This window comes from Lutra lutra, chromosome 4, assembly GCF_902655055.1.
Source record: "Lutra lutra chromosome 4, mLutLut1.2, whole genome shotgun sequence".
Classification (NCBI taxonomy): domain Eukaryota; kingdom Metazoa; phylum Chordata; class Mammalia; order Carnivora; family Mustelidae; genus Lutra; species Lutra lutra.
Window position 1 is genome coordinate 103,099,980 of NC_062281.1, and position 71,811 is coordinate 103,171,790.

The following is a 71,811-nucleotide window of genomic DNA, read 5'->3' on the forward strand; positions in this document are numbered from 1 at the left end:
CCTATCCTCAGAGTCTCACAAAACGAAACATATTTACAAGGTAAGTTACACAAAGGACTTCTAAACTGCTGACTGTATCACAAGACTGAAGATCCGTGCTAAACAGAGATCTTGGCAATTTCCTGCCTTTGTTGGAGAGGAAGGAGTTAATTCTGAATATGAGGATCAGATGAGGGGTGATCAGTTAAGCCCTAGAGGAGGAGGTAGAGAATGAATGGGAAGAAGGACATCCCAGGCTGAGGGGACATCAGGGTCAAAGCCCCACAGACAGGAAGGAATATATGGCTTATTACAGCAAACGTGAACTAGGCTGGAGGGACTGGTACACGGTGCTGGAGGGAGGAGCTGAAGATGTGGGGGGCTAGGAACATGGGGCCAGGTCAAGAGGAATTATGGAGACCATGCTAAGGAGTTTGATCTTTGGTCTGTAGACACAGAGATCTTCTGGGAAGTATTAAGAACAGGAGTCATGGAGACCAAGCAGTGTTTTGGGAAGATTATACTGATGGCTGTGAAGGGTCTGTGTGGTAAAAACATTGCTAGGAGTGTCTTCACTTTGGCCTTGGCTTCTAGAAGAGGGGGAGAAGCTGGGGAAAGTCAGGATGGGGGATGTGCTGAGAAATCACTTGGGAAGCCATTGTAATGTTGGGAGACAGATGGCAATGATGTGAATCAGAACAGGGGTACTGGCAACAGAAGAGGCAGAATGAATAACCAATTTGATATGGGAAATGGGAAGTCAGACTGAACTTTTTAGCCAGAGTGGCCAAGAGAACACAAATGAAGGCACAGGCTCTTGGTGTTGGGGGAGGAAGATGAAGCATGCTCTTCTGGGTTGTTACCAGTACTGGCTCCTTAGGCTCCTTAAGTAACGTTGAGAAGAGAAGGACTCCTAGAAGATTCTCTTAGTCCTGCTGCCTATTGCCGACGGGCTGGATGCCTTCAGCCTAGGAGGACACGGAGGAATCTATTTTGCTCAAAGATCACACAAAATCTCCCAGTCCCATCCTGGTTTTAGCCACTGCCACCTACCCTCTTCCCACCCACCACCATAGCAACCCACGTGGCCTGACAAACAGGGACGAATTGCCAAGACGCAAGATGTGTGCTGTCCTGTGGATGACATCAGCCTCCGTGATGTGACCCAGCCCACACCCTAGCCTCTTGGTCGCTTGGTTTCTCTATCTCTGACAACCTTCTGTCCCACTGTGTCATGGCCGCCCACTCCCATAACCACTCCCCAGACCTAGTCACCACCCAGAACTCCCCCACCTCTGAAATTACTAACTCTGACACCCTTCTATCCTCTCTGCATTGTCACTCAGTCATTAGCCTGCACCTGTCTTCTGACTCCATCTGAAGCACCTGTCCACAGCTCCCCCCACCCCACCCCTTCCTCCCTATCTTTCCTCTTTCTTCACCCTCCTCTCTCATGGCTTAGATTGTGCAGCTCAGAACTTCATTCATCCTTCCCTGGTACGTAAATTCCCCTTGGTTGCACCACCTGGCAAAAACCCAACTGTAAGTCCACGAGCTCTGCTTTTCCTCTCAACCGTACCTACGACGGGGGTGATTTCTTGCCGGGGAAGACCACACCAGCAAGCTGACTGGATACACATCACTGGTGGTCACAAAGCTTGACTGGGTCCTCAGCACTGCCTGCTGTAGCTTCCTCAGGCAACACCTATTCAACTCCTTGTACAACCATCTTTTTAAGCCTTATACCTTGTCCTCAAACCTTCTACATGTTTACCTCCATCTTAATTCTCAGTGGATGATATCACCTCTTCCTTCAAAGACAAAATAGGAACCTCGAGGCAGGAAGTCTTTCGCCATCCTGCCATCCGTTCTATCCACCCGCCTGTACCCTCCATGTGCCTCCTGGGGAAATGGAAGATGATATCCTTCTGTCTAATCCTGCTGCTTATCTTCTGGGACTCAACCCTTCCTTTCTGTCATCTTAGGGACCCTGCCTGTCTCCTCTTCTCCCTTGTCTTCAGCTTCTCCCTCTCTACTCATGCCTTCCCATCAACACTTAAACAAGTTCAAGTCTCTAATATTAAATTAAGGTTTAGCTCTGGTGCAGTGGATTCTTCTGTTATGTGTCCTTTCTACCTCCGTTAGATACGGAACATTCTCCTTTTATCCTCTTCTTTTTTCTCTGCTACCCAAACCCTAAATGTTAGCGTTCATCAGACCTTGTCCTAGGCCTTGTCTCCTCTAAGTATTGACCCTAAACACCTCTACATTTCCAATGCTTCTAGTGCTTCTCTATGCAGACAGTTGTCAAGCATACACCCCTGTCTAGAACTCTCTACTGAGCCTCAGATCCATGCATACAGTGGCCTGTAGGATTATTAGGTTTAGCAACATAATGGCCTGATGCTGGTAAACTGAGGCCAAGACCCAGCCATGAGGGCAGCCTTGTCTCCGGGCCTGGCTCCTGAAGTGTGACCTCCAGCATGGTGACCCAGTGCCCTGGAAGCCCCCCACCAGTGGATGTGTTGAGCTTGGGGATTACAGAGGGCTTCCAATTGCACCTGCCCAGCAGGCTCTTGCAAGTGAGAGAATTGAGAATCAGTTATGGTGGTGTCCAAGGTGATGATTGATGATGCAGTTTGGGAGAGCCTGGCTTAAGGGATTCAAGAAGAGTAAACTATTCAAGAAGTAGAAAAAGAGGAACTGGAGTTGTAGACAGAGAATCATGAAGGTGGACGGGCTGAGAGCCCAGGAGATAACATTTAAAGAAGCAAAGATTGAGCAATAGTCAACTGCCCTCGAGGGGGTGAACTCTGAGAAGTGGAAGCTGGGGTTGGAAAATGGTTCGTCAGTGGTGACCTTTGATGAGAAAAAATTAGCTTCTCTCTCTTATTCCAGCTCCTTCTACCTTCACTCTGAATGCTTTCCTTCCATGTCCCTTTCTGTAAGTGAGAGAGCTGTGTAGGATTTGGGGAGTCTTCAGGAAGAGAGAGAAAGTCAACCCCAGTCAAGCAAGCTCAGGGCTTCTGTGTCTGGCCTCGAGAGCCTGTGACTGTTGAGGAAGGTGGTGGGATGGTCGCCATCTTTCAGAGGCTAATAGTCTACGGGAAGTTCTAGCACCGCTGCTCAGTTCTGCCCCTGCTCAGGAAGGGGGGGTTTCCTGGATGACCTCCCTTTCTTGGGCAAGCTCCTATAGCCTGCATGCTTCTCTGTGTTTCTCCTTGCCAGCGCCCACTCTTTGGCCTGGAATTTGCCTTTCACCTCCCCCTTCTCAGTGTCCTAGAACCTGCCTGCAGAGAGGGCCAGAGTCTCCCCAGTTTTCCACTTTGTTCTTTCCCCTGAGACAAGCCTACAACATCCTCCTCTACTTACATCTACTTCAGGGAAACAAGTGGCAAAACAAATGACCGATCAATCCAGCCTGGGGCTGGGAGTTAGGAAGTCTGGCAACTAACCAAAGATCTTAGAGCTGTGTGTGGTTTCCCTCCTGGGATCCTCCAGGGGCCTTGACCTCAGAGCTTTGTTTCTTTCTTTTTTTTTTTTTTAAAGATTTTATTTATTTATTTGACAGAGATCACAAGTAGACAGAAAGGCAGGCAGAGAGAGAGAGAGAGGGAAGCAGGCTCCCGCTGAGCAGAGAGCCCGATGCGGGACTCGATCCCAGGACCCTGAGATCATGACCTGAGCCGAAGGCAGTGGCTTAACCCACTGAGCCACCCAGGCGCCCCAGAGCTTTGTTTCTGAGGGTAAGGCCTCTTTCTCCACCCCACCCCAACTCAGATATTGCAGACCCCGCTTCCCAGCTTTCTCCTCTTAGCTTCAGGGGGTACTCTGGCCCTCGGAGCTCCCAGGCCTGAGGGACCCCCATTCTACAGAACCTCAGTCTTATTCAGGAGGGTCCCAACGGGAAGGATTCTCTCTTAGAAGAACACAGGGCACATTAATGCTTCATACTATCTTATAATCAACACTTTAATCGAGATGCCACCAAGAAGCTTCCAATGGTTCCCTGAGGCCTGGGATCTGCGTGGGAAAATCCTTCATTGATGCTTCGCTCCTTCAGGGCAGGCTCTGGCGGGAGAAAGTACCTTCCTTTGGGAGGAGAGCAGTGAGAGAGAATCCACTGATTTCTCTCCTCTCCCCAGAGGCCCCACTGAACCTGGGCAGGTCTCCTCACCAACACTGCCCCACCAGAGGCCTCTAGCACACAAGCAATGGGTGTTTGGAAGGGATGGGACAGAAGGTGTGCTGGAGTAAGGAATGAGCTGCCTTGGACTGCTGTGTGGCTGACTCCAGATGGCTTCTGCTCCAGCCTGACCCATTTCCTTAGGCTTCCAGACACTTTGGAAAGCAATCTGTGAGGAGACATTGAGAGTGACTATGCATTCAGGGGATGTGGGAAAGAGTACGACCATCAGTTCACAATGTCTTCCGTGGACAAGGGATGGAAGAGAGGTGCCATGCATGCCGTGTATTTGCCAAACTTGATCTATATGCTTTCAGCCCCCCACCCTTGACTCAAACAATTCCTCCTTCCTGGGAGCTCCCCACTTCTTCTCTCCCTGTCCAAATTCTTTGAAGACCCGGATTCTTCAGGGGCACCTGCTTGGCTCAGTCGGTTAAGTGTCTGCCTTCAGCTTAGGTCATGATCTCATGGTCCTGGGATCGGATCCCGCATTGGGCTCCCTCCTCAGCGGGGAGTCTGCTTCTCTCTCTCTCCCTCTGCCCCTCCCCTTGCTCACGCTCTCTCTCTGTCTCTCATTCTCTCTCTTTCAAATAAATAAATAAAATCTTTTAAAAAAAGACCTAGAAATTCAGGAAGCAGGGCTATCTTCCCACTCTCAGAAGAAGCCTTTTTCTCATCTGCCTTGTTTAAAGGTAATGACTGTTAAGGGACATTGGTTTGTTTTTAGTTTCTAGAGGGAGGAAATAGAGCTGCTGTAAGCAATAAATACAGAAGTAAACAAATAACCCCCCCAAAAGGTAATGACTCTTCTGCTCATTTGACATGGAACCCAGGCTGCCCTGTCAGGGGGAGTTCATTCTGGAGGGCTTATGTGGTCTCTCCCTAACAAGACTGGGAGCTTCTGGGGGCCAAGGCTCGCTGGTACCACTTGCTCTCTTGCTGAGGAGTGAGGCACAGAGCTCAGAGAGGTTGCTGAGTGGAAAACATGTTTCTACACAGGAGACCAGAGAGATCCTGGCCCTGGCAGGAGGGTGGGGGGGAGCTGACAGTGGGGTGCCTGAGCTGGATACTTAGAGGAGATGGGAGGCTTTCCCTAGAAGTCAGTTTCAAAATCAGGGCGGGGCCTGTCTGGTGAGAGGAGGAGGAGGAAGTTCCAGGTCTAGAGACAGTGTGAAGGTTCAGAAGTGGGAACCGTGGCATCTGCTGGGGCAAATCTCACTAGAGAACAATTCTAGTCCTTATTCTTTCTCGCCCGTGAGACCATATGCACACTGCCACGTTGCTTTCCAGGTTTTTCCTGCCTCTGCACCATATTGCCCCAAACCGGCAGGTGCTGGCTGCCCCCACACCGAGAATCAGCCCATTGGTGGAGAGATGGATGGTGTCAGTGGTGCCCTGGGCTGGGCGGGGCCGGCGGGAGGGCGGGGTGGGTGGCCCGCAGTGTGAGTGCCCTGAGAGCTGTCAATGCAGGGATGGACCTGAGATGTCACCGATGCCTCACAGAGTCGTGATTTATGGGAGATATTCTCTAGCCTCTCTCCCAGCCCGGTTATGTAGGGGCGCTGTGTGTATGCGCGCGTGTAGAGGAGGGGTGGAGGGGGGCGGGGGTGGGGAGCAGGAAGGAGGGGAGGTAGAAGGAAAGAATGGAAATAAAAGACCAGATGCCTGCTGTCTCCGCTGCGGCTCCCCCACGGCCTCCTATTGTATTCGGTCCCCCATGGTTGGCTATTTAACCATTCGCACAGTGATCTGATTTGTGTGTGCTTGTTTACCCTCCCCTCCTATTCCACGGGCCCCTGGAAAGCAGACACTGGCTTCTCTTTCTGCTGTCTGCCTCCCCTACCCCAACCCCGCTCCTAGCCCCACATGGGGCTCCTGGGAAGCCTGGAGACATGCCAGTTGCTTGAGCCGACTGGCTGGCTCAGTGGAGAGTAGCAGGGGTTAATTAATCCTAGAAGGAAGGGCTCCCAGAAAAGTCCCAGCTGCCTGATTCCTGAGGGCCCACAAAACTCTTCATGGCACCCTCTGCCAGCTCAGTGCCTCCAGTGTGGGATCCTGCCCATGCTGGCTCTGGCTGGCCTTTCCCCTCAGGCCTCTCCGGGGACTTGTCCTTGGGCTCCAGTTCTGAGCATGTCAGCTGGTTCTGTGACCTGGCTGCTCCAAGGCCCCTCTGAATGAACGTAGCCCCTCCCAGTTTTACAAGTCCCATTCCTCCAAACTTCTCCAGCCTGGCCTTCCTGCACGGGCCGGGCCTCTGCTCCCTCTCTGGGGGAAAGCCAGGGGCTCCAGGCTGTTTCTTCTCCAGGCCTTCCTGCACCCCCCTCTCTCTCTGAGCAAAACTTGCTGGGCCCTGGCTCTGGGCGAGGGTGTGGCAGTGATCTGGGTCACAGTAAGAGGACAGCAAGGAGGGCCCCTGTCCTCCTGCAGTTCCAAGTCCACTGGGGTGACCAGAACACATTGCGAAACTCTGCAAGGCCTGCTTGCTCGCTTGATAACACCACATGTGTACAGAGAGCGCTGGTCCTGGCCCAGGCTGGACTCTCCTGGGTGGGCTAGGGTCTGGGAGGGACCCATATAAAAAAAATGGAGAGGATTCTTCCAAGAGCATGGAAAGACAACCAGTTCAGCTACTCACCAGCTGTGTGACTTTGGACAAGTCACCTAACCTCTCTGGATTTAGGTGTTTGTTTGTTTTTTTTTTAAGGTTTATTTATTCATTTCAGAGACAGGGATGGGGGAGGGGAGGAGGAAGAGGGAAAGAGAGTCTCAAGCAGACTCCACACTGAGCACAGGACCTGACACGGAGCTCCATCCCAGACCCCGAAATCATGACCTGAACCAAAATCAAAGGCCAGGCACTTAACCATCTGAGCCACCAAGGCGCCCCTAGATTTGGGTTCTTCATCCACAGACCAAGGCTCCCTGATCTAGGATTCTGATGGTGCACGGCCCAGAGCTACCGCCCAGTAGCTAGACAGAGAGAAGATCTCTGAGCGCCCAGTTAAGTGGAGGCAGAGGCCTAGGCCAACAGGGATGGACAGGGGGCACATGATCCTAAGTCAACTTCCCAAGATCAGGAGGTGTAGAGGGTCACTCCTGAGAGAACCACACCCTCAAGTCTGCAGATCAGGTGCCTCAGGCCCGAGCGTCACCTCAGTGCTGTGTCCCCCACCCCAGAACCCAGCTCTGAGGCAGCAGTAGGCAAGGACAGAGGAACCACAGCTGGGCAGGAGGTGGGCGGCTGCAGGAGCCACACCAGCCCCAAGCAGCCCGAACAAAGATGAGCTGTTTCCCCCCAGCTTGAGGTTGTTTATTTGCAAACAACAGCGTTTGCACTAGCTAGTGTCCTCCGCTGCCTGGGCCAACAGAGGCCATCTGTGTGCCTGTCCCGCCCCCTTCCCGGGCTCTGTCTCTGGCCTCCACCGGGGCCTCCTGCACGTACAGATCCCCTGGCTCTTTGTAGCAGCTCTCCACCCACAGAATCTGAGCAACAGAAGGATCAGTGGCAATTTCGGGGGCAGTTTGGAAGGGCAGGATTTGGGGAGAGCCAACAGCATGCAAAGCGAGCAAAGTGTGTGTCCCATCATATCCCAGACACCTGACTCTGACCACGCTCAACATCCCCCCTCTGACTTCCCCCACTGTAGGGCCATGAGGTATCAGCGCTGGGAATCTAGGGCTCAGAGCACCTCCAAATTGGTCTCCTGAGGTCCCGAAGCCCTGAACCCAGATCAAACCTCCCTGAAGTTCTGGCAAGGTCAGGGGCAGACTCTTCACAGTGTCCATCTGGGAGGTCAGATGACCCCTTTCTAACAATTCTCTCCTTTGGGATAAATACTTTCTATACAGGGCCTCGTCAACCAGGTGATTACCCCACCAGCCCCAAGCACCAGAGTGTTTTCTTTTCCACCAAGAGAAACTGGGTAGGGCCCAGGGGGCTGGGCAGAGGGGAGACACTCAGAGAAAGGGGAAGAAGAGGTAAAAGAGGAGGAGGCTCAGCAACGGAGCCAATAGAAATATCCAGGCCCCCCCTTGCTGAGAGGGAGCCCAGAGGAGAGGTCCCTGGCTTTAGAGAAGAGGCTTTGGGGTGGGACCAGGGAGAGGATGGGTCTGAGGGTATCAGAGGGGATAGAGGTTTCCCGGTTCAGCCCAGGACCACCTCCTAAGGAGGGAGAAGCTCTTTCTTACTGACATGCCCCCCAAGTCCTGGTCTGCTCTCTGCCCCAAAGGACAGGGATGTCAAAAAACATCCCAAAGCTGGGTCAGTGCAGTACCCCCTTCTCATTCCCAAGGCTTAGGTTCTTCCTGCAGGCTTGCCCCATCCCAGGACTGGCTGGGAGGCTCCAGAGAGGTTGCAGTGTCTGGTAAGAAACACAGATTGACCCAGAACTGCCCCTCAGCAGACTTGTGGACTCAGTCAGGAAGGAGGTGTCGTGGGGGTTGAGGACTGGGCACTGAACATGTCGGAGACCTCAGGCCTCGGGACCCTTAGAGTCGGGCAGCAGAGGGTAAGATTAGGGAACCCAGCTGTGCTGGGGACAGGTTCAGGAACCCCTCTAAACCACTCTTGACCTCTCTGAACTTCGGTTTCATTCAGCTGGGGATAATCCCTATGAGAAAGCAGGGTGTGTGTGTATGCATGTGTGTGTGTGTGTGTGTGTGTGTGAATTAAGTGTTCATGCACGTTTAAAGCCTCCCTTGTGACTCACGCAGACGGCAGGGTTTTATGTCTGACTCCTCAGCACGACTGCAGCAAGGAGCCCAGAATCCATCCAGGAACTCCTAGTCTGGGGTTACTGCTAGGTTGGCCCTCGGCAGCCTTGGACCCAGCCCTGGCCAGGCAGAGCTCTGCACTGATAAGTGGGAGATGCACCTCCATATCTTATTTGAAGTCACCCTTAAAAGGAGGCCCACAGCTGGTGCCTGGGTGGCTCAGTTGGCTAAGCCCCTACCTTTGGGTCAGGTCATGATCTCAGCATCCTGGGATGGAGCCCCATATGCTCCCTGCTCCCTGGGGAGGCTGCTTCTCCCTCTCCCTCTGCCACTCTCCCTGCTTGTGCTCTCTCCCTCTTGCTCTCTCTCAAATAAATAAATAATCTTTAAAAAAAAAAAAAAAAAGAAAAGAAAAAGACAAAGGAGGTCCAGGGCATCTCTGGGCTGAGGTGCTGGTGTTTTGACCCCTGAGTGATTTGTGCAGGGCTTGCGGATTTCCATGTTTCCAATCCCCTGTCCCTCCCTCCCGAGGCACACACGCGTGTACACACACACACACACACACACTCACACACGTACACGCACGCACACATGCTGTCCCTATATCTGAGTGAGATCAGGGTCCGATCTCTGAGCCCAAGTGTTTTGCCTATAAACTGTGAAAACAGTGGTCTGGAAGGGCAAGAGAAATCCTGCGGGTGGGAAAGGAGCTCCCCAGCCTGGGCGCAGGGATGGTGGCGAGAGGTGTTTCTGAGCTGACTGGGTTCATAGGAATTCCAGATTTTGATTGCAGCAGCTGCTGAGCCTCTCTGCCTTCTCCCCAACCTGTTCTCTCCCTGACTCAGACCACCTGTCTGCCAAAGGTCTCTGAGGAAGTCCCCAAACATCATAGCCCTGGCCCCTCTACTTAATTTCAGATACCCGAGTAAGTCTTGAGGAGTATCCAAAAGAAGTCCCCAGCACATAGAAAACATCAGGCCTGAGGAGCTCTGTGGCTCTGAGGCGGATTGGCTAAGGGAAAGAGGTGAATTCCAAGGCCAGAGAGTCAGGTGAGGTGAAGGAACCGGGTCCTGACTCCTGGGACAGGATGTGCACATCTGCCTTGTGGGTCAGACCAGCCTGAGGCATCCAGGCTTTGCCACTTGCATGCTGAATGACCATAGTCAGTTCTTTACTCTTTCTGGGCTGAGGGGCCTAGATCCCACCTTCTGGGGTTGTAAGTATGGAATGGGACCAGGGTGCAAAGTGGTTGACCCAGGTCCCAGCCAGGAGTAGCTATAATAACATGGATGATCTCAGCTAATGGCAACGCCATCCCTCCAGGAGCTCAGGCCCAAAACCGTGGAGTTAAAGGAGACAGTCAATGAAACTAAAAGGCAGCCTATGGAATGGGAGAAGAGATTTGCAAACAACACATCTGATCCAGGGCTGGTATCCCAAATCTACAAAGAACTTATCAAACTCAACCCCCCAAAACAAACCCAGTTAAGAATAGCAAAAGACATGAATAGGCGCTTTTCCTAAGAAGACATCCAGATGGCTAATAGACACATAAAGATACTCAACATCGCTCAGCATCAGGGAAATACAAACCGAAACCATGAGGAGATGCCATCTCACACCTGTCAAAATGGCTCCAGTTAACAACACACAAAACAACAGATGTTGGGGAGGATGTGGAGAAAGGGGAGCCCTCCTACACTGTTGGTGGGAATGCAAGCTGGTGCAGCCTCTCTGGAAAACAGTGTGGAGATTCCTCAAAAAGTGGAAAATAGAGCTACCCTACGACCCAGCAATTGCACTACTGGGTATTTACCCAAAGGATACAAAAATATTGATTTGAAGGGAAACATGCTCCCCCATGTTTATAGCAGCATTATCCACAATAGTCAAACTATGGAGAGAGCCCAAATGTTCATCGGCTGATGAATGGATACAGAAGATGTGGTATACATACACAATGGAATATTACTCAGCCATCAAAAGAACAAAATCTTGCCATTTCCAATGACATGTATGGAGCTAGAGTGTATTATGCTAAGTGAAATAAGTCAGAGAAAGACAAATACCATATGATTTCATTCATCTGTGGAATTTAAGAAAGAAAACAGATGAACATATGGGAAGGGAGGAAAGAAAAAAAAAGGAGAGAGGGAAATAAGCCATAAGAGATTCTTAATGACAGAGAACAAACTGAGTAGGAGGGATGGAGGGAGGCGGGGTCTGGGCTAGATGGGTGATGGGGATTAAGGAAGGCGTATGGTGATGGGCACTGAGTGTTGTATGTAAGTGACAAATCACTGAATTCTACTCCTGAAACCAATACTGCTGTGTGTTAACTATCTAAAATTTAAATTAAAAAAAAAAAAGAAAAGATAAACACACACACAGAAACTATGGAGTCAGCCTTGACTCCTTTTTCTCTCACATTCCCCATGAAAACTACCAGCAAGTCCTTTGTCTCTCCCTGTAACCAACATGACATCTCTTCTTGCTGCCTCCTCAGTCTTTTCTCAGCGTAGCAGCTAGAGCAATCAAACACTCCAAGGCTCTCTGTTTGTCTAATGGCCCACAAGACCACTGCTGACCTGCCCACCCTTTCCTCTCTGACCTCTGCTCCCGCCACTCTCCCTATCACTCCCCTTGTCTGAGCCTCAATGACCAACTCCGGCTCCTCAGGGAGCGCAGGGCATGGACTCCCCCCCACTGCCTGGGGGGCCTGGGTCCCTGACACCTGAAGCTGAGGTCTCCCCTGCTCTCTGAGACCCACCCTAATCGCCGAAGTTAATATCGCCCCCACCCAAGCCCAGAAACCCTTCACCTCCTCACCTGCTCCCACAGTAGTCCTTCACGCCTTCTAACATACCATGGAATGGACTGATCTCTTCTATTTGATGTCTGCAGTCTGCCCGCTGTCGCTAGAAAGGAAGGCGCAGGAGGACAGAGATCTTCATTTTGGCGTGCCGGGCACCTACAACTCAATACTCATTGTGTGAGTGATGGGATTTCATAACGACCCTTATGAGGTGGTAAAGGCAACCAATTTCTTTTAATGACAGAAAACCCCAGGTTTTTTACAGTTAACTTGTGATCCTTCCCAGGTGCCTAGGATCAGGGTAGGGGTCACTGCCCTGTCCTCCCAGCCCCCTCCCCTTTTTGATTCTCCTGCCCTGCAGGTGCTGCCCCTTTCACCGTTCGGCACAAGCACGGAGCCGAAGCCATTCCTTTGGCTCCCCTCTGCACAGCTGAAGCCAACTGGAACTTTCCTGAGTTTTTCCTGCTTCCTGCTATGGGAGAAAAATTAGGGAAATGAACACAGAGAACATAAAAAACATAAAAATGGTCTGGTTGACAAAGTGCAGGATTCTGGTCCAGTCTTCAGAGCATGTATGTTCTATCCGGTTTCCAGTACCTTCTGAGATGTCTGCATTCTCGCCTCCAGTGCCTGGCCTGGATTCCCTCCTTCCAGGGTGCAAACTTCCGCTCTCTACCTCCTTTCTTCCTTCTCCCTCCCACCCTTGAAGCCAGAAACTGAACCCTAAGACTTCCCAGCCATGACCTAGAGAAGGCCACTTTCGGGGGACAGTTTCTTTTTCTGTAGAATGGGAAGAGGAGCGTCTTGGTGTCTGAATCCCGCTGGGAGGAGCAGTTACAATATCGGGGTGATGGGCTTCAGGAACTTTCAGACTTGAACGAACCTAAGATAAATGGCAGGTGGGCTGTGGGTGCTGTTGACACAGCTGGGACCTGCAAAGGTCCCCCTTGCTAGGGGACTTGCAATCTGATCACAGACAAAAGAACTTTTTTTTAAGTTTTTATTTAATTTCCATTGAGTTAACATACAGTGTACTTCTTTTTTTTTTTTAAAGATTTAATTTATTTATTTGACAGAGAGAGATCACAAGTAGACGGAGAGGCAGGCAGAGAGAGAGAGAGAGAGGGAAGCAGGCTCCCTGCTGAGCAGAGAGCCCAATGCGGGACTCGATCCCAGGACCCCAAGATCATGACCTGAGCCTGAGCCGAAGGCAGCAGCTTAACCCACTGAGCCACCCAGGCGCCCATACAGTGTACTTCTAACCAAATGAAGAACCCTTGGTCTCCTGACGAACTGGGTATAGATGAGGCTGAGAGTGGGGAGCTGCAACACAGGCAAACAAGGCTCAAAGTGGGGTCCTGCTTTGTCTGGCAGAATGAAGTTCCTGAGATACGGGACTCTTGCCCCCATAATGCAGACTGTCTGTGGAGGACACGGACACACATTAAGTGAATACACAGCTTGTTATGATTAACCACAGAGGCAAGAACTTTGAAGGAGAGGCCCAGGGTGCCATGAAAGTGTGTAATAAAGATTCGAGGGGGAGGAGATGTAGGTGTCTGGAAGGTCTCCCCGGAGTGCCTTTTGCTCTGAGAACTGGTGATGTAGTTTTGGAATGTTGGTGAGGCCCAGAGTCCATGGCCAAGAAAGAATTCTCAAGAAGTCTTTGGTGCAAAAAGTGGAATTTATCATAGCGTGGGGACAGGACCCGGGTAGGCAGAAAGAGCTGCCCCCTGTGGGGCAGTGAGAAATGGCTGGTTAGACACTAGGAAGATGGGGGAGGTCAGGAGAAAGGGGAGTGTATAAAGGGACTTTCAGATGCTACAGAAGACCCTCAGGCTCCTGGAGGCGGGGCTATTGTCAAGCTCGAGTGGTTTTCCTTCTAGGAAGGCATTTGCATTGAGAGAGTTGGGAGCTTCCCAGAGGAAAGTCCTACTCTTTCTACTGAGTCCTTGTCAATGGGCCGCAGGTACTGAAGAAACGTAACTTTGTTTACTTTCCCTTCTGCCTGTTTCCCCACAGTCTCTCCTGGCAGGGAGGGGGACATTAGCGCTCCAGGAAATTGAGGTGTGGGTCTCTGAAAGTTGGGCTATTGGTGAGAATGTTTTTTCCTTGTTAATCACTAAGACATTCGTCCACCACTGGAGACTCCCGTCCTGCGGGATCGTGATCTCTCTCAGTTAACCATCTGTTTCTCCCTCCCCTTAGTCTTAGGGCAGTCAGAAGTGCCCGAGGAATGCACGCATGTCCCACAGTGAGTGTGTATGCGGGGCGGGAGGCGGGGGAAGGGTTGCGGGTGTCAGCTTGTGTTTTATCCTCAGCTTGCCTTCTGCTCCCTCATCATTTGCAAGACGATGATCAGTTCCTTCCAGCAAGTCAAAACTGCCCTCGCCACATGTTCCTATAGCCTCCGGGAAGCTGGGCAGAAAGCATGGCTGGGAGGCCCTTGGCAGGGGCTCGGCCCCGGTGGTGATGCGGTGGGGAGGTCCTGAGGGGGGCAGACGGGGCTCTGCCCCACAGTCCTTCCAGACCCCACCCATCCCCCAGCACACGCGAACCACCGGGGACCAAAAAATCCTGGCGGCTGGTCCAGCTGTGGATGCAGAGGGGCCGGGCTCCATGACCTCACTGTAATGGTGTCCTACAGCCCCGCCAGCAGGAGGAGAAAACAAACACTGAAAAAGTCCCCCAGCGCTCCCAGATGTCTGCTCAGGAAGACTCAGGGCTCCAGGCTATGGGCAGCCTGCCCAGCTCAGGAGGCCTGAACGGAATTCAAAAGTGCTTGTTTCTCGCTGAAAAATTCCAAAGATTGCTCAACATTCCTTTGACCCCAGGAGCGGGGGTTTGGCAGGAGGTGCTGGAAGCTGGGGACCCAGCGCCTGTGGGCCTGCCATATGGCTCACTTCGGTAAGGAATAGCCCCTCTGGCCTGCTCCCCGGGGTAGGGGTGGGGGAAGAGGGGAGCAGGAGGGCCTATGGAGACCCCGACCCCTCCCACAGGCACAGGGGCACTGATGTTAGAGTGAACTCCCGTGGGGCTAGAAGGAAGAATGGGAAACCTGCAGACTGGGGTCCAGGTTCTTGGGCTCCTGTGCAAAGCCTGTTTTTTGTTTCGTTTTGTTTTGTTTTCAGCTCTCAGGCACCACCAGGGTAACCCACTAAGGTCAACTTCCTGTGGCTACTGGAAAGATGAGCTCCCTCTTCCCAGCTGTCTGTCTGAGAAGCTGGGCTTAAATTCCCCCTCTTCCACGCAGCGTGCTCCCTGCCTGGATTGGGACTTCCTCCCCCACATAAGTTATTTACCACCTTTTGTCTCACATTTTAGTTGTTTCTCTAAATTTCTGCTCTTCTTTTCTAAGGAGCAAAGGCTCTAGAAGGCAGGAGCCTTCTTGCCTCATGTCGGTATAATTCTGCAGGACTCAGCAGGCCCAGAGACATGGATACCAAGATGTTCACCATAGCGTTGCTTACAATGGCAAGTTATCTAAATGTTTAAGAATACAGGCTTGATTGAATACTTTAGAGGGTGCCCATATGTTGGAATGCTAAGCAACCATTGGCGATCGCATAACCGAAAGTATTTAAAGATAGGCAAGAAACAAAATTAACAAACTTCCATCCCGCAGATGACCTACTCTTGGTGTTTCAGTGTTTCCTTCACCTATTTTTTTCTACGTAGATCTACAAATACAGTAAAATCCTACCAAATTGTGTTGTGTGCAGAGATAAAAATTAAATTGTATTAAGTATGGGGTGGCATTTTGGAAAACAATAATGGGGAGTCTGTATTATCACAAAAGGCACAATATGAAGATGTTGAAAATTATGCTACACTCAGCACTCTACACTGAATTAAGAAAAACCCTAAAATGACCCTGAGGCTATCGCTTCCTGAACTCACCCACCTCATCCTCAGAAGGGAAGGGCAGAGGATGGCCAGTTTGAGAATGAGACCTGGGAGAAAGGAAGCCTACTGATTAGATCCAATTTTGCATACTCCCTGAATTTGACATGTATTCTTTTTTAAAAGATTTTATTTTATTTATTTGAGAGAGAGAGACAGTGAGAGAGAGTGTGAGAGGGGAGAAGAAGGTCAGAGGGAGAAGCAGACTCCCCGTGGAGCTGGGAGCCTGATGCGGGACTCTATCCCGGGACTCCGGGATCATGACCTGAACCGAAGTCAGTTGCTTAACCAACTGAACCACCCAGGCACCCTTGACATGTATTTTTAATGAAATGAGAATCATACTGTCTATAATTCTGTGTCTCATATCTTTTCTTATTTCTTATCCTTATCCTTATTTCTTATCCTTATCCCTGGGGTACAAATGCTGGGGTCAAAAGATATAAATATTGGGGCACTTGGGTGGCTCCATCTGTTAAGTACCCAACTCTTGATTTCGGCTCAGGTCATGATCTCAGGGTCATGAAATCGAGCCCCGTGTTGAGGTCCATGCTTAGCATGGAGTCTTCTTGAGATTCTCTTCCTCTCCCTCTGCTGCTCACTCTCTCTCTAAAATAAATAAATAAAATCTTTTTTTTAAGGTGTAAATATTTTAAAGATTATTGAACTATACTTCCAAATTTGCTTCCAGAAAAGTTGTTCCAAATTATACTCAGCAGTCAATGGGTGTTGCCTACAGCCCTGTCCATGATGGCTTAGTTGTTGTTCAAGTGAGCAGACGGGTCTGAGAACTGTATTCAAAGGTAGAATTGATGGGGTTCGGTGGATTCCTGGAGTGTGGGGGCGTAAATCAAGAGGAGTGGATAGCATTGAGGCCCTTGTCTCGGGTGTGTATAAAGATAAGAAAGCCTTTAGAAGAGAAAGGGAAAGAAGGAGGGGAATTGGGATGCAGAGAATAGATATTCTGTTTGGGATATTGCATAGTTAAACAAACAAACAAACAAACCAACCAACCACACGCAAGACCCAGAAGATAAATATTTCCCCCAAAGAAAACATGCAAATCATTAAAGAATAGCAAAGTGTCAACCTCCTCATTCCATGAACAAACATTCATTTGGTTGAAAATAATAGAAATGTTAAGTTTTACAAGTTTAGTTTAAGAGGGAGATTTTAGGGAAGATTCACAAAAGACTGGAAGAACAAAGGTAGATCAAGCACCAGAAACTCACGCACCGACAAGATTCACTCTGCCTCTCTTTGTTTTTTTCTGCAGGTCAATTTTATTCCCTCTGGAACGGGCACTGTCCCACATGGCAGAAAGCATGGCTTCCAAGAGCGCCCACAGCTCACCTTTCACAGTTTTGTCTCTAAAGAGCTGCTAGGACCTGCTCACACTGGTCCCAAAGTCAGAGATGCCAAGGAAGGGCTCTTATTCACCCAACATGGTCCATTAACCAAAGCCTAGAGTGAGCTATTGTGACTGGCCACCTTCACCCCCACTAGGACGCTGCCTTGGGTCAATAAACTGGGGGCAGGATTTGAAGGAGAATCAAACAGGTATGCGATCCACATGGTTAGTGGGGAAAGAACTCTGCTCGGAAGAAGGGGGATGCAAAATGAAGGACAGTCACTGGATTCCCAGCATATCCATGTTTCTTTCCATACAAATAATACCTGCAAATTGTCATCTCCTATCATGTGCAATCATCCCCTTCCCAATGGGATGTAACTCAAAGTTGTCCAGCCTTCAGCGTCTCACTTCCACATCCCACTCTGGACTCCAAGTCCAGAACCTACAAGATGAAAATCTCTTTTTCCTCTGGTAGTTTTTAAGATTTTCTCATGTATTCTTTTTTTTTTTTTTAAGATTTTATTTATTTATTTGACAGACAGAGATCACAAGTAGGCAGAGAGGCAGGCAGAGAGAGAGAGAGAGAGGGGGAAGCAGGCTCCCTGCTGAGCAGAGAGCCCAATGCGGGACTCGATCCCAGGACCCTGAGATCATGACCTGAGCCGAAGGCAGCGGCTTAACCCACTGAGCCACCCAGGCGCCCTTTCTCGTGTATTCTTGATGGCCTACAGATCTAGAACAGCATAGATCGGTAAGGACTTATTACATATTCTACTCAGTGTTCGGTGGGCGCTTTCTGTCCAAGGATTCTGGCGAATTTCTCCTTATTATCTCTCAGGTCTTTTCCACCATTTGCTCCTTTTTTGGAATCTTCTCTCCGATGGAGCCTCCCAGACTCTCTTCCATGTCTAGCAATTACTTTTTCATAATTTTCCTTTTTTTTTTTTTTTTTTTCTCTCCTGTGCTGGGCTCTGGGTGAATTCCTCAGCTCCATCTTCCAAAGCACTAATTGTTTATTCAGCTCTGCTTCACCCAGAGCTTCCCCCATCTGCTGTTTTTATTTCAAGTGTGGGATTTTTTTCATTTCCAGGGTTTCTAATAAATAATTCCTCTTCCATATCTGCTGACTCTGGTTCGCTTCATCCCTCATCTTTTGAGGATTCTAAATACACTCACTTTACAATCATTTTCATCTTGCTCTACTGTTTTCTTTCTATCTGGAGGGAGTTCATCTCCTGCAGATTGCTTTTGTTGGCAGTCTTTCTTCACATTAGTTTTCCCTGTTTCTTTTCGTTCTCTATCCACAGAGATGTTTATCTTCTTTTGAAGTGTGGCTGCGTCCTTCTATCTTCCTCTTTTGCATGTCTCACTTTCCCTGGAGGGGCAGCATGGAGTGCTGGGTAAGACCTCAAGTTCTGGAGGTGGCCTGCATGCAGGTCTTGACTCCATGACTGAGTGGCTGTGTGACCTCAAGCAGGTTTCTTTGCTGCTCTGAGCCCTAGTTTCCCCACGGGTAACTGAGGGATAGTAACAGTACCAGTTGGGGGGATTGAGTGAGCTGGTGCCTAGAAAGCTCTTAAACAATGCCTAGAACATACTGAGTGCTAATACCCGTTAGGTGTTATTTCTACATGTTTGGAGAAAATGAGTGAGTTTGGGTGTGGATAGAAGTGATGCTTGAAGCATTAACTCTGAGGACCATTTAATGGCAAGTCCAAGTCCAGGATTCCTGATCATACTTGTTCCTCTTGGCTCCTCATGATCTTGCCCTCTTTGGTATGTGATTCCTGGAGTCACCAACCACCTCCAACACACCTCATGTACAATACTGGCAGGAAGCAGAGTGACTGTTATAAATGCCACCATTTAGAATGGGTGAAAAGGAGGTGACACACAGTGGTCATTGGTCCAGCATTTAAACCACATCCAGCTGGACAGGAATGGTGAGGTCAGAACTGTGGTTGGTAAATATCACAGCCTCTTGGCAAAGAATGAGTTCTCCGGTCCCCAGTCTGACTCTCCAGGTTTTGCCTATTAGTAGTATTTTCCTTGCCCACATCCACCGACCCTTCATAAGCAGAGCAGTGGAGACGATTCTCCCCCTTGGGGCTAAACTGCCTCACGAACCACTTCCTGTTGGTCCAGTTACCTAGGAAATACCTCATGAGAGAGTTTCCCAAACCTGCTGGAGGACAGAAATTTCCTGGGGAATTTGGTGGGGAAAAAAAATGATTCTAAATCACACCCCGCATTTACTGACTCTCCAGGGGGAGGTGCTTGGGAATCTGTATTTTCAACAATCATCCCAGGTGGCACTTATCATCACGAACATTTGAAAAATAACTACCTTAGTGGCTGAAGAATCACACACCTCAGTTTAGCAGGCTTGGGCTTTTATAGCACTTTGACCTTAAACAATCTTAATCACATGACTTCAAGTTTCATTTTGGGGGTCTCCATTGGCCAATAACCAACTCCAGAAAGTTATAAGGCATGAGGGGCATTTGAAATCCCACCCATGTGGCTTCCAACGTCTTAGAGCAGCTCTGGAGGCTCTACCTTTTCCCTGCAGCTCAGCAGGAGATGTGAGGTGGGAGGGCACTGCTGGTTGCCCTGCCCTCAACATTGACCTTGCTCTGGGATTTTCACATCGCACTGGGGCGGGGCGGGGAGAAAGAACCAATTTCTCATCAGGCAGGGAACGTACAACATTTTGGTGGGTTTGGTCCTCCCCAGGTACCACCATCCCGATTTCTAGGATTCTAAAGCTTCTTCCTCCGTGCAGAACCTGTAGTGTGGGGCAGAGCACTAGGCTTTGGCTGTTGAACAAAGGGCATGACTCTGTGACCTTGGCCATTTGGGATCTCTGGCTACCAACAAAAAGACCGCTCTTAAAACCATCACTGTCCAGCGGCTCCTCGAACGCTTGCTTCTCCTGGGCCCACACTTCGTCTCTCTCATAGCACCCTCCCAAAGGCTATGAGGAATCATCGACACATCTTTTTATCCTGGTATTTTAGCACCAAGTCTCCCAAAAAGTGTAAATCCGAAAGACACATGGTCTGAGTCCCAAGAGCCACTGGAAAATAATCTAACCAATTGCCTTGCTGACATAAAAATTAGGGAATGCAACTTTCCCAGCCTAGGATCTGCAGCTGAATGCCCCCCGAGAATGCTGCCTCCTTAGCCGACCTTGATGCAGCCCTTTGGGTGCTCATCAATTTCCACTTCCCAGTTCAGGTTCCAATTTCTGTATTAAGATTCTTGTAGTGGTAAGTGACAGAAACACAAACTAATTTCTGCAAAAATGACATTTATTGGAAGAGTTACCCAGCCAGAAGAACAGGGTTGTGGCTGACTTCAGTGACCAATCCCTTGGAGACATTCTCTCTGCCCCCCTGCCTGGCTTTCCTCTACATGTCAGTCTCTCTGCCAGGTTTTGTGCTGGTGGCAGAAACATGTCCTTGGTGGCCGCTGTGACTCACCTCACTCCGCACTGTATAGAAGGAAGGGGTTTGTATTCTTTAATCCTAAAATTTTTAATTACAAAGAAAGACTCTGAATGGCTTAACCTGCTTGGAGATCCAACTTGATTTTGGACCATGTGCTTATAATGGAGGAGAAGGTGCACTTCCCAGAAGAGTCTTTTCTGGGTAGACAGAACAATAGATGTGCTCTGCCCAGAAAAATCAAACAAATACAAATTAAATTGGCATTAAATACCACTGGAATGAAACGAAATGAAGATAACCAATGCAGTTTTCTATCGCTGGGGTAACATATTAAAAAAAAAATTAGTGGTTTAGAATAACCCGATGTATTTGCTTACATTTCTGTAGTCAGATGTCCAACATATCTCTTTGGCTAAGTGTCAGCAGAGCAGTGTTCCTTCTGGAAGCTCTAGGGGAGAATCCATTTCTTTGCCTTTTCCAGGCTTCCAGACCTCTCCCACATTCCTTGGCTCATGGCCCCTTCCTTCTTCAAAACCAACAACCTAGAGCTGAGTCATTCTCATTCAGTCATCTTTCTGGTTCCCTTCTGCCTCCCTCTTTCACTTCTAAGGACTCTTGTGATTACATTGGGCCCATCTGGATAATCCAGGATAATCGCCCCATCTCAAGATCAGCTGATTAACAACCTTAATGCTCCTTTGTTAAATAAGGTAACCTATTCAGGTTCCAGGAATTAAAGGTGACATCGTGGCACAAGAGGTAGGGAGGGGTTAGTTTTCCACCCACCACAGCTGGTAAGAGTGTAGTGAGTAGATCATCTCAAATTCTTCCAGTAAAGGTAGACATTCATATAAAATTTCTGAAAAGAAAGTTGGTAGTTTGATAAAATTGGCCTTAAAATGTTCATATTGGCTCATTCAATGATTCTAAAAATCTGTCCCAAAGAAATAATGTTAAATATGTGTGGGGGTGGAATTTATACAGGAAAATGTTCATTGCCCCTTTACTTATACCACCAAAAAACTGGAAACAACCGTAATGTCCAGTGGCGGTAAGGCTAAGTAAACCATATTCCATCCATATAAGGAAACATTTTGTTGACAGTTAAAAGTTTGTTTCTCAGAAGCTTTTAATGAAATGAAAATATTTGTATGCCCTGATGTTAAGTAAAAAGAGGAGGACGTTTGTACTTTCTACTCGGTTTTGCTGTGAACTTAAACTGCCCTAAAAAAAATAAAGTGGGGCATCTGGCTGGCTCAGTAGGTGGAGTGCACGACTCTTGATCTCGGAGTTGTGAATTTGAGCCCCATGTTGAGTGTCGAGAAACTTAAAAATAAAATCTTTAGAAGTAGATAAATAAAATAGGCTCCCTTAAAAAATAAAATAAAGCCAATTACTTTAAAAAAAATAAGAGTTTCGATTTCTAGAAGAAAAACCATGCAATCCCCGTGTTCAACACAAAGTTTTACAAAATCTAGATCATTGTGTAATACCTGTCAAAGCCTTTTTGTACATTTTTTGCTTTCAGTGTTTGGAACTTGTTTTGACTTCTCAGTGCACACGTTACAATGAGAATAAAAAAGAGAATACAAAGCAATCATAGATGACAATATACTCTTTAAAAAAATGTACAAAAAAAGCCTAGAAAGGAAAATGTTAATGGTAATTGTTACCCTGGGGGGGGGGGGGGTGGGATTATCTGCAGGTGAGTTTTCCCTGTGTATCTAGCTTTTATTTCTTTTTAAATTGCCCCTTAGGAGCAGAGAACTGGGTTGATCATAATCCTTCAGGCAGAGCCACTTTTATTTATTTATTTGGTCTGTTTTCTGGTTATTTTGATAATGGAATAAGTACTCCCACACCTAACATTCACAATGAAAGCACCCCAAAGCATACATACCCCATCAACACACTCTCCCTATTCAAGATATCTGTGAACCCACATCCCATATTTCTCTTTTCTCTGCTGTCCTTTTTATATAGTTTTATTGCATCTATCGTGGGATTGTCAACTCCCTTGTGAAGTCCTTTTCTTTCATTTTCTTCCTAAAAGTCTTGCGAGGAGGGAAGTATTTATATTCATAGACAAAAAGAATTCTTCTACACTCGAGCAGGGAGAGTTGGTAGAATAGTAACTGATGAAATGCCATTTTAATTATTTATTCTTCAAACTGTAATCATTCCAGTTATACCCAGAGGACACCCACTTTCCCTGGTCTCGTTCTCTGGTCTGTATGAAGATAGTTCCAGGTCATTTCTGCCTCATGAAACACAGTTGACCCACCTGGAGTCCAAATGGATAAATTCAAGGCCAATAGTCAAAGCTTCTTCAGGTCAAATTAATTGCAGGGCCCCTAGCTGGTATCTGCGTTCAAGGATTTCCCTTTTAACTCTTAAACACTTGGTAAAAATTTCACCTGGAGAATTCTTATGAACATCAGCTATATGTCTTCAGACCCATAGGTCTTAACCAAGGCCCCCTGCCAGAATCACTTAGAAGCTTTCACAAAATACAAACACCTGGGACCAACCCCATTCCAGAAGATTCTGTAGGGTTGGAGCAAGAATTTTAAAGTACCCCCCGGAGGCCGGCTATGCCCTCTTAGTTAAGAACCATAGTGTCAGACAACGCCTGGCCAAGGCTCATGCCTGTCTTTGCCTTCACCAAACTTTTTAAGGCCACTCCAGCTCCCTAGCTACCTGGCTTTTAGCCCTGTGTCTCAGGAAACAGATGTCCATCTTTTGTTTTCCTCGTGCCTCCTGGCAAACTGACATTCACCTTCTGACTATCAGGAAAGGGGCCAACTGTCCTTGAGAGATGCTGGTGTTGGCTATTTCGCATATTTTGGCCACGGTGGTTTCCTGCAGACATTTTAGATCTCTTTCTTCTGGCCAGTGTCTGCTCTGTCTCTCTTTATCTCTCTGTCCCTTCCCATCTCTCATTTCAGATTACTCTGCAGGTCAGCTTTGTTCTTTTCCCCATGGAATAGGCACCTGCAGGCTTCCATCCTCCACTTCTGAGATCTAAGAAGCAAAAGGAATTCTCTCTCGAGGATTAGTTTGAAAAATTCTGCAGAAAGGCCTCATTGGAGGGGCATTTCAAGTAATGGCTTCAAGCAAGGACTCCAGGGCTAGAGTTCCAGTCCTGGCTGTGTGTACACAGCAAATTATTTAAACTCTTTGTGCCTCAGTTTCCCCAACTGTAAAATAAAGATGATAACTGTACCTACTCAGCTGAGCTGTTGGGGATACCCATGAGCTAATGACATGCTCAGAACAGCTCCTGATATGTGGTAAGTACTGTGTACGTAGGGGACCATGCCTCCTGTAGGCCACACAAGAATGTTTAAATTGGTTTATGAACTCAACGTTTGGAAAGTAGAAGAGATATGGTGAGCTCCATTGTTGAATCCAATTCTAAAACATGTATCAATATTGGTTTGCAATGTAGAAGTGATATCAGGGAGTCCTTTATGGTACAAAAGGGACTTGGGCCCATAGGACATGTTTGGCCATGTTCATTTCACTTAAGGAAAGCAGATTTCAACCAATTGGGAAATTTGCATGAGTCAGAAAGTTCAAAGGAGAATATTGCTAAAGAGGGATATAAATCTCCAGGAATAAGCTTCTCATTATACAAGCACAGATTAATCAAGTAAGCATGCTTGGTCCTTCTCTCCTCCCCCTCCTTCATATGTTTCACCCCCTTCCCAGTACTGTCCATATGACATCCTAAATTGGCCTTGGCCTTTCTACACCTCCCAACGTTACCCACTTTTGCTCAGGCTACCTTTACTTTTCAGCTGGGTTGTAGTTCAGCTCCCTAACTGGCCTCCTCAAGCCAGCTCTGCCCTTCCTAGAGTTCCAATGTGTTCGTCACTCTCTACACTGTAGCCAAAGTGTTTATTTAGAAATAGAAATCTGATCATATTCTTGCTATCCTTGATCCCATCTCCACACCCTAAAACCACTCAATAGCTTCCTGGGCTCTCAGCATAAAGAAAAACAGCTTTAACAACCTCCCCAGGTCCTGCAGAGTGGGGCCATCACCTGTCTTTCCAACTCCACCAGGTCCACCAGCCCTGACTCATTCTTTCTACCCACAATGGCCTTCCTTTGGGCCTACATGATGCTCAAACTTTCCTGTGCCACAGGGCCTTTGCATGTGTTAGTTTATTCGTGGAATACTCTCCCTCTTGCCTTAAAAAAAAAATAATAAACTATTTTTCAGAGCAGTTTTAGGTTCACAGTGAAATTGAGAGCACAGAGAATTATCATATACCCTGTCTCTCCCCACCACACACATGTGTGCACATACAAACACACACACACACAGCCTCCTCTACCATCAACATCTCACACCAGTGTAGAACATTTGTTATAATCCATACAACACTGACACACTATTATCAACCAAAGTCTATAGTTTACATTATGGCTCACTCTTTGTATTATACATTCTGTGGGTTTGGACAAGTGTATAATTACAAATACCCATCCTTATATAGTATCATACAGAATAGTTTCACTGCCCTAAACATTCCCCATGTTCTACTTATTCAACCTTCCTTCCCCCCAGACCTTCAGCAACTATTGATTTTTTTGTGTTTTGGCTGTTTTCATAGTTTTACCTTTTCCAGAATGTCATAGAGCTCGACTCACAGCTTGTAATGTGCAATCTTTTCAGATTAGTCTCTTTCACTTAGTGATATGGTTTTATAAGTTTCCTCCACGTCTTTGCATGGGTTGATCGCTCACTTCTTTTTAGGGTGGATAGTATTCCATTGTCTGGACATACCACAGTTGTACCCACTCACCTACTGAAGGGCATCTTGGTTCCTTCCAAGTTTTAGCAATTATGAATAAAGCCACTATAAACATTTTGTGTGTGTGTGGACAAAGTCTTTTGTTCATTGGGCAAATACCAAGGAGAGTAACTGTTGGATCGTACGGTAAGAGTGTGATTAGTTTTATAAGAAACTGCCGAACTGTCTTCTCCAGTGGTGGTACCATCTTGGATTCCCACCAGCCATGAAGGAGAGCTCCTGCTGCTCCACAACCTCACCAGCATTTGACATTGTCAGTGCTTTGGATTTGGGTCATTCCAATAGGTGTGTAGGGGTATCTCGTCATTTTCATTTACAATTTCCTAATGACTATGATGTTGAACATCTTTTTAGATGCTATTTACCACCTGTTTTATCTTCTTTGATGAGGTGTCTGTTAAGATCTTTTGCTCATTTAAAAAGTTTATTTATTTATTTATCTGAGAGAGAGACAGAGCACTCGGGGAGGAGCAGAGGAGAGGGCCAAGCAGACCCTGCGTTGAGCGTGGAGCCCAACACAGGGTTCAATCTCATGACCCTGAGACCAGGATCTGAGCTGACATCAAGAGTTGGTCACTCAACTGACTTGAGTCACCCAGGCACCCCTCTTTTGTTCATTTTTCAGTCAGACTATTTTCTTCTCTCTTTTTGACCTCAATAAACACTTACTCCTCACCTTTTAGGTCTTAACTCGGTGGCCCCTTTTTGCATCTTAGACTAGATTAAAAAATAAAACTCGTAAATTCTTAGAGGGCTAGGTGCCTCTTCTTCTTCATAGTTGTCAGAGTTGCAATTTTATACTATTTGCTTGATCATTTGAATGCTGTCTGTTTCCCTGACTCTGTAAGAGCAGGTACCACGTCTGGCTTCGTTCCCTGGTATACCAGTGGCGCCAAGCACTGTGTCCAACACATGGCAGGTGTCGCACTAGTATTTGTAAGGCAGGAAGAAACTAATAACCTTACTGAGAAAGAAGGTAGAGTGGAGGAGGAGAGGTCATCTAAAGAAACCACCGCTAACACAGAATAAGTCCAGAATTTCAAAAAGCACGTCTAACAGTGGGAGGGGGTGGAGGGCCAAAAACAAATGCCAAAAAGCACAAACCTGTAAGACTGATGTCAAGAATACTAATGCGTAAAAGGAGCCGAGCCTTCCACAAATGGCTGAGACCACAGAAAGACTGATGTAGAAGATTATTTGGAGCAAGAAAAATAACAAGGAAGAGCCAGACCCCACACTTAGTGGAAAGGGCACAATGTTTAATGCAGAATGTTTTTCTCTCTCAAGAATAGTGATTCTCGGGGCACCTGGGTGGCTCAGTGGGTTAAAGCCTCTGTCTTTGGCTCTGGTCATGATCCCAGGGTCCTGGGATCGAGCCCTGCATCAGGATCTCTGCTTGGCAGGGAGCCTTCTTCCCTTCCTCTCTCACTGCGTGCCTCTCTGCCTACTTGTGATCCCTGTCAAATAAATAATAAATAAATAAAATCTTAAAAAAAAAAAAAGGATAGTGATTCTCAAACTGGAAAGTGTAAAGGCAAATTCCAGAAGAAGAATATCGAGCCCAAGATCAGAGAAGAGGTGTGGGAGCATCTGGGCCACATTACACGAACTTCAGCATCAGATGAATCTCATCAGAATGTGGAGATAAGATTACAGAGCCACTGTCCATGAATTCTGAGAAATTTGGGAAAGGAGCCAATAACCAGGGAAACACGAGATATTTCTCAGTTTTCAAAAAGGGAAAGAATGTGCATTCGGTTTAAGTTTAATGACCTCTGACTTCCAAAAGTGACATTGATTCACAGCACAAATATGTACTAGAAGTGTGATGGGGTACCTAGGAAGTGGAATTTTACCTCTTTCTACTTTGATAAGCCACCATTTCAAAGACACCCGCCAGCAAGGTGGAGGCAGCAAATCACCCTGGAGGAAGTCTTTGTTCCTAGAACAATGTCACAAATGGTACCCTTCAGCTACATAAATGTAGGCAGCTAGGCACCATTATCCTGAGAATAGAATATAATTGAACATTTTCCCTGGATGTATAGCTTGACAAAGGCTGTTCTTCTCCATATTTTTGGTATGAATAGCTGGTTTCTGGAAGGAATTGAACAAATTTGTACAGGTGCAAGGGGCCTGGGACAAAAAGGATCAGGACCAACTCCTTCTGGTTTGAGGGAAGGTACTGTTAGATGTTCTCTGATGGACTGAAATGGTCATATCTGACTAGGTGGCCAAGAACCCTCTACCACTGATGGGGAGATTGAACCAGGAAGGAATGGAAAGTGTCAAATGTTGACTTGATTATTTTCCAGCATAGTGTGAGGCTGAGGCTGATGCACCCTCCCGGTCCAGCAGCCCCAGAGAGTTTGGAGTAGGAGCCCAGTGTGGCTCATTCTTGTGTAAGCATGACACTAGGGAAGACTCCTGATGGCCTGTGCTGAAGGCTAGACCATTGGCAATAACGCAGCAGGGGCTGGGTGGGACCTTCTGTTTTCAATAGTAAGACAGATGGTAGCAGCAGAGAGAGAGCCTGGTTCCCCAGGACGAGCACTGCACAAACTGTATAGCCACACACACAGGCAGCAGGGAGGTAGAAATTTTTGATTAGTTGATATACTGCATTGAATGGTGGTTCCCACCCCAGCTCCACAGCCCCCCAAATTCATGCCCATCTGAAACCTCATAATGTGAAGTTATTTGGAAATAAGGTCAATGGAGATGTAATTAAGATGAGGTCATCCCGGATTAGGGCAGGCCCTAAATCTAATACAACTTGTACTCTTACAAGATGAGAAAGAAGGACCCACAGAGACATCCAGGGGAAAAGACCCCATGACCACAGAGACAGAAATCGTAGGGATATACTACAAGCCAAGGAACTCCAAGGATTGCTAGTAACCACCAGAAACTGGGAGAGAAACGTCTGGAACAGATCTTCTGGCAGAGTCTCTGGGAGGAGGCAACTCTGCCCACGCTTTGATTTTAGGCTTTCTAGCCTCTCAGACTATGGGAAATCACTTTTTTATTGTTTTAAGCCATCCAAGTTTGTGGGACTTTGTTCCAGCAGTCCTAGAAACAAATTGATTTGGGCATGTATGGATTGGAGAGATGAATCTGGAAAGTAAGAAATGATGTGAATCTTATTTGAATTCCAGTCTGGTAAAGCAGTTTACACCAGTTCCAAATTATTAAGCAGCTGTCTTATCTGTTCTGATAAATCAAGAAGATGCTGAAATGACAACGTCTTGGAGTATTCTTGTGGCTTGACTAGAGACATGTGGGTTAGAGGATAATACAAGTATGAGGGGTTTTAGCCCGCTGAGCCCGACTGATTGATGCTGGCCAACTGAAGATGGCATGCCGCTGTCCTTTAGAGTGACTTGGATAAGACTTGGAATGTGTTCTTATCAAATATGTAAGTAATACAGAATTGGTAGGGATAACATGATAAATGGCAGGTCCCACATCCAAAGTAATCAAGAGCGAGAATGAGGAGCCAAAATCCCCAAGATGAAAGTTGATGGGGAAAAATGCAAAGTTAAGGTTCAAAAAGTCAGTGTGCAAGAATGAACTGCAGGAGGTCTGGATTGAGAACAACTCATATGGTGAAATTTTGGGAGATTTACAGTGGATCCCAGCTTAAAAGGAGACAAAAGGAGAGAGTAACATAGTTACTCAAAAAGTTAACACAGTTTTAGACCACACCGATACAGATCCACTAATAACAACTAACTCTAATCGAGTTCCTCACCCATGGTTAAAATGATTTTCATATAAGTCATCAGTGTGTTTACCGGGAAAACCAATTTCATGGCTAGCTTTGAGACACGGGAATAACGAGGTATGCATACTGGTGAGGAGAGGAAGGGTTCCCAAGGAAAATGCTTAGAATATAGGAAAATAAAATGAGCAGCCTTGAGATTCCAAACTCTTCCTTCCCAATGGTACCCTTCTAGGCCGAGCAGACAGAGAAGCTGAAGCAGATCAGGCAGGAGCTGCAGGCAGGGCACTGTGCCACACCAACAAGGTAGACCAACAGATGAACAACAGGCCACGAGCAGAAGCAGTTCCTGACCAGCCCCAGCTGGGACCTCCTCAGCGAGGGTTCCTGACCAGCCCCAGCTGGGACCTCCTCTGCCTTCTGTCCCATGCAAATGTCTCTTGTGCCCCACCCCCCGTGCAGAAAAGGGAATTCTGGGAGTTGTATTTTCAGCTTAGGACCACTGATAACTGCAAATTCAACCCAACATCTGAAAGACTACTTACCAACTTTTCATTTAGAAATAGTATCAGACTTCCAAAAAAATTGCAAAAACATTCCTATATACCCTTCACCTGGCTTTCCCAAATGTTAGCATCTTACACAGCCATAGTACGATGAGCGAAACTAGTAATCAACAATAGAGATCAACAGTAATACCCTTAGTTATTTCCAGATGCTATTCAAATTGAGTCACTTGTCCCACTCTTCTCCCTTTTCTGGTCCAGAGCCCAATCAGGCTTCCACATGGCATTTACTTGTGATGTCTCCTTAGTCTCCTTCAATTGGAGACAGTTTGTCAGTCTTCTTAAAGATTTCTCCAGTATAAATCTGACAAATCAGAAAATGTCTAGAATGATGAGGGTCTGGAAAACAAGACCCCCAAACAATGCTGGCCAGAACTGGAGCTGTCAGCCTAGAGAGGAGAAGTCTTAAAGGGGTGCATTACTTGTCTTCAAAACCCTGAGGGACCCCCACGCAGAAGATGGAGTAGAGCATTCACTATTGTCTCTAGGGATGGAAATAGAACAAAGAGGCAGAATTACCATTCGGAAGATTTCAGCTGGGCACTAGGCAGAACATTCTATCAGTTAGAATGAATCAGTCATATCCTGGGCCTTGGCAGAACTGAGCAGGATCCAGACAGAAGATAAGCCTGAGTAATAAGAAGCCAGGAAGAGGGAAGGAGGGTGGGGCTGTGGCAGAACAGAACAGTCGTGGGGCAGCGGGCCAGGGCCCTCCTGCCTCAAGGGTGTCAGACTCAGGGTAGGGAGCAGAGCAGACAAAGGTCTAACAGAGCAGGTAAAGGTCTAACAGAGCAGGTAAAGGTCTAACAGAGCAGGTTAGCAAGACAACGGCAGGAACAGAGGGCGCTTCCTCTAACAGGTTTGCTGCCAAAGTCCACTGTTAACAGGCAGCAGGAGGCTTTGCCTACAGCCCTCCCAACAGCTCGTCTGTCCAGTCTGCTCACTCTTGCAAGACTCTCATGACGGGGAGGATGTCCCTGGAGGGGGAGAGATTGGGTTCTTAGGTCTGGGAATTCCCAGTTGGGGCAGAAACACAGGGATGCCTCTTAGGGGGTATTAAGGCATGCTGGCGGCTGGAAACGTGCCAGATCTGTGGCATGGACTCTAGTCTGGACAGTTCCTGTGGCTTCCCAACCAGGGTCCTTCAAAGGATGTTAATCGTACTTATTTGAAATGCATTATCACTACTGAAAAATAAAGGCAACCAAATGGTAGCAAGGAAAAACAATCAGCTAATGCCTAAGTAAATATCTTATGCGTCTATTTTTCAAACCCAATATAGCTGAGATTTTCTACCAGATTAGCTCAGCAAACATTTAGCCCACCATGAGAAAGTAACTCACAACTGCATCACAACACAGGACTGTCAATACTGTGGTCTTGTCCGTCTGTCTGGCCACAGATCTATGGGTCGGTCTGTCTTGCCATTCATTCATCCATCAGCTGCTCCTCCAGCTATCTGTTTATACCTTCATCCATCAAACCAACATTTGTTTAACTTCTGCTATGTGCCAGTTCTGTGTGGGATACTGGGGGCATAATAATGCAAAAAAAAAAAAAAAAAAAAGAAGAAGAAGAAGAAGAAGAAAAAGAAAAGAAAAAAGAAACAAACAAAAAAATCTCTCCTGCTCTTAAGGTGCTAGAGGTATAGTGGAAGGTGGGGGAAGGGGGACAGAGGTAACAAAACAATGAAACCATCGTTGGGTGAGACACAGACCTAAGCTAAGAAAGTTGAGATTTCCATTTAAAAGTCCCCAGTTGAGCAATTCCTATAGATGATTCAAAGTCATCTGTAAGGAATAAGTAAAAGTGATTTGAATTTCCACAGGCAGCTTCAGATTTTATGTGACTCATGAGAAATTCTTGGGATTGGAATCAGAGTCAATGGAATTCAATTTACTAAATACATATCGAGAGGAAAGGGTTCCATGTCCCAATACTTCATACTCCTTTCTCAGACACAGGATTCTGAGAGCCTCTCTGATGAGTTGACTCGGTCCCACTGCGGACCACTGGTGGGAAAGGCCCCCCCAGAGCTGCCAGCAGGAGGGAAGGGGACTGTGAAGAGGTGACTTGACCACCATTTTCCAACTCAGATGCACCAGCAGGATGACCTGTGTGTGGGAGCACATCTGTGGAGTTTTCTCGAGCGTGACACTGAGAGCACAGGTGTGTTCTCTCTAGACAAGCCGCCACGGCCTGTGCAGGGATCCAAACTGTTGACGTCCTTACATCTGTGAGGGGCAGGGAGGGGAGAGGACATGGTCAGTGCTCATGGCCATCAAAGGACCTGAGTTGCAGGCATGTCTCTGTCGCTCACTGGCCACCTGAGACGATTCACTTCCCCAGCCACCGACAGCGGACCTTACAATTCCCTTCTCCACGAGGTTCTTCAGGGGCTCGCCATCCGCATGGAGAGGCTCTATGGGCAGCCTGTGCAACCAAGCAGGGCCATGTTTCCGGAACCAGCCCTGCCCACATTTTCACATCCTTAGATGGGGAAGCAAGCATCTCCTCCTGCTAATTTTCACTTTGATCTTGGGTGAGAGAAATTGTTGACAGAACCTGAAAGCACTCGTAGTGTTGCCCTACTTTAAACAATAATTTCTTTGCTTTTTTTTTTTTCCTACTGTCCTAACGTTTCTAAGCCTAACTGTGCTGAGAGCTAGGGTAACACGATGTACTCACAGGGTGACTGTAAGAATTAACTGAGGTATCAATTGTCCGCTACGACTAAGGCCGGGCTGGCCTAGGCGGGGCATGTGAAGTCAATCTCCTCAGCTCCTGACTTGCCCCCGTCTTTAGCTCTATGAGCGCATGCAGTGAAAATAAAGACCGGCTAATAACAGCCAACAGTAAGTGACCACTTACCGTAAGTCAGGCACTGTGTTATGTGCCCCTTTGTGTTACCTCATTTCACTCTCACATCAGCCCTACGGGATGCACACAATTGCTATCCCCCTTTCACAGGAAGGACACAGGAGCGCAGAGGAGTTCAGTAACCTGGCCAGAGTCACACAGCCGGGAAAGAGTGGAGCGGGCATGCGCATCCACATGTTCCGTTCCTGAATGCTGTACGATGCCGCCTTGTTAGTGTGGTGGAGACACAAACTCTGTCCCAATCCAGCTTGGAAGCGGCTAATGGTAATGAAAGGAAGATTCCTCCTTCTTCTTCTTTTTTTGATAGAGAGAGGGAAAAAGAGAACGCGAGCAGGAGCGGGGCAGAGGTAGAGGAGAGTCTCAAGCAGACTCCATAACCCAACCCAATGCAGGACTCGATCTCATGACCCTGAGACCGCGAGTGGATCTAAAAACTGAGAACCAGATGCTTAACCGACTGAGCCACCCAGGCACCCTGAGTGAAAGCTGCTGCTAATTTGTACTAAACCTTAGCCCAAGTGGAGCTTAGTTCCACCTGTTTTTCTCTGCCTCTCTGAATCATCTAAACGATATGTTTTAGTCTGCTTGTCTCCCTTGATTTGTTTATACTGCTCACCTCCTTAGCAGTAATTTGACTTTTTATACTTTAATAGTTGCTAAATGATCACATGCTTGAGGGAGAGAGAGGGAGGGAGGGAGAGAGAGAGAAATAAGATTAACACAATACCGTGTATAATAAATAGTAGCCTGGGTCCAGCTGGACATAAAAACTCAGGCCAAACTGGAGGGGGCAGTTAGGCAGGGAGGAGGATCCTTTTATGAGTAACATGTTCAGAAATAAACATTTGCCCCTGAAAGGCACAGTGCAAAGTAAGAATTTTCCATGTCAAAGAAGCCTGGGGATGGTAGAGACTGTAGCCCCAGACACCATGATCAGTGTGAAACAGAAGTTCCTTGTAGTTGGTACCAAGATGGAGGAGGCAAGGAAGACAAGACCTGGAAGCATCACCATAGAAACCTGTAGTGCTGGGAGATGCACCCAGAAGCACAAGGGAAGGGAGAGCCCAGGCCGAGGGTGGGGGTAGGGGCGGGTGGGCTGCATTTACTTGAAGGGGGCTCTGTCTGGTTCTTGGCCCTGGCATCAGAGACAGGAATATCTGGTTTCCATATAAACCGGGGTGAACTCTTCCACACTTGTGCTTTGGGCACTCGTCATGCTTTCTGGTGAGCACCAGGATGCTCACCAGAGATGAACCAAGAGTCCCTCATCCAGGGAATCCCTGCTCGGTAGGGAGTTGACTTGTCCCTCTCCCTCTGCCCCTCCCCCTTCTTGTTGTTCACTCCCCCTCTCTTAAATAAATAAATAAATAAAATCTTTAAAAAAAAAAGTGAACCAAAGATCACACCTATCCTCAGAAGTTTATTATCTACTGGGTGCCTGAGTGACTCAGTAGGTTTAGTGTCTGCCTTTGGCTCAGGTCATGATCCCAGGGTTGTGGGATCGAGTCCCACATTGGGCTCCCTGCTCCTTGGGGAGCCTCTCTGTCTGTCTCTCTCACTCTCTCTCATGAATAAATAAAATAAAATACATTGTTAAAATTAAAAAAAGAAAGAAGTTTACTGTCTACTGGGACAGACGGACCTAAAAGGATGTGACAACATGCTATATATAATGATTGCTTTTACGGACTTGGGGAAAGCACAGCGAAGAGAATGCCAGTCCCAAGATGATGTCTGGGCTGCAGCTTGGAGCCTAGTGTGGTGATTCCCAGGTGGGCAGCCCTGGAGGGTCCTCATTCCAGCAGAGGACACTGCATCTGCAAAGACACAGGGATCTGAGCAAGTCTGGCCCACTCTGGAAAGCATGCTGTTGGACGTGACTGGAGTGGAGGGTCTGTGTGGGAACACAGGGATAGATGGGGCAGGAGGGGTGAACAGAAGTCAGGTCATGCATGCATATGCCTTTAGTTTATCCTGAGGGGGCCACCTCCTTTGATGGTTTGCTAAGAAACTTGAACAGGGTGGGCTCTGCCTGCCTGCTTGCCACGGGTCCCCAGAGCCCGAATTTGCCGTATCTTTTCAAATTACAGGTCATAAGCCATTAGTAGCTAATGAAACCAACTTAATGCTTTCAAACCATATCTTTAAAAAATAAAAATGAAATAGACCAGAGCAGTGCCTTTCACATGACCTGTCATGGATGATCTGTTCTTCTTCTTCTTTTTTTTTTTTTTTTAATTCCTTCATCCTGGACTGATACTTTGGTAAAATGTAATAAAGCAATAAAAATGAATTACTAGAAAAGGGATCGTGCTCTTGGATGCCACACCAATCTCAAATTGCTATGGAAATGTTTTTTTAAAACACTCTTTAGCAGCTTTATTGAGATAGAATTTACACAGTATACAATCCAGCATTTGAAGTGCACACTTCAGTGATTTGTAATATATTCACAGAGTTGGGCCCCTGCCATCACTGCCAATTTTTGGAACATTTTCATCATGCTTGAAAGAAAACTTCTACCCATTAGCAGTCAGTCCCCTTTCCTCCAGCACCTCTCCCGCAACCCTCGGCAATCACTAATCTCCTTCCTATCTTTATAGATTTGCCTGTCCTGGGCACTGTGTGCAAATGGAATCGTATGTGATCTTCTGTGATTGGCTGCCCTTTTTTTAAGCATAGTATTTTCAAAGTACGTCCCCGTTGGAATACAGGTCCGTACCCCAGCTCTTTTCATGACCAAACAACATTCCATTGGATAGATAAAGTACATCTTGCCGACCCATCCTTCCATTGACGGACATTTGGGTTGTTTCTACATTTTGGCTGTCATGAATCATGCTGCCCGGAACATTCACAGACAAGTTTTTGGGGGGACGTATGTATTCATTTCTCTTGGGTACATACACCTAAGAGTCAAGTGGCTGTGTCATAAGACTCTGTGGTTCTCCTTCTGAGAAACACCATATGTTTTCCTGAACAGCTGCACCTTGCCACATTCTCACCCAGTTTCTCAGTGTCTTCATCGACACTTAGATCGTAGACATCCTCATGGGTGTGAAGTGATACCTCTTTGCGGTTTGCGTTTGCATTTCCCCAATAGCTGATGATGTCAAACATCATTTAATACTCTAAACACTTATTCTGAAGTTCTGCCCTCATCTCCCCTCTGGCTGGTGATAAGCAGTTCACGGACCTCACTGCGAGGAATGCTGGGCTGGAAAACGTGAGTGTATGTCACAGAATGAGGGGAAGTGTTGCTTCAGAAAACTTTTTTGTCAGTTACATACGTGTGTCAATGTGTCCGGGATTGAGATGTAAAATGTACTTGTGTTCCTTCCTAGCTGAAAACCTCCCCAACATCCATCTTCACAGAGAGTGAGACAGATCATCTTTGCAAAAGGTCACTGTGCTTCCAAACACACAACATGGCAAAGTGCCACTGCCCAAGCCCTGGGAAAATCTGATCGGCAGCTTCAAGATAGGAAGCCGATCAAAAAGGGTTTAAGTCCCAAAGCAATCTAATTAACAAAATAAAAAATGACCCGTTCTTTCAAACTCCGTGAAAAGTTTAAAAGGCTATTTCTCTTCTGTTTTACTGCTCGATTAATTTGATAAAATTTTCAAAACCTGATGTTCTTTCATGAAAATGTGGTTGTGTGTGTATGTAGCACTCGTTTATACGTGTGTTCATTTCTTCATGGACAGGCACACACGTGCAAATGTCCTTGCTTTAACAGATGGTGCTGCTTGCCCTATATTCTCTGCAGCATTATTCACAATAACTAAGCGGTCCATTGAAAGATGGCTGGATTAAAAAAAAATGTGATAAATGCATACAGTAGAACGTTATTCAGCCTTAAAAAATAAGGACATGGGGCGCCTGGGTGGCTCAGTGAGTTAAGCCTCTGCCTTCAGCTCAGGTCATGATCCCGGGGTCTGGGATCGAGCCCCGCATCCGGCTCTCTGCTCAGCGGGGAGCCTGCTTCCCTTCCTCTCTCTCTGCCTGCCTCTCTGCCTATTTGTCATCTCTCTCTGTCAAATAAATAAATAAAAATCTTTAGAAAAAAAAAATAAGGACAGCCCATCACCTGCTGCAACATGGATAAACCTTGAAGACATCACGCTGAGTGAAATAAGCCAGTCACAAAAGGAAAATGTGTGGTTCCACTTACATGAGGTACTGGGGTGGTCAAATTCATAGAGACAGGAAGTGGGGTGGTGGGGGCCAGGGGCTGGGGGAGGGGGCATGGGGAGTTGTTATCCAATGAATTCAGAGTCTCAGTCTGGCAAGGTGAAAAAGTGCTAGAGATCCATTACTCCACAATGTGAAAATGCTTAATATTGCTAAAGTATACACTTAAAGACAAAAATGGTGAAATTTATGCTATGTATTTTCTTTACCACAATTTAAAGTAAAAAAAAAATTTTAAGATTTTATTTATTTGACAGAGAGAAAGAGAGTGAGAGAGAGAGAGCACACAAGCAGAGGGAGCAGCAGGCAGGAGAGAGAGAAGCAGACTCCCCACTGAGCAAGGAGCACGATGTGGGACTTGATCCCAGAGACTCTGGGATCATGACCCAAGCCAAAGGCAGCCACTTCAACAACTGAGCCACTCTGGTGCCTCTAAAATAAAAAATTTCTAAAAGACGATGCTCTTTGGAAGCCACATCACTTCCCAGGCAGAACCTGGGTGTTAGCGCTGACACAACTGGCTTTAAACCCCCGCTCTGTCTCTTCAAAGCTGTGAGCGGGATGAAGGCTATCAACCCTCGACACCTGAGCGGTTTCAGCAGTAAAATAGCTGGTTCTCAACACCGACAGGTGGGTCAGCTGGGAGAAGAGCGCCCGGCAGAGCTGGAGAGAAATCCAAAGGGTTGTACCTCTTCCACGTGCAGGAATGCAACCTGCAGCCCCTTCCCATCGCACCCCTGCCTATCTGTCGTCTGATCTGGGGCAGCCAGTTGAGAGAGTTGTGGCAGTAGTGCCGGGAACCCCCTGTGCAATCACAAGGAGCCCCTCTCCCCTTGTTTTGAGTGACTCTCAAAACAAGATCTCTTGCTCCTTGGAAAATTCTCTGAAGCTCAGAAGCATCCAGTCTTGGGGTTCCTTGTGAGAGTCTTTTACCAGCTCAGCCTGGCTTCCTGCCTCCTTGGAGGCAGCCAGAGACAAACAGTGGGATTTTAGGTGTGTTCCAAGAGCAACAGTGGGGACTTTCTGTACCCAGGAAAACTCCCTGGCCAGTCAAGGCTTCATCCCTTGGCTCAAGGTTTTGCCCTCATAAAACACAAAACACACACATTCCTGAGATCATACTAATACTCTTACAATTAAATACTTTCACAGTTTCCTGAGTTTTCATACACAGAATATACATCCAACCTTATCACTGCCTGTGAAGTGGGGTTATAATCTCTGCTTTTACAAATGAAAATTTTAATGAGCACCTACTACACTTCAGGCACAATTCTAGGCTCTTTCTCCCAGGTTAGCAGTCTCTATTTAGTAAGCAGCCCAGGGAAGACACAGAGCCTGGTCTTCTGCATGCGGTGCTTTCCCCAGAATCTTTTGTGCCTTAGTGTGAACCATCAGGCCCCTTGCAGGAAGCAGGGTTTCCTGGGGCAAAGCACATGGCAGAAGGGTACTTAAAAGAGGCAGGCCTACCAAACCGAGGAGTGTGTAGTCTGGGGCAGCAAGATGAGGGGGCCACAGGAATGGGGAACCCAGGACCACCATGGCCTCAACTTGGGGACAACGTGCCCTGCCTGAGGTTGCTGGGCCCTGTCCATCTATTCGTTAGACCCTCTCTGACAGAGCGGCAAGTTGCCCGCTGGAGAGGCAGACAGACGTGGCCTCTGAATCAGTACAATAGGATACTCCGAGTGTCCCGCCCTTGGTGCTTGTGAGGATTCACAGAAACAATGTATGCGAAACACTCAACACTCCCCCTGGAGGGTGGTGAGAGCTTGGGGAGTGCCCCCAGGGCCATGCCGTTTCTTCCCTTTGGGGACCCCTACCCCAACCTCCCTCTCTCACCCAGACCTACCCCAGGCAAACCTCCACCCCTGAAAAAGCTGCAGGGAATTGCATTAAGATGACAGCGGGGAAGGGAGAGGAGCAAGGCAGCAACAGAGAGATTCCACCACCTCCCTGTCCTCACTAAGGACAGGCTGACCCTCAGGCCTGGCACTGGGGACTAAATCTGAACTCCGTCTTTCCTGTTTACTCCACCAGCATCTTGGCATTCAACTTGGCCCGAGGGAGAGGAGCTGTGGGTCCGGCCTCAGTCCTTAGTGTTGCCAAAGTCCCTGGGCTGGGAAAGCCACTGGTCCAAGTCTCCCAGAGGGGCTGTCCCATCCTGTAGATGGGCTAGGAACACAGAAGAAAGATCTAGAGCTGGTAGGCTATGGGGAAGGCCTTGCTGGGTTCATACTATCCAAGGAGTGTTCGACACAAGCTCAATCTGATGGGGTATCAGACACCTTCTTTCTAGGGCTGCTAGTGACATCCAGATGAAGTCAGGGGTCCTTGGAAATCCTACCCTTTCCCACCTGCCCTGGAATTTTCTCATCACAGTGGGGAGTGTCCCACGGTAGCTGCCAACTGTCACTCGGGAAGATACCCTAACCCACACCCCATCCAACTCCAGGTCTCTTCAGCAAGACAACAGAGAAGGGGTCTTCCTATGGATGCAGTGTAACATGGTGGGAAGACAGGGGTCTTTGCAGCCAATAGGCTTCTGTTGTAGCCATAATATTTACTGAAAGTTCTTCAACCTCTTGAAACGTTGGTTTACTCACATCTGTAGTGACTATAGCAACAGTTACTCTGTAAGGTTGTTGTGGATCAGAAATAAGATGACATGGGAAAGTACCTAACATACTGGGTACATATAAAAGACACCAATCCATGCTGTTTCCTTCCTCTGCTTCCGGAGGGCGAGTCAGAGGCCATAGCTCAGTCAATCAACCAATTAGCATCCTGTTCCTCTAAGGGTGTTGTTTGGTGCCCCGGAAATTATTAAAAGGAGAAGAAGAAATTGTCTCAGCCCTGGAAAAATTCCCATAATACATAGTCCATAATACATGGACTCTACTTGCAAACCAAGATGGTGTCATCCATGCCTCCCCTGGGTCCTGCGGACACTGGGAAGCCACCAGTGCTGCTCTCAGGGGGCTGGCGGGGCGACCAGGAGTTACTTTTCGAGAAGAAAGTGGGGGCTGCCACACTCACTCAGGGCATCCTGTCTTCCTGCTGAGGAGGAACTCCCCAGATGGGTCTATTAATTACCAAAGGCCCTCTCCTAAAACGGAGCCATGATTTCAAGAAGACTCTGGCTGTGTCTGTCACAGGCAGAGCTGCACCTCTGCCAACCAGGCTGCCGTGGACAAATGTATTCTCGCTGAGGAAGGGATGAGGCCAGTGCTCCTCTCCATTTGATCACTAGGCACAGGGTGGGGGTGCCTAGCTGTTCCTGGCATGAGGGCAAGAAGCTGATGATAATTTTGTGTGCAACTATGTGAGACTCTGGGCACGTGCACGCACAGCTGTGATGGGACCCAGGGGACAAAGTGAGTCACCCAGATGGGAAAGGCCACACCCCTGATGGATGTATCTTGCCCTCCTGGTATACTTGTATACCTTGTATACCTTGTATACTCCTGTATACCTTGTATACTTACCTCCTGTGGGAAGTAATGGCCGGCACGTAGGAAAGCTGTTGATAGTACAAGAGCTGAGCAGACACAAGAGCCACACTGCCTAGGTTTGGAGCAAGCCACTGAACTTCACTGCCTTAGTTTCTTTGCCCGCAAAATGAGGACAAAGTCCCTGCTCCCCGGCAATGCGTGGAGAGTGCTGGGGACAGGGACCAGCACAGGGAACATTCTTTCTACATAGGTGTCAGCTGTTATTCTTTTCAGTCATCTAAAATATTTGCCTGTCAGTGAATTCTCCCACGTTTTCTTGTATCATTAGTAACTTAAGAAAACCTGGCCAGCTCTTTTTCCATTATACCACTTCCCATCTCTATTTCCTGCCCATTGGCTATCATTAGGCCCTTCTTGGGAGTGGTGAAAACCACGTTGAATTTTCAAGCAGCCGCGGGAAGGATGGACGTGAGACAAGAGTGGTGAGAAGCTGAGCGATGGCTAGGACCCCAGTAGTAGTAGTAGTTTAGCTGTGGTGTGAAGAGGGCACGGCTGTGGAAAAAAATCCCAGAAAACTTCAAGAACAGGCCCTAGTTCAAAGCTACCTTGAATCAAGAGTAAACAGAATTCGGTGGTGACAATGATGATCAAAATAAGTGGCCAGGGCACCCGGGTGGCTCAGTCGGTTAAGCGTCTGCCTTTGGCTCTGATCATGATCCTGGGGTCCTGGGATCGAGCCCAGGTGAGCTCCTTGCTCAGAAGGAAGCCTGCTTCTCCCTCTGTTTTCCTACCCCCACACCCTCTCGAGCTCGCTTTCTCTCTCTTGCAAAAATAAATAAATGAAATCATTTTTAAAATGGCTAAAATCAACCATCAGTAGAATTCTGTTATAATTTACTCATCTGAAAAAAAAGAGGAAGAAGGGAAAAATTCACAATCTCATTTTATGATTAGTTCTGAGGCAATGGGTTTGGGTAAAGTTTGCAAATACTCTCATTTTCTACTGTATCTCCATAGATTGTTGTCAATTAGTTAGTTCCAAAATAATTTACAATTTTTTAACATTTATAAAAGCATTTTTGGTTCACAAAGCCCACTTACACAATTGACCTTATTTTTTTCTTCACAAAATTCAGCTGCACTGAGGCTTTGGCTATGAGGCACGATAACGTATACTGTTTAAGAATATGGCTCTGGAGTTGGAGACCTGGCCTCCTAGCTGTGTGACCTGTGGTAAGTCACTTACCCTCTCTGCATCCCAGTTTCTGCATCTACTAAATGGGGGCAGTAATACAACTCCAGGCTTGCTGAGTAACATGGGCTTGCTGAGTAACATGGTAGGTCCCCTACAAAGGTTAGCCATTGTCATGAATATCCAGAACTTTACAGTGTACAAAGCTCCCTCCCTTTCTTACCTGACCTTCTTTGATACTCACACGCTTGTCACACATGCCCTTGCAATCCACCCTGTAGTTAAACCACCGGGCTGTCCGGGTACAGTATTCCTCAGGAATCTGCCTCCATCTTGAAACCCAGGTTCAGTCAGGGCAGTGATGTTCAGCACCATCTGTAAGAGGAGAGAGGGGTGGACCTGAGTGAGTCACCCTGCTGGGCCCTGGAGGCATGGCATGAGCTCAGTTCCCCATGCCCTCGGGCCCCCTGATCTGAGTGGCCTTCTAACTTACACCGTTCTTCAATCATCTGTCCAGGGCAACAGGCCAGACCAGAGCTGCACTGAGCCGCCAGCCTACATGGCCTCCTGGCTGATGAGAGATGCTCTTTCTCTCCAAACCGGAGTCTTGGTCTCACATGGCCTAGCCTGGCCCTGCTGACAGGAGGCTCACAAACGGGTCCCCACAAACAGGGCTCCACAAGAGAATCTGTCTCAGGGCCTGTTTTCCTCAGTCATGCCGATGAGACCTGCACAGAGGAAGGAAGAGAGCCGTGACCAGAAGGCAGACATAAGCACCGTGTACCAGGCCCAGGTGCCAGGGCTCAGGGGCAGACAGGATCCCGAGGGGAGGACGGGGGTGCTGCCAGACTCCTGGGGAAACAGAAGACTTCCAAGAGATGGAGGTTTGGAGAAGCAGTGTGAAGGGGTGCCTGGGGAAGGGCAGGGTGTGGTAGGGATGAGAAGGGACCATGAATGCATGAGGCAGGCATGGAAATGGGCTCAGCCCGTGGCAAGGCCAGCAGCGGTGACCTGGCTGCAGTGGAAAATCCCCACTAGTGGTGAGAACTCCATTTAACAAATATTTATGGCACCTACTCAGTACAAAGAAGAGGGCCAGGCTGAGTCACCGGGCACGGCCCTGTGCTGGCACCACGGCGTCACTGACGGAGTGACTTTCAGGGTCCCCGGAGCAGATGAGGGGCTGGGAGAGGGTGCAGGAGCCAGGTCAGGTGCCAAGGACCAGCTGGGCCCAAGAGACACCTCAGCAGCACGGGGACGTGAGCTCAGCAGCCCACCGGGGGCTCCCACCCTTGGCAAGAACTGCTGAGTCACAGACCCCTCAGGACATTGCCAGGGCTAAGCTAGGGTGTCCCTGGGGGCTGGGTGACCTGAATCCGCCACCATAGTATAGCGTGGAGAGAGCAGGCCTGAGGAGAGACATCACCAGGGCTCAGAGCTACAAAGTCCCTTTCCTTCCCCTCTCCAGCCTCACCTCCTCGAGCAGGCCCAAAGCACGGTGTGTGGGGCAGGGGGGTAAGAGAATGTGGGGGTGTGGGGGGAGTGAGGGAGGTGCAGGTGGCTCTGTCTGCCCCCTTCATCTGTTTTCTACCCTGTCCTTCTCCCCACATCCTCAGATGTCCACCCACTTCGGCCTCCCTGGCCAGCTGTCCCACTGTCCTATTTGCTTCAGGGGTCCTATCCCCCTGGTCAGGGTGCACTAGGTACCCTGGCCCTACCCCCTTCTGCATCATGGTCCCAGCGTCCAGAAGCAGCACTATAGCACCCCACCATTCTAGATTCAGGCTTTGGGCTCAACGCCCCCAGGATCTCCCAAGCAGGTCCCCCAAGACACAGGTTGGGCACCAGCGGACCCCAACCAACGTGACCCCACAGAGCAGATGGTAAAGGTCAAAAGCCTCACCCTTGGCATGAACACTGGCCTGCCTGGTGAGAGCAGCCTTTCTGGGGCGCTTCCCCAGGAAATGGCACCTGAAAAGGTCAGCACACAAGCGGGCTGTTGCTGCTGTGTAAGCCCACGGATGCTGCAAATTTGCAGAATTATTTACAGACTGCGAAGCACGGTCACATCTGGTCCTCACAGCAACCCCAGGGCCACACTGATCCCATCATACCAGGAAGGAAACTGAGGGTGTTAAGTGGCAGCTGTCAGGTGACAGAACCCCGAACCCAGGCCTGTCTGATTCTGGGGCCCACACTCTTTACCTCAGACCGGGGTTCTCTTACTCCTCACCCAGCGTCAAGTCCACGGATGGGTCGATGATTGCAGCCCCCTCTAAGGCAATCCCCTCCTTGCTCAATAGTCTTCGTGCCTTCCCCACCCCTCATGCCTCCTCTGGTTACCCTGGCCCCGGTGTGCCAAAGACCCTTTGTCTGGAAATCCCCTTCTTAAAAAATGTTTTTGTTTAAATTTTATTTATTTGACAAAGAGAGATCACAAGTAGATGGAGAGGCAGTCAGAGAGAGAGAGAGAGAGAGAGGGAAGCAGGCTCCCTGCTGAGCAGAGAGCCCGATGCAGGACTCGATCCCAGGACCCTGAGATCATGACCTGAGCTGAAGGCAGCGGCTTAACCCACTGAGCCACCCAGGCTCCCTAGAAATCCCCTTCTTGTTCTCTCTTCACAGCGAGTTGCTACTCTTTCTTTAGGAAATGTCACTCCGTCTGTGAAGCCTCCTTGTACAACTGGGCAGAGCCAGCCCCTCTCCCAGGGCCCCCACATCTCTCAACTCCTGGACCCCTGCATGCTTGGACAGGGACTCACTAAGCAGGAATTGACCACCTGTGTATCTGTGCCCTCCACTCCGCCCATCAGCCTAAAAGCCCTGTTCCTCTCTGTCCTCAGTGGCTGCTGGTGGATGGAAGGGAGGAAGGAAGGAAGGCCAGCCAGAGAGATTGGTCTTGTGTCATTAAGAAAGAGTTTGCATCAGGAGGGGCACCCTGTCATCCTGAGAAGTGGGAGAAGCTGAGGCCAGGAGAAAGAATGACTTCACTGGGGCTCGAGCCACCCAAGGGTCACATGCTCGCCTCATTCCAGCCTCCCCCATGAGGACATTACTCAACAGCCCTCAGCTCCACCCACTTGTCATTGCTCTACTCAAGGAAGGGACCGCTCATGGAGTCATCTTTCCTGCCCCCCCCCTTTTTTTCCACTGTCCATGGAGTCTCCCTAGAGCCACCTTTGCTCTCACTGCTGTTCCTGTCCCTCTGCCCCCAGAGAAGCCTCCTGGGTTCTCCCTCTGACCTCCCTCCCCTCCTCCAATGGAGCCAAGGGAGCAGCCAAGCCTGAATCAGTGACTCACTCTGGCCTTCAGGGCCCTGAGTTTGGTGAGGACAGTGGTGCCAGCAGTCCTCTTGCCCTCCCTTTCTAGAGCCAACGGCCAACATTCTAGCCCTGCTTCCTGCAGAGCCGGACCATTCCCAAGTGGGACCCTGAAACAGAGTTCCAGGGAGCCCCAAGGGAAGGCTGTCCAGACCTGCCGAGTGTCCGAGCCATGGCGTGGATAACCTCTGACAGCCCCCACTTACACGATCATGCCCCTCACCCTCTCGCCATGCCGGGATGCTTGATGTTCTACCACTAGAATCCATTCCTCTGACAAAGCCCCAGGCTCTAGCTACCTTCTTGGGAAGCCCAGCTGGTGTTGGTTGGTGACTTACATCTCTCTGAGGAGCCAGGTGGCAGAGACGAAGCCTAGAGGAAAGGGCAAGTCTGGAAGAGAGCACTGGCCCCTGGAAATGACCTCAGAACCAAGACTACCCTGGGCTTTCCAGGCTGGGATGGCCAGAAGCCAATGATACCGTTACCTGAGAGAGAAGGAAATGCAGGCTTGACCTGCCCATCCTGCCTTGGGGCTCCCTGGACACTAGGGCCCAAGGGAGGGGCCTGGCGTGACATGGCTGGCACTGAAGGGGTTAACCTGGACTGCCCAGCCTCCTGCAGAAAGACCCTCGCTCCTCCAGGGTGCCTTCTGGGTGGAAACAGAGGTGGGGACCTGGTGCTTGTCCAGCCACTGCTTCCCTGGGGCAGCCCCTCACCCACTCCCTCACACCCCCACCCTGTCTTGAATGCTTGTCCCAACCCCAGAAGCTGCCAGTACTGGCACGGGGCACAGGCAACTGAATCATCTGCCCACACCACAGCCTCCCCAGCCTCACTCATGGCGGCCCCATCTGTTTCTCTGCGAGCCTGCTCATCTCTCCAGCCAAGCCGGCCCCACTCCAGCTCTGGGGAGGACAACCTGTCTGGCCCCAGCAGGGACCGTTACACCACTGAACAGTTGTTCAGGTCGCTCACTGTCGAATTCCTCCACGAAGCCTGTGGATACCGTGCTCTGACAGGCACCGCCTGACCACTCTCCCCACGCCACGCCTGTAGCCAGGTGGGGCTTTTCCAGAAGCAAGGGTGACCACATCGCACACCTGCTTCAATCCTTCGATGCCTGCCGTTGCCCTCGACCGGAGGCCTTGCCCTGCAACCCGGCATTCAGGGCCTCCCCAGTCTCACAGCTGGAATGTGATCCACCCCTTGCGCCTCCCCTCTCACTCTTCCTCTGCTCCAACCGCCCAGCAGACTTGCAATTCACTGAAAAGGCTCTGCTCTGTCACCTGCCCTTGTCCCTGCTATTCCCATCCCTAGGGATGCCTTTCCTTTCATTCCTGGTCTGGTTCCTTCATCCTTAAAGGACCTGCACTCTAGGCCTTTCCTGACCTGCCGGCAAGATGTGGTATTTCCTGTCGCCCCTCACAGCGCAGGCCTTACTCTTAGGCAGGCAGGAACCGGGTCCCAATACAGTTTCAGGGGCTTTGGTGGGCCTTGGGTCCAGACTGCCGGATTCCAGCGGCCCACCACAGCACACCACCAGGCAGGTTGTGAGGTGGCAGAGATCAGGCTGAGGGAAGTCATGAAGCCCGATGGCTGACTGGCCACGTGACCCGGATGCCCAAGGATTTAACTCTTTCAGAAAAGAATAAGAAGCCTCTGGAGAGTTTCTGGGGGCCATCCTCATTAGCTATACCCCTAAGCAATCCTTCTCACCCATCCCTGGGGTGCAACCCTTCTCTCTTCACCCATCCCCACCTAGCTGGGGTCACTAAGCCAGCAACTACCTAGAAGCTCCCAGTCTCCGAGGGAGATCTCCTCCGTGGCTACCCCCAAGACCTTCCCAAGCCCCTCCCTCACGCCTCCCCCTGCTCTTCTTTCCAGGGCAGGAAGGAGGCCCAGCTGAACACAAAGGGAGAATTCCCTGGCTCCCCAAGGTCTAAGGCTTGTCACGCCCTGAGACACCCTGGGGATGACCCCAAGGCCAAGAAGGAGAAAAACCACACAAAGATGTCTGGTGGGATGGGGGGTTGTGGGAGGGCGGTTGTGCTAAGAATGTGGACTCTGGAGTAAACTCACCTGATTCAACTTCTGGCGCCGGCCCTGGGTTAGCAGGTGAGTCCTGCTCTCCTCATCTGTAGAATGGGCTAACAATGGTTCCTGTAAAGTTCTCAGCACGGAGCCAGTGAATGGCAACCACAACAGACCTGGGGCAACAGCCCCCTGCCTGGGAGAGAGCCCGCTGCCATTCAGGCCCATGGGCATGCACAGCCTCTCTACCCAGGCCCCCAGGCCCAGAAATCACATGCCCACTACCTCCACCTCCTGACCACACGCAGAGAAGCAGAAAGACAGTAAGGGCCACACAACCAGCCCACTGGCTCACCCCTTAAATGCTCTTCCCCATTGCCCAGGCATCCCAGGCTCCTAGCTTTTGACCTTTCTGTTCTGTCTTACCCTGCCCCCACCCCCCTTGGCATCCCCTGAAGCTGGTTCCTTTTCCCGGCTGAGCATACTTGCCTGCCTTACCTCTTTCTGGCTGGTGAAGCTGGGCCCATGGGGAGGTATGGGGCTGGCAAGGGCATGATGCCTTGATGTCTCATGGTCTTGCAAAGGCCCAAGTGTTCCATGACCATCTGAGTTCCTAAAAGCCATTGTCTAGTGCTGGGGGGTGGGGAGCTCTACTGCCATATACCCACCCCATCCCCAACCCCCATGGTCCCCGCAGCAGCTACCACCCTCAGCAAAGTCCTTGGAGGCTCAGCTCTGCACTTAACTAGCTGGGTGGCCTCTGTAGACTGAGGATCTGCCCCTCCAGAATGTGTGCCACCATGCCTTACCAGCTGTGGGCAGACGGATCACTCACCCTGCTGGGCGGGTATTAGGAAGCCAAAAGGGGAGAAGGGGAGTCTGTCCTCTCTGCTCAGAACCAGTTGAAATGGAACTGCCAGCCCTGCCTAAAGGGACAGAACAGAGCCAGGCAGTAGGGGAGGCAGTGCCCAAACAGAGGTCACAAGGCGAAGACTACACTGAGAGCTCTTGTCCCAAAAGGCAGACCCAGGAAGATAGAATCTTTTAATGACATGCTCAGGCTTCCTGGGCTGCCGGCCAGGGTACACCCAGACCTCGGCCTCCTCCACAGGCCCAGCAGCAACACTGCCTCCCTCTGCCCAGCCTCCCTCTGGGAAAGAGGGGTCCAGGGCCGCTGGGACAGAGGAAAGGAGGCAGCAACCCCAGCAGAGGTTGGACTTGGAGCTCTTGTCTCTGAGGAGTGGGTGGGGCTGAGGGTGAGCTGTGGGGTCTGGGTCAGTTCAGGGCTCCCCCTCAGGAGGCAGCCACTCGTGCTCTGCCAAGACCTGGCTGCGGCCTGGGGTGAGAGCACCACTCCCCCTCCCTACTGACACCCAAACCCTCTCTGGCCAGCTCATTTGTCAGCTGCACCCAAGCGGGTTACAAAAACATTAACCTGGGCACTTGGGTGGCTCAGTCCTTTAAGCGTCTGCCTTTGGCTCAGGTTATGATCCCAGGGTCCTGGAATCGAATCCTGCATCGGACTCTGGGGAGGGAGCCTGCTTCTCCCTCTGCCTCTGCCTCTCTCTCTGTGTCTCTCATGAATAAATAAATAAATAAATAAATAATCTTCAAAAGCATTAAGCAGCCCCGAGTGAGAGTAGGGAGGGGTGGTACTACAGGTATGTTAGCCCGGGAAGCCCTTCTCTCCTACCCAAGGTTCTTGCAATATGTTTTCAATGTGCTAGTGTTGCTGGGCAAAACCCTGGGTCAGGCCCACGCAGGCCAGAGCTGCCAGGCTGTGATCCCCTTGGCTGGTTGCCTTCCACCTCCGAAAGATCCAGCACTGATACCAAGAGCCCCCCTGGTTCAGGGAAGCAGGAGCCTGTCTCCAGGGAGTTCCCCAGGGGCCGGGCTCTGCCCTTGAGAGGAGGAGCTTTCCTATGCTATGTCTCTCGAAGTCAGGCAGCCACCCTGAGATGTGTATTTTTTTAGCCCAAGGGAATAGAGTCTCAGGGAGAGCAGATGGCCAGGCAGGAGGTGCAGACCAGGAGGGTTGGACTTGGCTGCTTAGACCTTGCTGCCTCCCCCAAGGAAGCTCAGATTTGTACAGCAGTGCAGCATTTACAAAGGGCTTTCCCCTATCAAAACGCATCTAATCTCTTGGCTACAGAGGGGAATCTGGGATACGGAGAGAGGAATACCTGGGAGAACAAGGACAAGGCCGGTCTCCTCACTCCAAGTTCTAGGCTGTTCATCTCAGCCAGTCAGACCAGCCCTGTGAAGGTGCAGCCAGAGTGGGCACCTGTCCTCTTCACCCCAGGGCACAGGGGAAGGGTCCTTCTGCCCCACCCCTCTTCCCCTAGGGAAGGGAGAAGAGGGAGGCTCCTTAGCTCCCCTTCTGGTCTCGGCAGCCAGAGCCATCCCAGGGCACCTGGGATGTTTCTCCACCCAGCTGTCAGGTAAACCTGAGCAAGATAAGGCCAGGTTTGGCCCCGAGCCTGAGCCTAGGGACTTTACGTTGGTTTGTCTAGGGCACCCATCCGAGGCCCATGTGGGGAAGGCAAACGGTCATTCCCCACCCTGCTCAACAGTCACGGCCTTTGCAAAGGCTGCAGCAGGAAGATGAGGTGGATGGCATGAGGGGAGAGTTGGCTGGGAAGCCAACTACAGCCCTGATCTGGAGAGAGCCAATGGTTCTCCTGCTGGGGAGGCCCTGGTCTCAGCCTAGGCCCCTGCCCAAGACAGCTCACTTTGCACAGAGAAAGGTCTCAGCCACCAGCCGGCCGACTGTGGCCTCTCCACCCCATTCCAGCCAGCCAACATACTGTGGGAGGTAAGAGCCCTTACACCCTGCCGCCCTTCAGCCCAGGTTCAAACCTCAGCTCAGCCACCTATTAGCTGTGTGACTTTGGACAAGTTTTTAACCTCTCTGTTTTCTCATCTGTAAAATGAGGACAGTAAGACAGTACCTACCCCATAGGATAAATCATGGGAAGTATACGAGTGCTCAACACATTGTGAGAACTCCATAATCAGTTCGTTTATTATTACAGTTGACACTTGAACAATGGGGGAGGTCAGGAGTGCTGACCTCCAATGCAGTAAAAAATCCATGTATGACTCCCCCCAAAAACTCAGCCACAAATAGTTGCCTTACCAATGACACAGTCGATAAACACGTTTTTACGTTACAGATATTCTGTCCTGCATTCCTACAATAAAATAAGCTAGCGAAAAGAAAATGTTTTTAAGAAACTCCTAAGGGAAAATACATTGACAGTACCATGCTGTGTTTATCACCCCAAATCCGCATGTAAGCAGGCCGTGCTGTTCCAATTCGCCATTCAAGGGTCGGAGGTACTATTACTATTATTTAAATATTACTATTATTTGTCGAGCCAGGGGACACTATGTATATCGGAACAGGCAAAACCCCAAGCCCTAGGGGAGGTTCCGTGGGAGGGAGAAGACATCTATTATGCAAGGGACCGTCACCTTCCGCATAAGCTTGGCTCACCAAGGGGATTACGTCAGGTGGAAACTGCCGCTAATAGTAGTTCCCTCTCCGGCCAGTCACACACCTCCAGAGCACGAGGGGGTGAGAAACATTACCAGTGTGGGAGTGAGAAATGTGATGACCGGGAAGAATTCCGTTTTTAGAAACTGGGAAGTTATTTCGGGCGGAGGGTTGGTGTGCGTTGTTTTTTTGAATGGTGTCTGTACTCTAATAATACGTATGTTCTGCTCTGAGGAGAAACCAGGGCACAGCAGGGAGGGAGCCCACCATGCCCTCCTGGGGTTGACAGGCAACCCTTCTGCTCTCACACCCAGAGACGAGGCCAGGCACAGAACCAGGGGTGGGCTCCCTGGCCCCCTAGCACCCTGGTCACAAGTACTGGGGCTCATCACCCACCACGGAGGCCCTGTCTGGGGAGCCTAGAGAAGCAGCCTGGCTTTCTTTCTGGCCTGAGTAGTGTGTCCTCAGGAAGGCCAATCTGGGAAGAGCATTTCACAGTCAGCTAGCATGCTTCGCTTTCTAAGACTCTATTAGTTTACGACGGCTGCTGTAACAAATTATTATGAAATCAGTGGCTTGACAGAAACACATTCTTTCACAGTACTGGAGGCCAGAAGTCTGCCATCAGCATCACCGGGCCCAAATCAAGGCGTCCAGAGGGCTGTGCTGTCTCCGGAGGCTTTGAGGGAAAGTCTGCTCCTCTGCAGCTTCCCTCCACTGCTGGCATTCCTTGGCTCGTGGCCCCGTCACTCCAGTCTCTACCTCTGTAGTCAGCTGTAGTCATGCTGCCTTCTTTTCTAACTGCATCAAGTCCCCCTCTTCCTCTCTCTTTTAAGGACACTTGAGATGTCACCTAGGACCCCTCCCCCCCATAATCCAAAAGTATCTCCCTATCTCAAGAGTCTTAATTTAATCTTACATCCACTGACACCTGTTTTCCAAAGACAGTAACATTGACAGATTCCAGGGGATTCAAATCTGGTATCTTCGGGGACCTCATTCAGCCAAGGTAAGGCCATCCAAGTCAAGGGCTTTCTCCAACAAAACAGAACAGCAGGTCACCACTGAGCCCCCTCTGGCATTCTGCCTCATCACTTTCTACCTGGTACCACCACTTGGGTAAGGACAACTGCCCACACAGCTATGTCCCTGAGGTCCTGCTTCTCCTGGAGGTGACTTGTAAGACCTGCCAATGGGCCAGGCCTGGAGCTTCCAGCAGCAAGGATGTGGAACTGTACCCTCAGGCAATGACAGTTCCCTTCAGGGCTCCAGTCACCACCACAAAAGGAAATAGGGAGCTATAGCCCAGAGCCCAGGACTGTAAGAAGTCTAAAAATACAGATATTTTCAAATCACACTATAAAAATTCAATAATGAAATGGAGAAAAAGTAAGAAAACACAAATCCTTCAGTATCCTAGCCCTCAGAGATAAATTTTTTTTTAATTGTATAAAGCGGGGCGCCTGGGTGGCTCAGTGGGTTAAAGACTCTGCCTTCGGCTCAGGTCATGATTCCAGGGTCTTGGGATTGAGCCCTGAATCTGGCTCTCTGCTTGGCAGGGAGCCTGCTTCCTCCTCTCTCTGCCTGCCTCTCTGCCTACTTGTGATCTCTGTCTGTCAAATAAATAAATAAAATCATTTTAAAAAATTTTTAAAAATTGTATAAAGCGATCTTCCTTCTAGATCTTTTTCTATTCAGAGAGAACCATATACCTACAGCTTTAAGAAAGGAAAGTGGATTTACACATTTTGTTCTTTGACCTGATTTTTTCGATAAAGGATATATTTTGGAGGCCTTCCATGGTGGTACCTGCAGCATTTCCTCCATCTTCCTAAAAGCTGAAGGGTACACCACCAGGCAGATGGGCCATAAAGAGTTCCGCCATCAACTGGCATTCGGGTTGCTTGTAATTTTTCAGCTGTAACAACATGGTGAGATAATCCAGTGAGTTACCAATATCTGATTTGTTCATGTTACTATGGGAGGCCCACAATGAAGGGAGGAGGTATTTCTCTTTCTCCTCCACACTACCCCAACCTTCCCCCAAAGCGATCAAGCCTTAGGTGAAGGAAGTCAGGGTTTCCCAAGCTCCCGGAAAGAATTAATAGGCCTTTGTTTTCCCCAGCTGAGCCTCCCAGGGTCAAGGAACCAGGCTGTCAGAAAAAAGGAGGGGCTCTGGGTTTGTGGAGAGGCTTCCACGGTGAGGGCATAAACATCTCTCCAATGGGCTTCAGCAACAGGGAGAACGTCCTGCCGCCTGCGTCAGAAAAGCTGGGGCCTGGGTGAGATTCAGGTGCGGTTTTACCTAGAGGTTGGCAAGATCATCAGGCTCGGGTTTCATTTTTCTGTAATTTTTCTTGGCTCAGTTCTGCCCTGTGGGTTAGCTTTGTCCACAAACTCATTCTCCTCCTTGCAGCAGAAAGGGCTAGAGCATCTCAGGGCCCAGAGCCCCTAAGACATAGCTGTCCTAGGACTTCCGACCAAACGCGTGAGATGCATCCTGATTGGACCAGTTTAAGTCACTTACGACCACTGACCAATCACTATCATGAGCAGATGGCACGGCCTCACAGACTTCGTCTATGGCTCATGCTCCCTCCCTGCGATTGGAGTTGCGGATGGCTTTCCCAAAGTCAGGCAGATTGATAAAAATTAGGAGGTTGGAAAATGGGAAATAAGGAGGAGTGGGAAGTCAGGAGGTAACCAATGGGGGGTTCATGAGACTCTTTAAAGGTGAATGGGCTCGAGGAGCCTTGCTTGGAGATAAACAAGTGGGTTTCTGGACCCAAACACCGATGCCTGTGGAATCCCAAGGGGGTAGAGCTAAACCAACCACAGGTGCAGGAGGAGCAAATCCGCACTAACTTCCTCAAGATGCACCATGAGCGTACTGATGGGAATGTGTACCCGTATTCTAGCAGAAGTTCCTGGAAGTGGAACTGCTGGGTCAAAGGGCTTGCATATTCAAACTGAAATAAATATTGCTCAATGGCCTCCAAAAAAAAGGGGTTTTGTGTTATTCTCCCACCAACTTCCCATTAACCCACGTCTTCTCAGAACTAAATATTGTCCATCTTCCTGACATTTGCCATCCTGATAGATTTAATTTGATTTTTAAAACTCTAAGGTAGAGTGAACATCTTTTCATCCACTTATTAACTAATTATAATTCCTCTGCTGTGGATTAACTGCTCGTGGCCTCCATTTCTTTTTGTTTGTTTGTTTGTTTTGTTATGTTTTGTTTTTCTATTGAGTTATTTATCTTTCTGTTACTAACTTGTGAAAGCTCTTTGTAGATTAGGGATACAAACCCTTTGTTTTATCTGTTGGAAATATTTTCCCCAGCTTGTTCTTTGTGTTTTGACTTTGTGTATAGATTTCTTGTTGTCAGGACTTGACAAATTTTATGTCATTAAATGTGTCAGGCTTTTTTGGTTTTTCTGTTTAGAAAGGTCTTTGTCACTCTAAAATAACAACAACAAAAAAAAGGTCACCCATGTTTTCTTTCATGACCTCTGTGGTTCCTTTTTCTATTTAAATATTTATTTATCTGGACTTTATTTTATTATACATGTAAGGCCCGGATACAATCAGGATGTAAGAACTTAGTGAGATTCCAGACCCTCCATCAATTTCCTGTGGTTCTGATTTTTGTTAACATCTGTTTCCACAGAGTGATTAGAAGGGTTAGAAGGAACATGGCTAGTGCTTGTCTTCATGTTCACTGACAGTCAGGAAAGGAGGAGGAAGCCAGACAGGGAGGGACGCAGTCTTCAGACACCATTGGGAAGAGGGGGTGCAGCCCCCAAGGAGGGGAAGCAGGTGAGCCTCTGCAGGGCAGAAGAAAGGAGGGTGGGTCCAGCCTGGATAAGCGTGTATGTCAAATTGGTGGAGGCTCTTTGTGCAGAACGCCAAATCAATCTAATTAAGATTGATGGCAAGAATCTAGGGGAATGGGTGGGCCTCTGTAAAACTGACAGAGGGAAACCCCACAATGTGGTCAGTTGTGGTTGTGTGGTGATTCAGGGCGATAGCAAAGGACGTCCTTGAGTAATCCTTCAAATGCAAGAAATGAACAAATAAAAAATTTGGTTCTCGTTCCGAAGGCAGGAAGGAAGGTAGGAAGGAGGGAAGAGAAGGGAAGCGAAGGGAAGGGAAGGATAAGATATGTCTCTTGAGATGAGTTTAGGGAGCAAGAGAAAGACTCCTGTAGCGTCCACTGTACCCCAAGCCCCATACCAAACCCTAGACCAGGGAGCCTTCTGTACTCTTGCCATCTGCTTTCTAGTCTTTTAGCCCAAAAATCTGGACTCCTCAGTGTGTGTTCTTTCCATGAATATTTACTGACCACCTACTCTGAGCCCAAGAAAGGACTGTCATCTCTGGTGTAGTGTTAATGGTAGTTTGTAATAACGGCCCTGAAGCAGCCCTGGGCATGGAGCCTGCTTGGAATTCTCTCTCTTCCCTCTCCCTCTGCTCAACCTCTCTCTCCCTCTCAAAAAGAAAGAAAGAAAGAAAGAAAGAGCATTAAAAAAAATAATAACCCTGAGGCAGCAAGAAGAGCGCTGGTGAGGAATCTGGCACACTGCAGGAAGTCCTTTTAGAAAGATTTCCTTCAGACAAGGCATTTAAATTTTTGTTCTTTAAATCTGAAAAAGTAATTCCCAGTAATTTCTGTTGGAAAAAGGAAAATGCCTCATTAGTAATGGTCATGCCCACCTGTGACTATGCCACTGCCTCGTTTGGGAGAGGTCAGAGGTCAGAGCACCCTCAGGGACAGGCACCAACCACAGCAGCCCTCCTGGCCCCCGTTAGCAGAGGCTGGAGTTCAAGAGCTCACAAGCAGTGGGCCCCAGTAGCTTCCACAAGAGCACGCGCGCATCTGTTCCTGCATGTCCGCATCGCTCAGGAATCGTCTTTGTTGTGACCTTTTCCCACAGGAAGGCACAGATCATGCATCCTGATGTGGTGGGTGCTCTAGGAAGGGCTGAATGAATGCATGTATCTGCGATGGCAGAGAGCGGGGTGTGGCTCTGGGCCCCTGGGCCCTTAAGGGAGGCGGAGCGTGGCCTTCGAGGGGGAAACATGGCGCCTTAATTCTGCTTCCTTGCCTATGGGCTTGGCTGAGAAATAGCCATCAGCACCCAGAACAGTGTCTGCGGCCTCCCTGTGAGGCGGGTGAGCTCCAATGAGTGGGCAGTCGCTCCTCCCCCAGAGCTTCAGCAACAGCAGGCCCTGTTGGTCACCCACCCGCATTCCCTGAGCCTTTTCCTGCTGACTCACTGCAGTCCCCGCCACAGCTGGAGCCAGAGGGGCGGGGAAGAGGCCGCCTCAGGACCCGGGAATGCTCTGCCTGGTGGCCAAGGGGGATAACTAACTTCTGAGTTTCCGCCGTTCTAGGGGGATGATAACCAGGAAGTGGACGGTCTGATGGCCCAAGTGGACCCCTCTGCCTCCGACTTAGTCATGGCCAGGCCCTCATGAATCCCTGTTTCCGAGAACAAAGCTTCCCCAGCCCCCTACCCCCGCCTGCTAGTGTGAAAGCACTGGTCACAGCTTGGCCTGCGATTGTGTGTTCCATAGGGCCTGTGACCGGATGCGGTCATGGACGATTGCCTATGACCCTGTGTCCTCATGTGCCAATGAGTGTGGTTGAATGCACAGAAGTTGTGCAGCAGAGTGTGAGTCTGCACGTGACTAGGTGGGCTTCAGAATCCCCCCCATGTGTGCCTGTGTCCTGCTGTGCGTGATGAGGGCAGATGGGTGGGTGAGTATGCGTGTATGTGGTTAAGGCTTAGTGTGCACCGCGTGTGTGATCCCAAGTGGCTGTGTTTCGTGGCCTGTGGACGCATGAGAGCCTGTGGTCACGTGTGACTCCTCATGGCTGCGTGCTGCTGAGTGTCCCAGGGTACGACGGATGGGGCAGGCTGCAAAGGGCTCCTCAGGACCATGTGTGTGCTTCATGGCACAGGCCCAAGGAGGTCTGGGGTCTGCAGCCCCAGATCCATAGCCAGTAATAGATGGGGGTCTGTGTGTGTCCATTGTGTGCTTTCTCCTTTTCTGGCTTCGACCCTCAAGGAGGCTGGCCAGGCTCCCACTTATGAAAGGAAGTGGAACTAGGCTACAGAACGCTCTTCCCCTGGGTCACTGACCGGCTTTAGAGTGGTTTCTTGGAAGTCAGGCTGGGCTTCAGGGCCATGCCAGCCCACTGAAGCCCTCACAGCAGCTGGCTCCCAGTGCTGACAAAGTGTCCGCCCAGCCCTGGAGGGGGCCAGGCTGCCTCCCACCCCTACTGGGACACAGCCAGCTTCTCTCAGCCCTGGCCATCTGCTCTCACCCTCCCCATACTTAATCCTGGGGCAGAAGGGACACAGGTACCCAGCTCCCCTTCTCTTCCCAGCCTTTTAAGGGGCTTAGCTCTGACCGCTTCAGGGAAAGCACAGTGAGTAACAAAAACATCCCACAAGAAGGATTTACAGATGCTGCAGACTTTTAGCAGCTGTTACAGTCCTGAGCTGGGATGATGGCTACCTGAGGAGGGTGGGGGAATCTTCCTGTCTGACCTGCCTTAAAGGTACCAGCCTGTCCAAGGACAGGCAACCGCACCCTCCTCACCGGTACCTAGGTAGGACCCTCTTAACGGCTACCCCTCCCACATCAGAGGCTGGTCCTCCACCTCTCTGAAGTGACTCCGGCTCCCAGGGCTGTGACTCTGCCCAGAAATGACAGACATGATCCCTCTGGTTTCTCTTCTGCAGATTAGACTCAGGCAACAGCTGCTCAGATGTGCGAGCCTCAAACAGCCTCCGTGTCTGCTGGGATGGAATCTCTGTGCTTAGGGTCTGGCTCATCCGCTATGGCCAGTGTGGGACCTACTGAGGATGAGAGATGTGGTACAGACTCACCAGAAGGAGCACCTGGAGGGAAGAAAGTGCTGGAAGCAGGGGAGGCAAAGGGAAAGAAGAAATGAGGAACTGGAGAGCCAGAGCACCCTGAATGGAGACCTGGGCTGGGGCAAGGTAAAGTGTGCTCCCACCCAAGCACCAGTGTGCCCTCAGACCTGGGGGCAAGGGGTGTTGTAGAGAGAAAACCTTGGACCAGCAGCTCAGGATACCTAGGTTCTGTCCTGACTGCCACCCAGCCATTGTGTGACCAGGTAAAGCCACTTTCTCTCTCTGAGTTTTCATTCATCCACCTTAAAGACAGACAATAAAGGAAAAAAGTGAAGCGTGGAGCCAGAGGCATGACCTCACATCTAGTAACCTAAAGACAGTCGTTGACCTCTTCCCATGGGTTGAGGCCCTTCCCCAGCCCAGACAGTCCATTTCTGAAGGAATCCATCTTTTCTTCCCTCATCATCATGGGCAGGGCCCTCCACACCTGGATCCCATGAAGACTCAGCTCGAGCTGGGGGTGAAGGGAGGGGGATGAACAGTAAGAAGGGAGGAAAGCCAGGGGTGGAGGGAGGTGGGCAGACATGGCGACAAGGGCCGCAGTGCTTCCCGCAGCAGAACTTGACACTGGTACCTACTGACACTCTTCCTTCTCCTCCCCCAACTTGTCCATCCAACCCGCACTGGGCTCCCTCCCTCCCCGCCAACCACTGCATGTTCCCTAGCCTATAGCTCTGCACTCAAGTCGTTCTGGTTGGTGCTATGACTCAACATTTGTGGAGTTTCCAAGCTAAATTCAACACCCTAGGCCCACCAGATGCTAGAAAAATTAGTAAGATACAGGACTTACATGTCAAGAACTTTCAATGACAATCGCAAGAACACCTATTTGTTCACACTAGGTAATGCCACATGGCAGCTTCAACTGCCTTCCAGATCTAGACAGATGATCTAGGTGGCCAGAGCGGCCTGGTGGAAGGCGATAAGGCATTGTAGGGCCTGGAGATCAACTGTGGGCCAACATATCCTCTTTCAAAGTGGGCCAAAGGAAAGATGGCTGCTCCAAGCCCCCTTCAGTGATATGTCTGAGTTCTAAGTGCCAGACACTGTGTGAAGCACTCTCATATATTATTTTCCTTAGTTCTATTAAGAATACTATGAGAGAGGGATTAGCCTTGTAGGAGACTGAGTCTAAAGTGACCTGCATAATCCCTATATCCTCATATCCATGCCTTTGTGTAATCCCCTCCCCTTGAGCATGGTCAGAACCTGTGACTTGTTTCTAACCAATAGAATAACCAGGATGCCAATATCTAACCAATAGTGGCAGAGGCAGTGGGGCGTCCCTCTCACGATAACCTTACCTCATAAGAGACCCAGTAGTGCTTGCAGATTGGTACACAGACTCCTCCCTCTCTTGCTGACATTGAAGAAGCAAGCTGCTGTGTTCTGAGAGAGCCTGTGGAGAGGGCGTCCTGGCTGGGAACTGTGGCTGCTGGCCTCTCAGAACTAGGGCAGCCTCCTGCCTCCAGCCAACAATGAGAGTTCAGTCCCACCAGCACCAGGAGATGAATTCTGTCAGCTGCCAGTGTGAACCTGGAAGGGGATCCATCCCCACAGGAGCGTCCAGATGAGAGCCCAGCCCTGAGCGACACCTTGGCCTTGCTGAGGACCCAGGGAAGCTGTGCCCAGACTCCTGCCCCACAGACACTGTGGCTAACAATTATGTGTTGTTTTAAGTGGCTAAGATTATGATCACTTATTATGACTCAGTAGAAAAGGAATGTAAGTATTATCCGCATCTTACAGATGAGGACCTCCAGTTCCGAGACTGATGAGGGTCATGGACCTGTCCCCAGACTCTGCAGGCTGGCGTTCTCTCCAAGACTCCGTTCTCTCAGTGGCCACCTAGATAGGGGAGGAGAAAGCTGCACAGCACTGATTCAATTACCCTGCCTTCGTTTCAGCTCAACAGTTGTCACACTCCCTCCATGCGCCTAGCAGTGTGCCAGGCACTAGGGGTACAGCAGTGAGCAGCACAGACACAGGACCTGCTTTGGGGGAGCAGAAGGTACGATGAGGAATATGAACACTGACAAGGGAGATCAGTGTGATGAGGGTTTCAAAACAAGGAGGGATGGGACAAACTGGAAACATGTGCAGGGCAGCCAATCTCTGCGAAGGCCAGAGACAGTCTCTTTGAGGAAGTGGTGGCTCCGTCCCTTGTGGGTAGGGCTGGTGGGGAGTCAGCCCCTCCACATTGCAAGTGAGTGAGTGGGCGGGTGAGTGGATAAGCTTTCCTGGTCACAGGTCCCCAGGGAAGAAGGCTCTCCCAGCAATGTGAAATCATCCTGTTTCTGTGTACTGGCTTCCAAAACATCTTGTCCCAAGGACCCAGGGCCTCTGTGACTGGCCTGTGATGCCTATGATCCTGGAGCACACTTCCCGGATGCATCATGGGCGGATGGGGTAGGGAAAGGGGTTGCTTAGCCCCTAAACATAGCCGGACATCTGGAGGGGAGGGGCAGGTGGGAGTGGAAGGCAAAGCAAGCAGATGAGGAGGAGCAAAGAAATGAGCAGAGCCAGAGGAAAGCGCAGGAATTTGCACACGGACCCCCTCCCCCATGAGCTCAGCTGCAGTCTGTGACGACTCAGCAGACCCAGGGGTCCTTGCCAGTGAGCTGGCAGCATGATGTGGATCAGGCAGGGTCCCAGCAGGAAGCAGATAGCACACTCAGATTGGGCCGTCCCAGGATGGGATCTCTTCATCTCTACATTTCAATAAAGCTATGATTTTCAGAGGCCAGACCTGGACCAAGAGCACCAGTCTGGCCACTGCTAAGCCTGAAGGGGCGAGAGGCAGAAGGGACAACGAGAACCCATCTGGGAGGAGAGCGCCCCTGATGGGAGCTGCAGCCTCACTTGAGGGACTCAGACAGATCATGGCCACCCCACAGGCGGTGTGGGGGCAGCGTACTAAATGCCACACTTTCTTGCTCCTCTCTGCCTCCCACATGCTGTCAGCGCTCCCCCTGGGTCACCATGCAGAGTAAGGGGACCTCCCCCCATGCAGTTCCCACAGTCCTGCCTCAGCGCACAGAGCAGGGAAGAGAAGGTGGGGAGCAGACCTGGAAGTGAGAAGAGGCCCAATCCCAACCCCATCTCTTCCCAGCTGGGAATGCTGGGCCAGTGATTTGAACTTTTTGAACCTCAGTTTCCTCCTCTGGAAAAAAGAGAGGCTGAACATGCTTATATTCATTTGTGTTTAAGGATTCCAGCTTGGAGCCCTGCATGCATTGGCTGGCTGCCAGCCCTTGGTTCCCAGGAGTTTGGCAACAAGAACACAAAATCGGGGCCACTGAGAAGCCAGACGCCTGCCCAGAAACCCTGGACATCAAACAATGCACTGATGAGAAGCTTGCTCAGCGGGTCTTAACTGTCCCCGCCAGCACTGGAACCAAGAAACTCTCGGTCTCCCTGCAGAAGCCTGCGGGGTGTGTGCGCGCGCGCGCACACACACACACACACACACACACACTCTCTCTCTCTCTCTCTCTCTCTCTTCTCTCTCTCTCAGGGGCAGCTGCGGAAGCGTGGTGCCCTGCACCTTAGCCCCTCCGGAGAGAAGCAGCACAGGGCCTGCCCTAAGTCCAGGGCCTGCACTCAGGGATCTGAGCTGGGTGGAGCAGTGGAAGCAGCCCTAGGGCCCCGTGCTGCCTGGAACCCCAAACCCTGCTACACGGATGCTTGGCAGCTCTCACCCACCTCCCTGGGGAGAAATCTTCCCATGCGCCCGTAGGGATGCCACTTAGGTAGGACCCCAGCAGCAACAGGGTGGCCCTGCCTGGGACAGCCTTCTGAGCCTCCAGGACAGACTCTGGGCCCCACCTCGGCCTGCCGGATTACGGGTGACATAACACCAGTGCCCAGAACAAAGGCCCTTGGCGAGAGCCACAGACCTCTGCCCTTTATTGCTTCAGCACCCGCATTTCAGGTTCACAAGAAGAGGGTTTTCAACGCAAGTCAGCAGTACCACTTCGGTCAGTTGTTTCAAAAGAAAGGAAACCAAAGATCAAAGAACCGCAGGTGCAGCAGATTAAGGCCCTGCCTGGGTGGGGGGTTGGGGGAAGGGACCCCAAGGGAAGGGCCTGGGGAGGTCTTGCGCAGGGGGCGTGGGGGTTGCTGCTCGGTCTCCCTCAAAAGCAGTCCCTGGGAGGAAGGAGACAGGGCTGTCCCTTCTGCTCTTTAGGTTGACAGAGGATGACTCGGTGCATGACACGGGCAAGCAAAGAGGAACAGGGGTCGCTTGGAGACCTGGGAGGAGCCCAGTGCTGCCCCAGGCCCACGCCTTGTCCTCCTCCAGCTCCTCTGCCCTGGGGAGCCCTGGCGGTGAACTCCAGGCCGCCACCGGCACCCCGCCAAACCCCGCGCTGCCAGGCCCTCTCCTAATGGCACCTGGACAGAAAGGGAGCCTCCTGACCTTCCACCCAGCAGGCCTCAGGCGGGGAATCTTCCCTTCTCTAAGCCACGCCTCCCCTCGCTAAGCCACACCCTCCCCTCGCTAAGCCACACCCTCCCTCGCTAAGCCACTCCTCCCGTAGTGTTCCTTACAGCTGAGGAGCATCCCAGAGTCCAAATGGGAACCGTGAAGTTTCCATATCTCCTTCCTATGAGACTGTGATAGAATTTACCAAGTTGCTTTTCGGAAATCTGGGCTGTAAACCTTATTTCACTGCCCAATTTTCCTTTCTCTTCATTCTTCTGGCTTCTTTTCCATTTATTTCCTGGTGTTGTGTTGAATGAATCCTTTTTTTAAAAACTTTTTTTTTTAAGTTGTAAAATGTTCCAAACATTTAGAAACGCATGGGGAATTATAAAATGAACACCATGGTCCCTACCTACCAGCTTTATCGGTTCTTAACATATTGCCACGTTTGGTTTCATTCTGCTGCCGCTGCTGCTGCTGCTGCTGCGGCCGCTGCTGCTGCTGCCGCCGCTACCGCCGATGCTGCTGCCGCCGCTGCCGCCGATGCTGCTGCCGCTGCTGCTGCTGCTGCTGGTGAAAAATGTAACTAAGAAAATTTAGCATTTCTTAACTATTTTGATTTCTTATAGAAACCTAGCATTATACACAGAGAGTCCCTGTGGCCTCTCCTCCATTCCCTTTCCTTTTTCCCTAGGAACAATCACCACTCTGAAGGCGATTCTCCTGTAAAAGCAATACATGTGATGCTCGTTTTACTATGAAAACAATCCACGCAGTGGAGAAGGACATAAAGCAAGAAGTAAAAAATCCTCCTGCTCCCCACAATCTTAAACTTACTCCCCCTGAAGTACCCATTGTTAAAACTTTCCATGCATCTTTCCAGGTATTTTTAAATACATATGAATTATATTCGCTTGTTTTCTTTCTTAATAGAGATGAATTAACACTATGTACCGTGTTCTTCAACTTGCCTTTTGTTTCTGGTTATTGTAGTTCCTTGGACATTTTTCCATGGGAGTACTGATAAATCTACCATATTCTTTTTAACAGCTGTCTGGGATTCTACTTTATTTAGTAGTTTCCCATGGAGGGGCAGTTAGGTGGTTTCCAGCTGCTTCGCTATTCTAAACAAGCCTGCACTGAACATCCCTGACATTTAATTTTGTTCACTTGTGGGACTAGTGTATATCTGGAAATATCTAGAAGTGCAGTTTCTGGATAAAAGAGTACTGAAAAGTTGACATCTTGAAAGATACTGCCAAGTCCCCCTGGAGAAAAATGATCCAATTAAACAGCAATCAATAATGCCTAAGAATTCCTGTCTCCCCACATCCTGAAGATTGTGTCTTTTCATATCACTGTCAGCCTTTTATTTATCTTCTTCTGTGAACTGTATGCTCTTGTCTTTCCCCTAGCATTTATGGGTTTATTTTACATTTGCATCTTTGATCCGTCTGGAATTAATTTTAGATGCACAATGAGATAGACATTGTTTTCATTTGACAATTACTGTTTTCCCTACTCTGTCAATAGTTGGAGTTAAGTACCAAGATAAAGGGAAAAGCGGATCTCTCTTCACTCCTAACAGGCCACCGCTACCTGATTTTGCACCACTCCCCCTCCCCACCTAGAACTAGTCCACCCCAAGGTTCTGGGTTAAGGAAAGGAACACTGCCTCCACCCACCCTATCTTTATAGTGGATGGGCTGAACTCAGCAGCTCTGCAAACAACCAGTCAGTCATTCAGCAAACAGGCAGTCAATCCAACTTCATTTTTCACCCCAAGGATAAATGTATTGTACGTGTCTGAAGAGGGGGTACACCTGGGTGTTTGGTGGCCAAAGGAGTAGCTGTGGCAGACTGCAGACAGCTCACTCAAACTCATTCTCCCTCTTCTATTATAACAGAGCTGATGCCGGCCATGTGGCTGTCTAGCTAGGAACAGTGTCTCCCAGCCCTGTCTCTCAGACAACTACACTCTCAGCAGAGGAATGTGAGCAAAGTTGGCAGGTGTGCCTCTGGGTATAATGGCTTTAAAATATGACACAAATTTGGGGCGTCTGGGTGGCTCAGTCAGTTAAGCGGCTGACATTGGCTCAGGTTATGATATCAGGGTCCTGGGATCGAGCTCCATAGCGGGCTCCCTGCCCAGCGGGGGGGTCTGCTTCTCTCTCTCCTCCATGCTCCTGCTCTCTCGCTATCTCTGTCTCTCTCTCTCTCCAGTAAATAAATAAAATCTTAAAAAATACATATGATGCAAATTCCTCAACCCTCTTCCTGTTAAGAAGTAGGGGGCTCTATGACCCCTCCACTCGAACTTGTGCAGTCTTCAACTATAATGGGACTTCTAAGGCTAGGGCATAGAGGTTTCTATCTTGTTCTCCAAGAACTGTTGCTCTTAGAGCCCTGAGCCTCCATAAAGCAGTCTAACTCCCCTGAGGCTCAGAACTAGAGAGGTTTCCTGGTAGAGGCCTGGCTGTGCCTAGTCTTTCAGTCAAACACCAGGTAAGTGAAGATTCCTCCAGCTCGTTCAACCCCCGGCCATTGGAGTCCCCCTCGGTCATCTGAGTCTTAGCTGAGGCCCCAGCCTGTAGATCAGTGAGACAAGACCCCTGTCGGTGTTCTGTCCAAACTCCCCAGCATTCCTCACAGACCTCAGAATCTGTGAGGATAATGAAATGGCTGATGTCTTATGGTACTAAATGTCAGGGTGCTTTGTTAGGCTGTTAAGAGATCCCTGGAACCAAACTTGGACCTAGAAAACTTCCCCACCCCTTCCTACTGACTCCAACCCAGGGGTGGTGATGACCTAGCCTCTGCTATGCAGATGACAGCACTTAGGGATGACAGAGCCACAGCCTGGAAGGAACCCAGGTCCCTAAAGGACCACGTGGGACACTGACACCGGCTGATAAGAAACACTCACCTCAATGGTTATGTGAGAAAGGAATGAAGATCTTTAGTCCTTCGCCAAATAGACAAGACAAAGATAGAGCAGAGAGCAAGGCAGACGTGGTCCCTTCCCTCTGGGAGCTTCTGTCTTTGACTAGGGAGGAGGCTGGAGGGAGGCAGCACAAGGGCAGATCAAGCCTCCAAGAGGATACGGTTGGTTATTTAATGTTATTTAATATTTAAGTTCCAGGCAGAGATATACAGGAAGTTGTAAAACCAACTCACAGGGCTCTGACCCAGTGTAGGTGGACATGGAAGGTAGCTCTGAGGAAGTGATCCTTGACCAGAAGGATATAACTTAAGCAGGATGGTAGAGAAGGAGGAGGGGAAGGCTGTTCTGGTAGCCGAAGTGGGTAGAGCGTGTGCAGAGGTTCCTAGTCAGGGGGAGAGTGAGTTTGAGAAACTGGAAGAAAAAAAATGAAAAGTCAGTGTGAGCCGTGTGGGTCAAGCTAGGGACTTCAGATATGATTTCTAAGAAATGAGAATTCACAGGGTAATTCCAGCAGAAGACTCAGCCTGTGGAAGCTGTGTGGGGAAGAGACCGGGGGCAGGGAGCAGCTGGGGAGCCAAGGGAGACCCCGTCTGTGGTGAGGGCTGTGGAGATGATCAGGGTGAGCAAGTTGGAGAGACATTTGGGAGATGGACGATAGGACTTGGGGGGCAAGGGAAGTCACCGAGAGCAGGGAGTCAGGGAAGAAAGAGCAGCGAGACGATGTCCGGTCTGTGAGTAAATAAATTGTAATGTCAGAGCCAGAGGAAAGCTAGGCATGACCTAGTACAAAGGCAGCTCAGAGCAAGAGAAAGGGGGTCAGGTTTGTAAGTGGGGGCCTTTGAGCCAGTCACCTTGCTCAGGACCACTGAAGCATAAGGACAAGGGCTGTGTTCAGTCATTCATTCAAAACATGTGGTGAGTGAGCAAGAACTGTGGAATAAATGAGATACAAGCAACAGGTACGTGGTGTATTAGTGACAGGGCTAAGGAGAACCAACAGAGTGGGGACGGGGGGAAGAGCGGGGTTAAATCTTTAGCTAGGATATTCAAGGTCTGCACCCATGAGCAGGGTGGATCTAGGTTCTGTGGAATCTGAGGGGGGATCCAGGTTCTGTGGAATCTGAGGGGGGACCCTCCTTTAGACAAAGTATTAGAGTACCTTATTTTTGCAAATGGCACAAAGATATGTGACCATCTGAACCAATTTCTAGGGCCTTGCATGGAGTGGGGGGGTGGTGCATGAGTGAGGGGGCCTAGAGCCGAGTTCCAGGAGTTTCTCAGTAAATCCACCTCAGCTCGTGAGTAATAGGGCCGGAGGAGGGGAGGAGAGTGACTGTGGGTGTCACAAACAGAACCTGCTTCTGTGACTTACAGCCAGTCATTCAATTACTCTGACCCCTGATTTCCTGATCTGTAAATGGGGAAAACAATATCATGTCCTTATAAGGGCATATCAGTAAAGAGCCTGACTCACAGTAATACAGGTTAGCTAGGATTTTGATTTTTATACCTACTCCTCGCCGATGGAGAACCATGATCTTACCTTGGAGAGGGAACAGAAAGAACCAGAATTAGGAGGGGATCGTGAGCCCTGGTGGCAGGGAGGCCCCACGCTCCCTGGGCATCCTAGGCTCAGTGACTCTGGGATGCCCACAGTGTGGGACCCTTCTCGGCGGTGGCCCTCGTGCACCACACTGTGCCGTACAGCCTATGGCGATCACACGTCCAGTGAAGACCCAGGTGCCCCTGTGCACCTAGGTGTGTGAACGGGGTGAGCAGAGAGTAGGGGCACGGCACAGCTAACATGCACTGCCTTTCTTACACAGCTACCACAACCAGCCCCAGAGCCTTCTCCCTCTTGTGCACAGTGGCAACTCTTCTGTAAAAACTGATCGCCCTGGTCACAGAAGAGGCAATGGTCCCAAACAATAAAATCATTGTAGAAGGTGTTGGATAAGTTGGTATGGCACGCGCCTTCGGCATTCTGGGAAACTCTCTGGCTGACAAATGTGTCCATGTGGTTGTTTTAGAAGATAAACCCCAAAAAGAAATGAGGCATCTCAGGCACGGGAGCTAACTTCTTCAGACGCCAAAAACCAGCAGATAAAGATGACTCTGTGACCGCCAATTCGAAGATTGTGATGGAAAATGCAGGAGTCCGCCAGCAAAAGGGAGAGAGTCATCTTGGTCTGGGGCTGAGGAATGTTAATGTCTTCAAATTCATTATTCTCCACATCATCAAGTCCAGTCCCAGCTGCATCATAATTATATTTCCCAGCCCAGCAGATTCTCACATGTTATCTGGAAACGAACTGGATTACCTGAGCACCCCATGGTGGGAAGTGAGTGTAATCTGGAATTTGCTAGATTTTGCCATCTTATGGCTAAAAAACTTGACATTCATCCCAGTGGTTGCCGAGTTTGGGGAGATCCTAGTGTCTCGAGTGAGGCTCTATGGAGTGCAGTGAGGATGGCAGGCGTTTCTCTCTAGGAACCAAATTAGAACAGAAAGGGACAGTGATAGTGAAAATTGGAAGGAAGTGCATAAGTACGTAAGATAGTGCCTGTGGACCATCACGTCCGAAGGATATACCTGCTGGGCTATTGGGTAAGTGTGGCTGATCTCACTGATCCCGTGTTGAAAATCTATCCAGGATTCATCCCATGTCAGTGGTGGTGAAAGGAATATATGGCATTGAGAACAGAGTCTTCCTGAGCCTTCCATGTCTGTTGAGTGCTCAGGGGTTAACCAGCATTATCAACCAGAAGCGGAAGGCTGACCAAGTTGCTCAACTCAAGAAAAGTGCAGATCCCTGTGGGACATCCAGAAGGACCTAAGAGATCTGTGACCTCTGCATTCTAGGCTATCGAAATTTCAAACTCCAAAGTGACTAGCCATGAATCTCTAGTTTTTATCCACGTACATGGATTATAGTTTGCTTTTTATCATCTTAGATATGTGAATTGGGGCTCACAGAAGCAAAGCGCATGCTTGGTTCAATGCTTGCAGTATAAGCCCCTGAAACAAAACTATTGGTGGAGGGAGAAAAGAAAGAAAGAGGGGGAGCTGGGGGCTCAGGCAGGTCCAGATTCCAATTCTGCTGTCGCCTCTGCCAGCCTGCATGTGTGGCCAGACCCTTCACTGCCTCAGGTGTCACATGGAAGACAGGACAGTTCTAACGGCGCCGCCCAAGCCGGATATAAACACGTGATGTGTAGGTGTGGACAGAGTGCAAGGCCGCTGCTCCTGCCTTCCTCCTCTCCCAGTCAGACCCACGTTCCAGGACCTGTACCCAAGAGGGGACGGGCTGCGACAGCCTCGGGTACCTGGTGACCGAAAGCTCCCCCAGGCCCTGGATGTGTGGCTGATACAGCAAATGTTCTCAGGCCTGTAACAAAGCAAGCTCAGCCCATGGTGGGTGCTGGTGACGTCCGAGGACTTAAAACAATTAAACCCATAATCAGAGGGTGCTCGGCCTCAGCTGCTGTGGGTTTGTTTGCCCACGAGTCACAATCATCTTGGCAGTGTGCACCAGCCGTTAGCCCTCAAAGTTCTGTTGCTAAGAGATTATGAACCAAATGATGTTTCCAGAAAATAACCACTGCAGGATGTTCTAGGAGCGAGCCATAATAACAGCCCAAATAGGACGGATATGCTGTTATTGATAAATCCCTCTGAAGAGCCAAGGAATGGGATGGGGGTTTAGCCTGTCCGCGCACATCCTACGTAAATGTCGGGTTTGCCAAGGTTTTAAATATAACAAAATACAGTTATCCGTGATCACTGGAAGGGATAGAGTCTAAAGTCCTCATGCTTCCCCAAGTTCTTTCATCAACAAAGACGTATCTGTTGGAGGCCCGTTGTTTGTGGTGCATGTTTACAACAATCTCGGCCACATTTCGTAGAGAATGTTCCCTAAGTCCAACACAGCTGTAACCACCCCTGGGCGACACAGCGCCTGTGTGTGACAGCTGACGAAGTGATTTCATATAGCCACTTGTGGCCGCCTCCACTTTTGCTCTGTTGCTGGGGTAACGGAATCCAGTCGACTAACAGAAGCCCAGGTTAAAGCAGGACAGTTTCCATCCCAGGAAGTCCGCAAACAGGGCACTTGCGAGAAACAGATTATCATCTGGCACCTAGAACCATTCTGCCCATGCAGTCTTCCTGGGAAGATGCAGCCGTTCTGCCCCAGGTCCTCGTGGAAGACTCCCGGGTCATGCCCAGGGGTCTCTATCAGGCATGTGAATTAGTACAAAGTAGCATGATACCCACCTGACACCCCAACTAGGGCCACCCCGTGCCTCCTCCCCTCCCAACTCCCCACCAGCCCCTTCTGCTTTCTCTCTAACCAGGCCCCTGGCCACAGTGGCCTCCTGGTCTACATTTTACCTCACTGGGGCAGGTAACAGAAGGCAAGCTGTTGTGTTCTTCCCTCTTATTTAACAGTTGAAGGAGCTGAGGTCCAGAGAGCCAAAGTGAGGTGTCAAGGTCAGGCAGCTAGTAAGTCAGGGGGCAAACCCGTGTCTTCTAGCCCTGAATCCCAGGATCATCACTGCTCCCCACACCTCCAGTCTCCCTATGATGGAAACTGCCAGGGGCTACAGTGGCTCCCAGAAGGGGGTCAGTGTTTCCATGTGCCAATTCCAGGGACCCCCGGTCACTGTGAGGCGCTCCGGGAAGGGGGACAGGGCCTCCAAGGGTCGGAAGAAGGGGTCATGAATAAATCGAATCATTAAGATCCCCGACTCAGAAGCTTCTTCTGCTAGTCACACTGTGGGTGACCTCTGGAAGGTACCCGATCTTCTGCTATGCTGTTTCCTTTCTAAAAATTAGGATGAGTACCTCCCTCCTTTATGGGGTTGTTATGAGAAATGCACGAGATTAGATAGTTAAATATGGTCGGCAGGGTGTGTGGGAAACCTTCGACAGCAGCCATGGTCACAGCTCACGGTATCATCATTCTCCCCACCGCCAGCCCCCACTCTTGCTCAGGACGTGGGGTGCAGGTGGGCAGGCGGCTGGTGCCAGCTGGAGTGCCATTGTAGTCCTCAGTGGTGACTGACCAGGGTCCGGTGACAAAGGGACACATTTCCCAAGGTTCCTGGTGAAAAATCCTTAATTTTTCAGAAGGTGGGCTCAAGGAATGGAGAAGCAGCTTTGTGGGTTTCTGCGCCTGTCTAAACACATGTGCTTCCAGTTGGCTTCCTCCAGCTGGAATTCCCCAGTGCCCAACCCAGCAACCTCCACTGCCCAGTGGCCCCCCTCCCTGAAGCCTGCGGGGGCTTCTGCCCTTGGCCAGAGGCCCCCCTCCAGCCCCACAGCAGGCTGCTTTCTCCCCCGGGAGTGGGAAAGAGCAAGCCAGGGCGGGGTGCCTCCCTCATCTGTCTGAACGTTGCTCCTCTGAGAGTCTTAAAACCCCAGCCCAGAGAAGGATGGTTAGGGAGGGCTGGCAACCGGACAGACGAAGGCTGAGGCGGAGGGTCATGAATTCAGCCTTGCCGCTTGGCACCCGCCCCCAGTGCCGTGGCTGCGTTATCCTGTGGGTCAGGACGCCGTTTCTGCCGAGTCATCCTTTCTTGCCCAGAGGGATTCTGGCCCAGAGCCACATTCCTGGTGGGGTCTGAGTGCCACAAAGGACGGAAACTTCCTTTCTCACCAGACCCTAGCTCTCCAGCCCAGCACACAGTCCGGTCTCTCAGCAGCCTCTGCCGGCAGCAAACGGTTTCCTCTAGGCCTGTGTGGCTCCTTCCCGCAGAGCCACGCCCTCCCTAGACCCTGACTCTGGGTGAGCTAAGAACATTCCACGGGGAGGGAAGGATGCTAGTGTGCCGAAGGAGGAGAGACTGGGTCGAAAGGGAGGGGGTCACAGGGGCATGGAGGAACTGCTTAAAACTTCCCAACCACCCACCTGGAGAGGACCCTTCTGCCGGTGGGGGTTCAGCAGCCCCATTGAGAAGGAGCTGGGTACTCTCCAATAGGCCTGGGCAGGTGCCAGATCTCAAGCTAGAGAGGAGACAAGGCAGTCTAAGAAGCTTCATCCCTAGGCCCATACTGCCCCCCACCAAGTACCTCCAGCATCTCTTTGTTGTGCAAAATGTTAGCATCCCCAGACCTTCCACAGAGCTCATGCTTCAGGAACCTACATGCCAGGCACTATACTAGGCCCTGGCCCTTGGCAGAGTGGACAAGGCAGATGTGGCCAGTCCCGGGATCTCTCCCGTTCTTTCCAGGCCCACCAATCTTGCTTCCAATCATGCTATCATCCCAGACCGCTTGGGTCCCACGTCTAGCTGTGTGAACTTGAGCAAGTCATTTTACCTCTCTGGACTTGTCTTATCTATAAAATGAGGGTAAACTAATACTTACTTCATAGGGGTGTTAAGAGAGGTAAATGAGTTAATATATATGTACATATATGTTAATATATGTACAACATTTAGAACAGTTCTTAGCACAGACTTCAGTGTGTGTGTGTGTGTGTGTGTGTGCACGCGCACGTGCGCATGCCATGTCTTTGCTCCCACTACACTTCACCTGGAATGCTTTTCCTATTTTTGGCAAGAATCTGTGGGTTTAGCTGTGGCAGAGTTTTCAGAAGGGAGGACTGATGGTGGGCAGGCCGAGGGTCAGACCACAGCCCTGCTGGGGCCGCTAACTTGCCAAGCACTTGCTGCTGAGGAAAAGGGACTCAGGGAGCTAAGACACCTGCCAGAGTTTGCAACCCCAGTCCCTGTCGGAGCTAAGGGCAGAGCTCGGGTCTTCCGATTCTAGACAGCCCTGTCCTTGCCCCTCCTCACCGTGCTGGTCCTCAGGAAACATCAGACACCCCAAGGTAATCGCCAGAATCTCAGAGCTCCCCCAGGCTCAGCACCCAGAAGATGGGCCCTTCCAGGCCCTTCAGAAGTTCTGGAGTCCACAGGAGTTGTCTCTCCGGGCCAGGCAGGGCCAAGGGAGGCCTCAGGACAGGGGGCACTGGCCCAGCAGGAAGAGCTCAGCCCAGGAAACTCTGAGCAATGCCAGCAGACCACAGAGCCCCCAAGCTTCCTGCCCTCTCCACACAGGCCGCTCTGTCAACGTCAACGGGTTTGTGAAACCCTGCCGGGCAGGCAGCAGGAACTCAAGGGGCCCCAGGGTTCACTGGCTGTGGTCACCCTGTTCCTTTGCAGCCCAGGAGAAGGTGGCTTCCTAAAGACTACCCTCCATGCTGCAATGTGATCCAGCTGCTGTGGGGGACAGGCACCTGATGGTGCCCCCAACTCCATCTCAGTTCCTGGGCCTCCACACCTCAGGGCTCCTCCTCGGAGGCTCCTTTCTCCTGGGCTTCCCCAGATACGGGGAACCCCTGGATGCAGCTGTAGGGTGGGATCTGTGGCTGAAGAACTTTGGGCTGGGTT